At 58.5% G+C, this 68803-nt stretch overlaps 2 protein-coding genes across 2 annotated transcripts; both read right to left on the bottom strand.

Moving 5' to 3' along the window:
- Positions 1-18641: 18641 nt before the first annotated feature.
- Positions 18642-27457, bottom strand: MATN1 (matrilin 1). Its single transcript, XM_004465718.4, has 9 exons — positions 27364-27457; positions 26014-26360; positions 23148-23370; positions 22003-22128; positions 21176-21592; positions 20426-20578; positions 19800-19880; positions 19071-19152; positions 18642-18730 (listed from the first exon to the last, which is right to left on the bottom strand). The coding sequence occupies exons 1-8, from the start codon at positions 27455-27457 to the stop codon at positions 19103-19105; spliced, it is 1491 nt and encodes a 496-aa protein (XP_004465775.2). The 3' UTR covers positions 18642-18730; positions 19071-19102.
- Positions 27458-41966: 14509 nt separating this feature from the next.
- On the bottom strand, positions 41967-66142 carry LAPTM5 (lysosomal protein transmembrane 5). The gene is made up of 8 exons (XM_004465719.5): positions 65920-66142; positions 50359-50452; positions 49633-49709; positions 47962-48090; positions 47217-47339; positions 46354-46449; positions 44394-44486; positions 41967-43130 (listed from the first exon to the last, which is right to left on the bottom strand). Exons 1-8 carry the CDS (start codon positions 66004-66006, stop codon positions 43041-43043), a joined length of 789 nt encoding a protein of 262 aa, XP_004465776.1. The 5' UTR covers positions 66007-66142; the 3' UTR covers positions 41967-43040.
- Between the last annotated feature and the right edge of the window lie 2661 nt (positions 66143-68803).

Genomic DNA, 68803 nt, shown 5'->3' with positions numbered 1-68803 from the left:
GGGAGAGGCCCCCCTCGTTTTCGGGAGTGAACAGTCCTAGCTGCTTGGTGTCCTTACCCCACAGCTCAGCGCTGTAAAGCCACGGCCTAGAGGAACAGGATGGATGGGGCCCTCTGTTCTCTGCAAACAATTCCAGAGGCAGAACCCTCTCTCAGCCTGGGGCTCCCAGAAGCCCAGACAGCCCTCTCCAGAGGTCAAAGGGCTGCCCCAGCCGGGCGAGGGCCGGTGGTCTGGCCCAGGACACAGGGACACCCCCGGGAGACCACGGACTCCCTTCCAGATGGGCTGCTCTGAGCCGGCCCCCGCATCCACCCATCGATGGGCCCTGAATGACCCAGGCAGAGCGGGTGGGCATCTGGGGCTCCTGGGGTCACTAGAGACTCTAGTGAAGTCACACCCTAGATCCTAACCATTCCCAGCATCTTTCAGTGATAGGGGAAGGATCCATGGTTTCTGCCAGCCAAGGTCAGTCACACTGGGGCCAGGACTGTCAGTCCCCAAGCTGGAGAGAAGCTGGATGCACGAACAAATTATGGAACTGGATGATGCCTGAATGACTGGAGAGAAGGAGTGAGAGCAAGAGAGAATGAATGCACGGAACCAGTGACAGTGTGACTCTAAGAGGCAAGGATGCAGCCTGCCTGGGTGAACAAAGCTAGAGATGGTACCGCACAGCTCCCCACTGCCCTGCCCTTATAGGAGAGGAAGCAGGGGCATAGAGAGGTTAGGCACTTGCCCAGGGTCTCACAGCTAGTGGGAAGCAGAGCTGGGGCTCCAGCATGGGAGTCTGGCCACAGGAGCAGCTCCCACGGCCCCACACCCTCCCCAACCAGCTCTGCCTTGGACTGGGGCCGTGCCCCGAGGCTCATCACCCCACCCCAGTTAACATCCAAACAAACCTAATAAAATCCAGCTCCTTGGTCAGAATGTTGCTGGATTTCACCATCAAATAGAGCATCTTGTTGTTGGCTGGAATTTGGCTGGAGCAGATTTTTCTTTTTTGATGACCATTTCCAGTGGAATTGAGGTTGCTCAATGTTCTGCCCCTGCAGGGCTGCGAGGGCAGCACAAAGGCTGGGCAGCAAAGAAGGGGAGGGGTGTCATTCCAGGGGATGTCATCACCTAACCTTCCATCGCCCGTGCCCCCGAGTCACTGTTTTGGCCAGGAGATAGTTTAGTCTCTGTCTTGGTGATTTCACATTCAGCTCTTGAAGGGAGCGGGGCAACAGAGAGAGGAGGGTATCGCTCACGGGAGGACAGACGTGGGCTCCTCAAGAACCGACGCTGCCCTGCCGTGGAACGAGTTGCCCTGTCGAGTGGTGACCTCCCCAGCCCTAGAAGGATTCAAGTTATTACAGGACAGTGAAAAGAGGACTTCCTGCCCCACAGGAGGGAGTGGGACTGAGATCCCTTCCTGTGCCGAGTTCCTGGTTCTGAGATTTCTATGTGGACTCTTTGTTTCTCTGAATGACTCTATTTTGTTCCAAGTCTTACAGAACTCCTAAATTCTGAGATTCCTTAGGTCTTTGAGTCCATGAACGCATCTGTGATCCTATAATTCTAGGATTCCTTGAAAACACAAGAAGTTCAGATCCTGTGAATCAAAGACTCTGTGAAGGCACATTTGAGTCTGTGAAAAGTGCTGATTCCAAGATCTGCCCCTCTCAGGTGCCTTGAATGGGAATGAAAGATGGAGAAATGCTCGCGCTGTCTGAGGAAAGTGAAGGCTCAAAGACTCTGGACTTGTTACATTTCAGTATCCTTTAGAAGAAATTACTCAGCCGTGTATCTCCAGGGACCTCCTAGCATTAAAGAGTAGGGTCCCTGGAAGTTCCCAAGCCCATTCTCCCCGTCTCCTCCTCTCTCCCCTTCCTCACCTGGCCACCCCAGCCTCACCTCCAAGCACCCAGGGCCCTCAGAGTTGACCAGACATTCCAGAAGCACCCCCACCCACTCCCACCACTGCTCTCCTGGCCTGGTTAGCCTGACAGAAACGGACCCTTCCATAAAGGCCTTGGTCCTTGGCACCAACTTCTCTTGGATGCCCACACCCTCCCCTTCCCTGGGGACACCCCAGTCCAGCCTGGAGAAACGGGGCTTGGCCCCCCCTTTCTCCTCCTGCCCCTCACCCCCCACCCCCTGACTCAGGGTGGCTGTCTGCGAGCTCCTTGCCAGTGTGGCCACCTTGGGGGACCCAGCACCCACCCCCACCACTGAGGGGGTTAAATGCGCCTTGAAGCTCCCAGTGGCCAAACTTGTCAGAAAAAACCCTGGGCAGATGTGGCCCCAGCCAAGTACTTTGGGGACTTTCCTGCAGAATTAAGTATGAGGACCCTGGGACACAGAATTCGGAGGCCAAGGGGGATTTTTCTGGTTTGTCACACTCAGAATAAACAGCCCAGGGAGCAGGAAGCCAGGAGCTCCACTTTCATTTCAGTTCTATTTATTTTTTGCATTTCACTTGACCTCTTCTGCCGTGGAGGCCTTTTCCTATATTTCATTGTTTAATCTGCTGCTCTCTCAGTGGGCTCTGAGGAGCTGGCTCTCCCGAAGGGTCAGTTCAGCTTTCTCTGGAAAGGAATTTGATTCCTGGGCAGGGCAGAAACGTGAGAAGGGCAGGGAGGGGGCTGGGATTCAGGAGGGGGCTGGAGGCACAGCCAGGCCCCAGGACGCTCACAGCGCGGCCCCCTGTGCCCCCCCTACCCCCCCCTGCCCGCCCAGTGGCCCCTGAGCAGGAAGGCTGGGGGCAGGAGCAGCCTGCATGGAGACGCAGCAGGTCATCCAGAGCCAGCAGGCCTGGCAGGGGACCTGGGACAAGCTGGTCCCCTCTCTGTGCCTCAGGAGCCTCCCCTGAGCTATCCCCCCACCTGGCACCCGGGGGAGGGGACAGGGGCTTCTCAGGCTGAGCAGCCCAGGCTCTCCGCTCAGGCATTTCCAGCCGTTTCCAGCCTGCGCCCTGGCTCGGCCTCCTGCACCCACCTCTTTAATGTCCGTCTCACTGGCTGTGAGGACAGGGGCCTCCTCTGTCTTGTGCACTGCTGAATCACCAGGGGCTAACCCAGGGCTTCCTGTACCCTCCAACATACTGCTATGTAATAGGAAGCCACAGCTGGCCCCACGGTAGGTGGGGTCTCGGGCATCCTGGTGGGAACTGCTTGGGGTCTGGGCCCTTCTCAGCTACCTCTGCTCCCTGCTGAATCCAGACATCGAGTGCCACCCCAGGAACCAACCGGGTGCTGATGACAACATTACTCACTGTGGGAGGATCAAGGGAGGGACTTTCTGAAGCCTGAGTCACTAAACAGACCCTCCAGGCTGAAGTGTATGGTTCGGAGGCTGCTGTCCATGGCCCCACACGGCCAGGCAGATGCCCACCCACCCCCCATCCTGGGTACAGACAGACCCTCATCCCCCACCTAGCAGCCCCTCAGGGCACCCCATCTGCTCACCCACCCGGCCCACACATCCCCCACCCTGCCTAGGGAAGCACAAGTCCAGGACTGCGGCCTCCACTGGGGAGGAGAGACGAGGGTGACCGGCAGCTCCCACCCTCCAGAGCCGCAGAGCCGGGGCCTGGACGTGCCGTGAGAGGCCGAGGGCACCCTCCATCTGCCTCCCGTGGCCCCGGCAGCTGCTGCCCGGGCCTCCCCTGCCAGCCAGGGACAGAAGCAAGTCCCTCGCCCACCACTCTAGCAGGCGGCTGCTGGAGTGACCGCCCAGCCGGAGGGTCCAGAGGCGCTCCCTGCAGAGGGCCTAGGGGTCTCAGGCCTCAGAGCCTGCGAAGGGGAGAGGGGGGAGGAGGGGGAAAGCAAGGAGGCGCGTTTCCAGCCCTGCTGGGCCAGGCCTGGCTGGGCCCGCCACACCTCTGTCTTACGTAATCCTCTCCGCAGCCCTGGAAGCCTGGCTAATGTCCCATTTTTCAGAGGAGAAAACAGAGGGTCCAAGAATGACGTGCCCAAGTCGCCAGATGAGCTGAGGCAGAGGCAGGTTCCCCACCCAGGCCTGTCCAGCTGCAAAGCCCACGTTTTCCTGGTGCCTCAATCAGCACAGGCTTGAGACCAACGGTCCATCAGGCATGGAGCATGAGGTGAGAGCAGGGAAACTGAGGCCCAGACCGTGGCCCGGGGCCTGTCATGTCATCTCGTCAAGCTCCTGTTTCCTCATCTGTAAAATGGGGTAATGACCCTACATGAGACCTGGGTGCCCCACTCCCAGCAGGCCACCTGGGAATCTGAACTGAGGCAGACTCTGAGGGCAGGCGGGGGCCTGAGTACACTGTGTTGGTGCCTTCCTTCCTGGGGAGTGCTCAGCCCCTGGCTGCTGGCTGCTTTGTGCACCCGCCCATCCATCCATTCAGTCATTTACGCTGACCAACTCAGCGAGAACCTAGAACTGGTCAGTGCTGGGTGCTGGAGGGGGACCCCTGAGGAACAGGACAGCATCTCTGCCACCTGAAGGCTTTTCCAGGCCAGTGAGAGTGGCCTCAGGCAGAAGGACAGAATGGACATCTGGATGGAGCCTGTGGGAGTGCTGGGAGGGAGCCCACTCTCCCTGGGGAATCAGGGAGGACTGCTGGGAGGAGGTGGCCAAGGTGGCCTCCAACCTCAGCAGAGGGGGAAGGACGGTCCAGGCAGGAGCCACAGCACCTGCAAAAGAAGGCCAGAGGAGCCTGGCTTATTTGAGGCCCAGCAGGTGGTCAGCCTGCCAGGGCAGTGTGTCAGGGGAGGGGAGGAGGGAGCTGCCGGAAGGGAGCAGGGCCAGGCATGAGAAGCCTTGAATTCCAGGCTGAGGAGGTCGGACTTGATCCGGCTGAAGGCTCTTGAGCCGAAGCATGAGACCCAGCCCTCATATTAGAAAGTGCCCCTAGCAGTGCTAATAGGGGAGTTGGGGGGAAACGCAAGTGGGGCCCAGCTCAGAGGCGGCCCATCTCCTGGGCCCAGCACTTCGTGGCTGTCTTCTCCCTGCTGGCCTCCTGGCACACACACACCCTGGGGTGGGGTGGCTAGGGTTCAAGAACAGGTGGGGGCGGGGCTGGACAACAGTGCAGGGTCAGTTCACCCAGAGCCAGCACACAAATGTATGCCCTGCCGCCGCCCAAGGGTGTCCTAGAGGCACCGCACCCAGGGGCCCTCCGCAGGCTGGCCTGCTCTGCTTCTGCAGGCCCCCCAGGGACTGTTTCAGCCCCGCCGTCCCTTCTCAGTGCTCCCCTCCTGATGCTGTCTTTCTCAGCAGGTGACACTTCCCCCTGCCCAGAGAAAACTCAAGCTTAGAAATAGGAGATGGCCAGATTTCCTGCCACTAGATCTCCAAACCTCCAAGCCCCCCGGCATCCACAGGCCCTCCCCATCTTCCTCCTGAAGGTGGAGTCTCTGCCCCTCCTGCTGCCTGAGGCCAGACCTGCTCTGACCAACACCCCTTGTGCCCCTGCCCCGCTGCTCAGGGACCTCCACCTACCTACCATCTACCTACCTGCCTGCCTACCTGCCTACCTTCCATCTACCTACCTACCTACCATCTACCTACCTACCTATCATCTAACTACCTACCTACCTGCCTACCTGCCTACCTTCCATCTACCTACCTACCTACCATCTACCTACCTACCTATCATCTAACTACCTACCTACCACCTACCTATCTACCTATCATCTAACTACCTACCTACCACCTACCTACCTATCATCTAACTACCTACCTACCATCTACCTACCTACCTATCATCTAACTACCTACCTACCACCTACCAACCTGCCTGCCTACCTGCCTACCTACCTACCAACCATCTACCTACCTACCATCTATCTAGCTGCCTGCATACCTACCTACCTATCATCCATCTACCTCCCTACCTACCTGCCATCTACCTACCTACCTATCGTCTAACTACCTACCCACCTACCATCTACCTACCTACCTCTCTCTCTCTACCCATCTATCATCTCTATCACCTATCAGCTAGCTAGCTATCCATAGATGGAGAGATTCTCTCTCCCTCCCTCTCTCTCTCCCCTTCCTTTCAGGACCTTAACCATATCCAACTCTCTCTCACCTTATAACAAGCTGCACTTGTGCTCTGGAGCTACCACCCTCTCTTTCCCCTCACGGCCAAACCTCCCAAGCCGCCATCTACTCGGGCTTCTCCCCCCAGCCTCCCCTGCCACTGCCATCCCCGGCACTGCCCACTCCCAGGCCACGCCAACCTGGGGCTCTCCCCCTCTCCACGCGCTGTCTCCTCTGACCCCTGGCCACTCCCCAGCCTCCCCATCCCAGGCCCTCTGCCCACTCAGCCCTCTCGACCCAGCCCCCAGGGCCCCGCCCTCTGGGGCTTCAGTCACTTGCACATGTGCTGATGAGGTTGCAGCCCAGGACGCCCTCCTGCTGGAAGTCCTCAGGCACCATTAGGTGACGGTGGCATCCCCACCCACTGCCATCGTGGGCACTGACCCTCTGACCCTCCCCGAGCTCCCGGCCAGCCCTCCGCAGCCCTCATCTCCTCTCACCCCACACCACACACTCACAGAAGCGGAGGCTCACCAGGTGAAGTGGCAGGCAGAGCCAGGCTGGACCTCGGAGCACCTGGCCCCTCCAGACCCCGGCGCTCCCTTCCCTCTCCACCCCACACCTCAGTATTGACTCAACTGCTCTCTTTCATCTAACTTGAAATGGGGTCACTTTTTGCTATTCGTGTCACTCTAAGCAATAAATCGAGGGTTCAGGGTACTAATTTCATGAGATTTTCTTTTCTGACACCCATTAAAATAAGGGCACAACTGATAAAATATAAAATGATTTTCCCTACACCACCTGTAGACCCCTCCTCACCCCCAGCAAGCACAACCCCCTCCCAGGAGGCTCGGAGCCTGCTGTCGGGGAGGCCCGGAAGAGGTGGCAGGGGGTGGCAGGTGGGTGTGGCCTGGCCTCTCCCAGCCCTGCCCCGGCCAGGGCAGGGACAGTTCTCTCTCCTGGGAAGGTCCCACCCTTGCCTGGTGCTCCCAGGAAACACCATAGCAGCCGGAGGGACCCTGTGAGGGGGTCAACAGACCCTCGTGGCCCCACCGGCCTCGGCCGACAGGACGCATATTGGGGTGATGCCACATGCACAGCTCAACAGCCTTGGCTCCTGGAGGCAGCCCCAGGCCTCCGGGGCAGAATTCCCCTGCTCCGCGCCCCCCACAGGAGAGAGGCAGGGAGCCACTTGCTCCACAGGCCAAGGGCTCCTGCCAGGAATGAAGGTGGGAAACAGCAAGGGAAAACTGATACCAAGAAGAGGGAAAAGCCCTGCTCAAATTGTGGTCACGTGCCCAAGCAGCCCCCACCCCCCAACCATGGTGAGGGGGGGAAGGTGGCAGGCAGAGAAGCCTCCGGGCAGGAGGGAAGGCTGCAGGTCTGCTCCAGCCCACTCTTCAGAGGGGACGTGGTCACGCTGGAGGAAGGCCAGTGGTGGGGGCAGCACGGGCGGACCCAGAGCGCCTGGGGCAACAAAGGGGCTCTCCTGGAGGAAGGAAGATTCAGGGGCCAGGGGGAGCCAGAGGGCTGGTTCCAGTCCCAGCTCCTCCGCTGCCAAGCAAACCCCTTCTGCTCTGAGTCTCCCTTTCCCTCCCTTAAAATGGGGGCCATCCTACCACCCAAAGCTGAGGAATACATGAGGCTGGCACTGGTAGGACAACACTCATAGTAAGCTACCTAAGTATACACGTTAGCTAGCACTCCTTACCAGCTGTTTACAAAGACGACCACTGAAGAGCTGTGGGAAACAGAGGAAGCAGATGCTTCCCACATGGCCCCAGACACCATTCATTCTTTCATTTGTTCATTCAACAAACAGACGCATCAAGCCCCTGGGAAGTAGAGTTGAGCTCAGTCTTGGGAATAATTAGCCACAGTCCCACCACTCAGTGTGGGGACCTTAGAAAAGACGGGGTCTCCACTGCTGCTGCTGGAGTTTCAAGTTCAGGCCACAGTGCCCTCAGTGAAATGAGACTCAGAAGGGAGTGGCCAAGGGCACGCCATGCCCAAGTGCAGAGCCACAACTCACACCAGGACCGGACTCAAAATCCCCTGGATCCTCCTTAAAATGCAGGTTCCAGGGTCCCGGAAGCATGCAAGTATTCAGAGGGCCTAGGATTCTGCATTTTAAAGTTCCCCCCAGAAGATTCTTGGGCAACAGAGTTTGTGCTGGGGAAGGCAGAGCAGAAGCACAAAGCCCGGGATGGGTCAGCCAGAGTGACTCCAGCCTTCCTGGCGTCTCTGAACTCAGGCCCCGGCATAAACCAGGCGCCGGGCCCAGCCCCGTGGACAGCCAGCTTGCTGGCCCCTCCGCAACTCAGCAATGACCGGACAGCCCCGCCCTGCGCTGACTCACCCCTCCCCTTCGCTCTCTCCTGGAGCCCCCAGCTCTTCTCCCATCACCAGCCCGGGGTGCTGTGCATCCTCCCGGCCTGCCTGCCCCGGACCCCTCGCTCCACCCTCTAGACCAGCCCCCTGCAGCCCCCAGCCCCCAGCCCCTCACTGCGCTTTACAAGGAGAGCACAACAGACAGAAAGGGGCTACTGGAGGCACCGCGAGCCCCGCCCGGGAAAGAGGAACAGACACGTTTTGACCTGCTCGTAGCTTTTTGTTGAGGGAGGAAAGGACAGTTCTTAATTTGGGAGGAAAAACTGTCTCTTCGCTGAAGCTCCGATGGAGACCTGCTGGTCCGAGACACGGGCACCTGGGCCCAGATGCGGCGCTGCCACAACAGTGAATACACAGGTGCTGCGTCGTGAGCACCCACGGGGCCCACGCCCCGTGCTCTGGACCTCACACACGTCTCATTTCAGCGTCTCAACACGCCACTGAGGAAGGAATTACTCTCCCATTTCCTAGGGGAGCAAACTGAGACCCAGGAGTGCAGGCACCCAAGGTCACCCAGCAGGAGGTACCCCAGGTCTGTGTCCTGCAGATCCTGTGTTCTCCCCACGATGCCTGTTTGGGTCCCTCAGGCACCTTTGCTTCTGTTTCTAATACCCCCTCCCCCACCGGGCTGCAGCTATTTTTAGTTTAAAGACCCTTAAATCCTGACTTAGGCATGAAGGACCTGCCACTTGGCCATGGGAACAAGAGATGACAGGGACACCCCTTCCACAGTCAGTCTGAGCTGCCACTGCCTGGCCCAGCAAGGCCTCTGGACGGGCCCAGGAAGCCCAGCACTGCGCCCACCCCGGGCCCATCGCAGGGGCATCTTCGAGCCTGTCCTAGCACAGAGGGGCCCACGTGGAGTGAGGCACGCCTTCTCTGAGAAGCCCCAGGCCTGTGGTCTGCCCCTGGGCTGGGCCACTGCTCCCCCTCAGGCTGCTGGTGCGTGGAGCGGGAAGGGTTAAAGGGCTTTCAGCTGCTGCTGTTGAGGCACCCAAGTGACAGGAACTAGCTCTGCTCACAGGGTCCACCACTCCATCCCCCACCCGCCCCGCCACCCCATTCCCAGGCCGACAGTGCCATCCTGTGGCCAGACTCCTCCTCAGCAGCCCCAGGCCTGCAACTCTGCACCCCCTTTTCCCTTCCATACAGCCCTAAGGTCCAAGGCCAGCCTCAAGGTCACCTTGTCTAGTGCCAAGAGTCCATTTCACAGATGGGAAAATCGAGGAACAGGAAGGTTCACCCAGGAAGCAGTAAAGTGGGAGTGGGGATGGTCAGACCTTCAGAATCCAGCAGGCCTGGTGCCAATCCCAGCTCCACCATGCATGACTCGGATGAGTCCCTCTATGTCTGGGCCTCAGTTTGTCATCTGTAAAATGGGGTTGCCAACCGTGCCGGCCTCCTTGGATGCTGGTAAGCTGCAGACACGCACACGTCACTGATCGTTACATGTGGGAAGGTCCTTCCACTCTGCCCCATCCTCACGGCACATACGCTCCGAATCCAGTCTGAGGACAGACCTGGTCCACGCTCACATGGGGCTCCCTGAGGGCAAGGCCAGAGCCCCGCCCCCACCTCACCCCCTGCTCTGCCTCATTCCAGGTTCCTGCGAGCACATCGCTGCTCAAGACTGCTCATCTGCTCCTTCCTTTGTTGCCAGGGTCCCCATCACTGAGGCCGTGAGGGCAGGGACTTAGATGGCTTCCCCATTGCTGTCACCCTGGGCTGGGGTGGCATCTGGTGCAGAGCAGGTGCTCAGAAGACAGCAGAAGGAATGACGAGTGAACACACCTTTCCAAAGCCCGCACCTCCTGATCAGGGCGCCGTCACTGTCACATCGTTCCTCCTCATGTGGCATCTGACCTAACTGCCCAGCACCGCCAAGCGGCCGTGTTCCATCGGCTCAGCTAGGACGGCGGTAGGAGCACTGGTTTGGGATGCTCTGAGACACCAGGTTGATCCGCAGCTCTGCTGCTCACCAGCTGTGGAACACTGAGCATGTAATGGAAATTCTGTGTGCCTCGATTCCTTGCCTGTAAAATGGAGTGATTGAGAGTTAAGCACCTCACAGGAGGGTTGCGAGAAGCAAATCAAACGGCCGCTCCCATGCAAGGTGCCCAGAACAGGGCCTGGCACGTGGTAGGCACTCAGTAGGTGCTGGCCATGATTCTAGGAGGCTGCACTTGGCCTCCACATTTGCATCTCTTTCCAGCACCTCCCCATGCCCCTGCCCCCCAGCCTGCCTCTGTTGTAATTCACAGGCCAGTAGGAGTGTCCTGGAGAAGACAGAATAGAGCCCAGGCGCTGAAGCCCACAGACCTTGGCTCAAGTCCTGCTTGAGCAGCTACTTGCTTTGCAGCCTTGGGCGGGTTACGTGACCTCTCTGGGCCTCATTTCGCATCAGCAAACAAAAATGGGAAGAGCCCCTTTGAAGACTGGCATGAGGACCAAAGACCCTAACGCTGCAAGGCACCCGCCCACTGCAAGCCGCTGGCAAATGGTGGCTGCTGATTTCATTCCTACATTTGCTCTGTGTCAGGGATTCTTAACAAGGGGTCCGTGAGCTTGAATTGAAATTCAAAAAAACATTGTTCTTGCGGGGTCGTGTTGGTGCATGTATTAGTCAGCCGAAGGGGTGCTGATGCAAAGCACCAGAAATCTGTTGGCTTTTGCAAAGGGTATTTATTTGGGGTAAGAGCTTACAGTCACAAGGCCCTCAAGAGTCCAACTCAAGGTTGCTTCCTCACCAAACTCCGTTGCCACGTGTTGTAGCAAGAGGGCGGGCGACGTCTGCGACGTCTGCGAGGGTTCAGCCTTCCCCTTTCCTCTGAAGGCTCCGTGGGCCCAGCTTCTGCCAACCTCTGCTGCAGGCTGGAGGGCAGGTTTCTCTCCGGGCTCAGCTGCTCTGCTCTCTTCACAAGGTCAGCTGTAGACTATGAGGCTCATCTCTCTTCCCGGGGCCGTAGGTCAAAGTTCATTCCTCTTCCTCCTCTGTGTTGCTCTCTTCCTCCGTGTGCATCTTATTCTGTGTCTGCTTGAGTGACTGTCCACTTATATAGCCCACAAAGGGGGCGGGGACTCAAACTCAGGCGCCCTAATGTAGTGGTCAGATCAAAGCCCTAATCTTGATTTAATAAAGTCAAAGTGAAACCTCTGAATTTAATACAATAAAGGGGCATCTCACCCAGAGGAACAGACCAGTTTACAAACATAATCAATATCTCTTTGGAATTCATAAATAATTTCAAACTGCCACAGTGCAGGTGTGATATACTTATTAAATAATACACTGTACAGTGTGGACTTAGTAAGGGGTTCGTGGAACAAAAAAATGTTACAAACCCCTGCTCTACGTGCTCCTGATCCGTTCATGGTAGTAAAGAGAATAGAAGCTTCTTGAGATCAGCGGCACGAGCTAGGTCATCATTTCAGCTCCTCAGCGCCCAGCTCGTGCCCTGCACACAACAGGTTCTCAGGGAGAGTTTGGAAAAAGAACAAACAGCCTGAGGTTTCCCTGCCTGACCCGCGTAATAACGTCTGGGACTCCTGGCACTCCGCGGCGTGAGAAGACCCACGCGGAGAGGTGGCCCCAGCACATGGCCCCGGGCCTCGGCCTGCTGCTCGCCCTGGCGAGCATCGGCCTTTCAAGGCCTCCTCTGTCCCCGCGAGCACAACCTCGCACAGGTGACTGCAGCAGCCTGCGCCCCAGCCGCTGCTTCTCTAGTGGGGGGAATGGTGGCCACCTCGTACGGGTCTGTGTCACCAGCAAGGGCTGAGCAATGAGGCAGCCACCTGGGCCACAGCGAGCCCATGCGCCCCCGAGGTGTCAGGCTCAGTTTGAATTTGATCCAGGAGACAGTAGGGAGCCAGAGGAGGTTCTTGAGTAGGGGCGTGACCCGATCAGATGTGCACTGTGGGACCATCACTCTGGACCAAAGAACGAGAGCCTCAAGACAGGGAGGCCAGTTCACAGGGGACTGCTGTGGTCCCGACAGAGCAGAAAGAAACAGAGCCCCCTTTCGCAGAGTGAGCCTGCGCCTTATCGAGGCAGTTTCCTGTCCCTTGCTGGGTGGTGCGTCACATCTGGCAGCCTTGGTCTCCCCACCTTTGAAACGAGTCCATTGAAAGGACGGCTGTGAAGTTTGGGAAAGGTGTGTAAATCACCTAGAACATGCAGGTGATCAAATAACTGTAACAACAGGTGACCTCAATGCAATTGTGATTCTTCATCCTCAAAGGCAGCCTCTCCCCCTGCAGTCCCCAGCAGAGCAGGCTCCTGCCACACCAAGACTTCCTGAAGCTTGCTGCCCCCCCACACCCCCACATTCCGACACTCCCCCCACTCACACACCCCCCACCAGCAGAGCAGGCTCCTCCCACACCAATCTCCTGGAAGCTGGCTCTCCCTCCCTTGGCATGGACCCCTGAGCAGCTCCTATCTTTTCCCATATTAATTGCATTTGCATCTGGAGCAGATGGGGCGTTGGAACTCCCCCCTCCCCGTTTTTCACAGTGCATTGGTCCAGGAGAAAGCCTTGTAATTAAAAGAGGAGAACTGCAAAACAATCCCCTTAGCGGACCACCCCAACTTCCCTCCGCTGTAAATCCATTAATGAACTGCAATTGCAAAGAAAAACCCTTCACTGAAACCTGGAAAGTGATTCACGGTGGGGCCAAGGGACTCCTATTGTGGCCCAGGACCTGAGAAAAAAAGAGGAAAAAATCCTAATTAGTTTAGTCCTGTTAATCTGCAAAATCAAACAAAAACAAAAGTATCCTCACAAAGTAACTTGCCGCCTGCCAACAGACGGCGGCTGCCCTGGGGAGCCGCTGCTTTCCCTTTTTCCGGGCCTTGTTTATAACCTTCTGCTCATCAAACCTAGAGCCCAGAAAGGCGTGGAAATTACATGGAGAGGTGATTTCAGGAGGCCCCGGAGCAGACGTGGGAAGAATTGGGATGTGTTAGCGGGAAGAGTTTGGGTTTGAAAGACCCCGAGATGCCAGCTCCTGCCTTCCTCGGAGCCTGGTGACGCGGTCCTTCGAGAAGTTTCCCCTTTCCCCTCCTGCAGGGAAGCATGAGACCCCGTGGTCTAGTCCCAGGCAGGGCTATTCCCAGGCAGGCCCCATTCCCATCCCTGAGGCCTCCCTCGGGGCCCCCGTGGCTTCAGCCCAGCCAGCATCCCGGCCCCGGGCACCCGAGAAGAGCCCCTCCGTCTCCTGCACCCACTCCTCGCCCTCTCCGCCCCAGGCGGGCTTGTGGCACTGATTCCGCCCCCAGCTCCCGCGACGGGCAGACCCCAGGCCTGGCCAGGCAGCCGTGCATGGCCCTGGTCACGGTGGTTGGTCCAGGGCTGGCAAGAGCCAGTTGGAGCCAACAAGGCTGAGTTCCGTGGAGTGGGAGCTGGAAGGATGTGCGTGTGCAGCTGTGGGGCCATCGCGAGGAGAGGGTCTGCTGAACGCGAGGCCACGAGGCAGCGAGCAAAGGCACGGACGGGAGAGGCAGGGATGATGACACGGTGGCATCGCCAAGCCGGGACTCTCAGTCCTCGATGCCATCAGCTCCCGCCTGGTGCTGAAGCTGTCGGTGCAGAGTGCCGTCGCTCGAGACCTAGAGCCCTGACTCGCCCCTCCTCCCTTTCCAGACCCTGGTGCTGTCACTCGGTCTCTTGAATCTGCCACCTCCGCCAGCCGCCTTTTGCCCTCTCCCTGCTGCCACGGGATTCCTGTAGGAAACAGGAAGCCTCCCTCCATTTGTTGCCTTTGGGAAAATCCTAAGGGTCAGCCCCAGAGGCCCAGATCCCCAGCCCACCTGAGCTCAGCCCGGGCCTGGAACGACCACCAGCTCGCTCCTCCCTGGCCCTGGGCTCTGATCAGCTTCCCTCTCCCGCACCTTCTCCAGCCCCCAGCCTGCTGGGGGCCCTTCCCTGCCTCCCTGATCCCCCAGGCTCCTGTCTTCAGGCTCCAACCCCTCCCCTCCTGCCCCAGGCCGGGGCCGGATCCTGCTCCCACTCAGACCCTCCTCCAGGGCCAGATCCACCGCTGCTGATCTCAGAACCGGCAGACTGCCCGGAGGGGCTCCGGGAGCCAGAGGCCTCCAGGGCCGGGAGCACCTGCGGGGTGCAGGGCTTGCCTTAGCGCTGGCGCAAAGCCAGGTTCTGGTTGCCGCTGACAAAGGCCTTGGTGTTTGGTAAACTTGGGAATCCTGGCCCCCCACCCCCAGACCGGCACAAGCCCCCTCTTCTGTTGCGCGATAGGACCAACGCCCCTCTCAGGCCGGGGAAGACGCAATCAGGGCTCGCCGGGCACCATCGGGAGCAGCTTCTCGACACTCCTTGCAAGGAAGGATTCAAACCCGGCAGGATCCCACCTCCGGCCCTGTCCACGGCCGCTGGGCTGCCCAAGGGAGACCACAGCTCCCTGCATGGGTGGCACGGGTGCGGGTCCCTGCCCACCCCAGGCGGCCTCACACTGAGTCCTCCTTGTGATGGGAGACGCTGGCCAGGCACCTGCTCGGCTTCCTGCTGCCTTCGGGTGGAGACCAGCTCCCTAAGCAAAGGACGGGGCAGCCCTGCCATATCTGGCCTTGTTATGGATCAGACCATGTCCCCCAAAGAGACAAGCTCCAGCCCTAACCCTGGGCCCAGAATAGGGACTTCGAGATGTTATCAGCTAAGAGGAGGCCACACTGTTATGGGTGGGTCCTAAGCCAATATGACATCCTCGTAAGGAGAGGGAACTTGGTCACAGTCAGCAGGAGACAGAGAGAAGGCCGTGTGGCCGAGGCAGGTGCCGAGTTATGCTGCGGGTTGCCAGCAAGCCCCCACCAGAATTCCATGGACCCCGAGGGAGCCGGGCCCTGCTGACACCTTCATTTTGGACTTCCAGTCACCAAAACAGTGAGGCGATAAATGTGTATTGTTCAAGCCATCAGCTTGTGGTCCTTTGTTAGGACAGTCCTGGGAAGCTCAGGCAGGTCTCCTCCCCGTCCCGTGCTGCTCTCCAGCTGCGGGGAGCCCTGTCCAGGCCCTCCGAGGGCCACGAGCCTTCTGCCTCTGGGCCTCTTGCATGCTGTTCCCCCACTGGGCATGCTCTTCCCTAAACTCCTGAACGGCCTTCAGGTCCATGCTTAGAGCCGCCTCTGCCAGGACACCTTCCACCATCCCCACTGATGAGACCCCTCCTCTGCCCCACAGCACACCTTAACGTCTCCCTCCCACCTGTCACAACCAGGGTTGTCTGTGCTGCTTTCTGCCTGATGTCTTTCTAGTCCTTTCCAGCAGACAATGAGCACCGCAAGGCCAGAGGCCGTGTTGGGGCATTTTCTCCTCTCCCCGGCGCCTGGCGGATGCTTGGCCGTTGCCGGCGTTTGATGAATATGGAAGTGGGGAGTGAGGGAAGCATGAGACTGGAACCGCCCCTGAGCTGCTCAACCCTGACCCCACTGCCCTCTTCTCCCTTCCCCCAAGGCAAACTGCCCGCCACAACCCCACCCTCCAGACTCCCCCTGCAGGACACCTGCTGCCCTCACACTCCCTGCAAGTCCACCTCTGCTTACCAGCCCCAAGCACCCTTGAGGCCCAGCCACAGCCACGCCAAGCCCTCCGCCTCTCTGGATGCCCCTGGCACAGACGTTTAAGGAGGGTGCTGTTGCCCCAGTTCACTGCAGAGGGTGCTGAGGGCAGAAGGGAGAAGCCCTGTTTCCAAGGCAAGGGGGTAGTGGGGACCAATGCCCAGGGCCATGTGAGCAGAAGACGCGCAGAGAGCCACGTCTCCCAGGAGGCACTGGGTGCTACAGCTGGCATATGCCCTGGAGGCCAGGTGGCTGCAGCTTCTCCAGGGGCATAGGCACCAGAAAGGAATGACGGAGGCAATGAGGAACCAACAGGGGAGTAAATGTGTCCCTGAGGCAGGAAACCACCCGCAAAGGGCGGCGGTATTGCCAACCCCACCTGCGTGCAAAGCATGGTGGGCACTGGACTGCGGGCCTCCTGCTCATTAGCTCTCTTCCACCCCGCACCCCTGCGAGGCAGTGTGAGCATTTCTTCTCCACCAGCCTCGGATGTGGACTGTGCCGCTCGGCGGGATGACGGGCCTTGCCAAGTCGCCAGGTAGCAGACGGGTGGTGCGGGGCCTGGAGCTCAGACATATGGTTGCTTCCTGGATTGAAGGATGAGAATGGGGACACCAAGGTCACCACATGGTAGAAGAAAATGGGGATGAGAGGACAGCCAAGTCAGGGCTCTGGTGTTGCATGAAACAGGAACTTAGTCCAGTGTAACTTTACTGAAGTATCTCGGGTGTCTTGTGTACATAAAGGGAAAGAAGTGTCTCCAGGTACAATGAGGGGGACAGGGGAGTGGCCCCAAGTGATGGATTAAAGATGTCCTCAAATTCTCTGTTGCTCTCTCCTGATTGAGAAGTGGAGTTGACCTCTTACATCTTGAATCTGGGCAGACCTATAGCTGCTTAGACCAGCAGAATGCAGAGACGCACCGGGCCAGGTCCAGGCCTCCGCAGTGAAAAGCTTTGAGGAGCCCTGAGCCACCACGTGGGATGTCCAGCTCCCCTGCTGGAAAGCCACCCAGAGAGGCTGAGCCCTGAGACACATGGGGAGATGGGGGCACAACCTTCCAGCCGGCCCCACCGAGCCATGTCGTAAGCCAGCCAGAAGAACCAGCCAACTCCCAGTCAACCCACACAGCCACGACAGCACTAGGTGGGTGTTGCAAGCCACTGTTTGGGGGCAGTTTGTTACACAGCAGTAGATAACTGAAACACCCTTGAGCTGGAAAGCGCCCAGCAGCCCAGGCCAGTGCTGACTTGCCCTCTCCCCAGCATGGCGGCCTCCAGTCTCTGCCTTGGGGCACACCTTGAAGAAGGTGGCAACCTCCCAGCTCCAGCACCACCAGCCAGGTAACTAGGGTTCCCACGTCCAAATTCCCAGGACAGGGAATTGGGGCCAGGCCGACCGGCCCAGTGTGGGTCAGGTATCGGCCCGTGGCCCAATCCACTGAGGCCAGGAAGCAGGGAGGACGGCTCCAGAAGGCAGTGTGGCTGAGCAGTCAACCACACGGGGCTGTGCCAAGGAGCCCACAGAAGCCCCTCGCCCAGACCTGGCACAGGAAAGGGCTCCGTGAAAGGTATACGGAGTGTGTCAGGTTACGGGGGGAGAGGGTTGTGTAAGTGTTAAGGGGCTCTTGTGTGTTTGTTTGTGGTTGTCCTGTTGTGCGGTTGTGGCTCTTGAGTTATTGTTGGTGATGTTATTCTGCCTGCTTGAACCACCTCTAAGGAAGAATTTTCAGGATGGTCTGAGCTTGTAAAAAAAAAAAATGGCTTTACATGTTCTCATGTGTAAATTTAGCAGTAACACTAAAAATGCTCCATTGAACAAGAATGGGTTCAGAATATCACCGAGGCTCCCAATCTGAAGGATGGATATTCCAGGGGGCACTGGGAGAGGCAGGCAGTGGGGAGGAGAGTGTGGGGTCAGGGGTCCGTACCCTGTGCACTCCCTAGCGAGGGGGCTGCAGGTGTGTCAGAGAGGGGCAAAGCTGCTGAAGCATAAGGAATCCACAGAAAGCAGGGCCCGGAGGGGTGGGGGGGGCACCTGGGGCAGCCCAGGCTCAGGCTGGGACTCTTCCAGCACCCACATTCACCCACCCCAGGCTCCCTGTTGCCAAGAGAAGGTGCAAGCCCCTGGTACAATCTGCGCCCACTCCCGTCTTCTCTAGTTGGGTGAGGGTGACATGGGTGCCCTGATCAATTCTAAATCCCTTAGGGGCAGGAACTACATCTGTCTCGTATGCCACTGATTCCCCACTGCCTGGAATGGCATGTACGCTCTGAATGGATTGGTAGAATGAATGAATGAATGAACGAATGATTGAATGTGAATGAACGAGGCCTATCAGTGCCATTTCCCTCCTTCTCAGATGCCTTTTTTGTCTTTGAGGTCCTGCAGTCCTGGGCTCAAGTCCTGTCCCTCCAACTGATCCATGCAAGTTATTTCTTCATTCGGATGCTCCGCTTGCCCGTCTGCGAAATGGGGTGCTGGGAAGGGTCACTGGGAACATGAAATTAGACGATGAAAAGGAATTTGTAACTGAAAAGGCAGGACCAAGGTGCGCTGTTTTGGGGACTGCTACCACCTCTTTTGCCAACACCACCACCACCCCCATCATCCATTGCCATCTCGGGCCTTTCTCCTGGCCCCAAATAACCACGCTCCCTCTAGCCCCATTCAGTGCTTTAGTTAAATTACATTTAATTGCTTTTCAAAAAGGAATCGAGAAATCAGAAAAGAGATTCACAGCAGTTGGAGTCAAGAGAGGATTAACTAAAAAAAAACAAACAAAAACACAGAAATATATTAAGCTTCTGATGGGAAAAAAAACTCAAAGGCAGTCCCTCTCACACTCTGCCCTGCGTTCTCAACAGCACACGGGGTTCCCACTCCCAGACCCATGCCCGCCCTCAGGCACACACGCCCCTCAGGCACTCCCGACACCTCTCCCGCCCCCCCCTGCCCCCTCCAAGGGCTGCCCACAGGGCCAGGCTGGCGGAGGCCAGGAGGCCGGCTGCCTGTCCAGGACCCTGCCCCTCCTAAGCCCCTCACTAAAACAGCAAAGCTGGGCTAAACTTGGGGTGTAGAGACACCGGGGCTCTCGGGGGCGCACCGGGGAGGGAGGGTGGAGACGCCACGGCGGCCTTAGACGATTCTGTTCTCCAGGAGAGCCAGCCGCTTGCTCACTGCTTCCAGTGGACTCCGAGTTAAGGCCACAGCCGGCAGGGTGGACGTGCTGCCCTCAGGAGCCCCACATCCTGGTTCCTCCAGACAGCCCCTCCGCCAGGGCCTTCTCTCACCGCACTCCCCCACCTTCAGGGCTGCCCTATAGCACGTCTTCTCCCTTCTGTTAAAACTCGCCCACCCACTGGCCTCAGAACGGTGCCTTCCCAAGGAACAGCCAGGCCCATGGAGCGCTGCGTGCCGGCTGTGCTCAGCTGCAGATTTAGCCCTGCTGGGGACCCACCTGGTCCCGACAGAGCAGGGACGCTGTTTGGGGCCTCAGCTGCACCTTGGAGTGGGGCTTGGTGCTCAGCGTGTCACTGTGAGCCTGAGAAACGACAGTCCACAGGACACCATGTTCTCGAGATCATGTTCAGGACTCTGTGTGCATCCAGTCCCCAGAGCCTGACTTTTGCCTTGGTTTCTTTTTTTACTCTCCAGGAGCCTCTGCTTTTGACAAGGTCAAAACCAAAGCTGGTGTCAGCGTGCCCTGCCAGATGCCAGCTCTCCTTCAGCAGCGGGCAGGCAAGGGGAGCCCACCCCCACCCCGGGCTGGAGAGGGCCCCACGGTGCCCTGCCCTCCTACGCCCTCCCCCGCAGCAGCTCTGGGGAAGGATATGCTTCCGGGTCAGGGCCTGCAGCAGCCCCTCCACTTCAGTCTGGAATTTCACAATGGACTCGCAGGCGCAGGGGTCTTCCTCTGGGGGGGATGAGAGGCAAGGAAAGAGAAAGGAGATGGCGAGTGGGGGGGGGCACTGCCCAGGGCCCTGGGGCAGAGGCTGGGGAGGCAGAGAGAGACCTAGAGCATTCTAGAGACAGACACAGAAACCGGTAGTGAAGCAGCCCAGCGAGTCAAGCTCTCAAGTCTGTGCTCTTCACCGCTGGGAACCAGCTAGCGACGGCACCTGGGAAGAGCAGGGGCAGCAGCGGGGTTCGAATCCCAGCTCCCTCCATTACTAGCAGGCGTCCCGCCCCTCTGGCCTTGCCCTTCCGGTTTATCAAGTGGGGAGATTAATGGTCGCCCCCAAGGAGGACTGACTGAGGTGCTACTGGGAACAGCTGGAACAGCACCAACCCCATAGTGAGCGCTGGGAGTTAACAGCCGTGCCGGCCCACCCCTCCTGGCCCTGCTCACCCGGGGTGCATTCCTCGCCCCTGCCTTTCCCATACCCGGTCCCAGGAAGCCCCCGCACCCCCCCACAGCCCCAACTGCCCCTCCCTTGTGCCAACCCTGGCTTCACTCACCCACACAGATCTTCTTCTGCAATTTCTTGCCGATCTGGTTGATGGTCTTGAAGTCGGCCGAGTAGAAGGAGTGCTCCGCCACGGGCTCCGAGGCAATTTCCCTCAGCTCATCCTCCACAGCGTTGCCCACCCCCACGGCGAACATCTTAAAGCCTGCCAGGAGGAACAAGACCAGCCCCGCTAGCCACAGGGGTGGGCAGCCTTGGCTGCAGCTCCAGGGAAATTCCTGGTGGTTGGCCCAGGCAGCCAATGCCACACACCTCCTGGTGGCAGCTGCTGGAATTGCAAGCACCATGCCTGGGACAGAGACACCAAGTAAATCAGCATTTACTGAGGTTCTACCATATGTCAGGCGCTCTCCTGGGACCTTTGCCATGTCATCTAACCCTCACAACCATCCAGTTGGTGGTTATTATTGTATTCATTTAATAGGTGGTGAACTTGAAGTTCAGGGTTGTCCCAAAGTAGGGCTGCCTTCCAGCAGTGGCTGTGTGTTTTGGGAAGAAATATTTAATCAGAATAGTTCCAAGCCCCACCTATAAAAAGATCATCAAAATAAACCACTTGCTTTTGGGGGTCCTCAGTTTTGTCAGCCATACAAGAGAGAGTTAGACTAACCAATCCCTTCCCTTTCTAATTCACCTGGGTTCAGGGCATGAATCAAAATAGACACCAAGATAGATAAGGGCCAGCTGCACAGGATGCAGCACCCGCCGCCGTGGCATGCAGGCCCAGGCCGCCAGCACCTACCCAGGTCCTTGGCCTTCTTGGCAGCGTCGTTAATGTAGTCCTGGCTCCGGCCATCTGTGAAGACAATGCCCACCTTCTGGGCACCGGGCCTCGCCCCGCTGGAGGCAGTGAAGGAGTTGTCGACGAGGTACTTGAGGGCAGCCCCGGTCATGGTCCCCTTCTCCATATAGGACATGTTCTGCACGGCTGCTTTGATGTCCTTCTTGGTGTGGAAGCGGCCCAGCGGGAACTCCTGGCGCACGGAGCTCGAGTACTGCACCAGCCCCACCTGGGCCAGCTTGTCCGACACGTCCAGCGTGTCCACGATCTGGTTGATGAACTTCTTCACCAGCTCAAAGTTTTCCGGCCGCACACTCTTGGATCCATCGATGAGGAAGACCAGGTCGGTGGCCAAGCTGCCACCACTGCCGCTGCAGACTGGGGAGGGTGGGAAGGTGAGGGGATGAGGCTGACCAGCCCACACGGAGCCCTCTGCCGGGCAATTTACAGGGATGGCCCCGTTTTGTCCTCAAAACTCCCTCAGCAAAGCCAGTGTTATTGTCCCCATTGTACAGTGTTGGAAACTGAAACTCCAAAAGCTATTTAAACCCACAGCTCAGAATTGGATGGAGGCATGATTTGAACCCAAGACTATGTGACACCTTCCGCCACACTGCACTCATCACCCGTTGTGATAAAAAGCGGGACAGTCGTCAGGAGAGAACTTTCTGCAGACACCAAATGCTAGAAGGCATCTATCGCCTTGAAAACTGGTCCAGGGGCAAACAACAGGGGGGCTGAGCTGGGCCCCCACCCTCCCCGAGGCTTGCCTGTGTCAGCCCACTGACCATTGCAGGTCCTGCCGTCACCGTTCAGGGTGAAGCCCTCGCGGCAGGCGCAGGTGTAGGAGCCGGGGGAGCTGATGCACACCTGCTCACAGTCGTGGTCCCCTGTGGCACACAGGTCTGACACCACTGTGGGGGACAGGGGGGACTCAGAATCTCAGAATCACGGGCAGTGGACGTCCCAGCCAGGACGTCCCTCGCTGACTGTGGACACCAGGCCCCTGCACACTCAGGGAAACTGAGGCCCTCAACTGGGATGGGGGTGGGGTTCTTAGGCCCCAGTCTCCTAGCTCAGGGCCAGAGTCACTGAACCAGGATCAGAGAATGATAATGCTCACTATAAAATAAAACTTCCCACTCAAAAGATAAGGGCAACAAGGACAGTGCTTTCTTATCTATTTTGTACCTCGTTGTATTCCATGTCTACAACAGTGCACGCTGCAATGAACACAGCACCTAGTAGATTCTCAATAAATACCTGGTAAATACCATGGGTCAAGTGTTATAGCAAACATTGTCTCCGCAGTCTCACAAGGTGCACACCCTTTTTATACCTGTTATTCAGATGGAGAAAAGTCCTTGCCCTGGCCCCGCCCCTTCTGACTGGTCACATCCCAAAAGACTTAACCCCGGCCCAGCCCCGCCTGTGAAGGACTCTTACCTTTCCCCAGCCCATTGCCCTGGCAGGCCAGACCCTCCTGCATGGCAGAAGGCTTTGATCCGCAACCACATTGCCCTTCCCCCTCCCCCCAGACACACCTAAGTTTTCTCGGTGCTCCCCTTGCCGGTTTCCGGTCCTTCCGTGATCCCTCCCTGGGCCCCTCTTAGCATTGCCTCTTCCCGTGTCCCATAACCTACGTCCCCTACCCCAATCCGATCCGACTTCCATCCCAGCTTTGCCCCTAATCCTCACAGTTTCTGCCCCCAGCTCTGGCCCCGCCCCTGGTGCTGGCCATTCCTGTCCCCGCCCAGTACCTGCCGCAGCTTCGCCCAGGCCCCGCCCCCGACGCTGACGCTCTGCCCTGGCCTGGTCTGAGCCCCGCCCACCCCGCCCCGGCCCCGCCCGCCCCGCCCCGGCCCCGCCCCGGCCCCCGGCCCCGCCCCGGCCCTGGCCCCGCCCCGGCCCTGGCCCCGCCCGGTCCGCGCACCGCAGAGCGCCTCCTGGAACTTTCTGGACAGCTTCTCAATGACGCTGTAGCTCTCCACGTAGTCGACATGCTCGTCCTGAGGCTCGCTGGCGATCTGCCTCAGCGTGGCCTTGTCCACGCGGCCCACGCCGATGGCAAACAGCTCGACGCCGCTGGCCCGGGCCCGCGCAGACACGTCCCGCACGCTGTCCTGCGGCCTCCCGTCCGTCACCACGATGGCCACCTGCGGCCCGGGGGGACGCGTGTGAGGACCGGGCCCGCCCGCCCCGCGCTGGGCTGGGGCCCCGTGGCCCTCCAGCAAGCCCGGGGGGACTGCTGACAGAGAAACCTGGCTAACTGAAGAGGAAAGACAGCTTTCCTCTCCCTAAGGAGACAGGCCTGGCGAGCGGATGGGGCTCAGGTGGTTGGGGTTCGATCCCCGGTACCTCCTGAAAACATAAAAGTAAAAAGACAGGCCTGAGGTGTTCCCCGTCTGACTAGGGCGACTGACTAGCAGAGCTGTGACAGCCTTAGGGCAGACCACGTCAGCCCCGCAGAATGGGGACCCCTGAGCTCAGATGCCTCTTTCCTCTCACATTGGAGGGGCCTCTGAGGCAGGACCATGTCTCCCTCCCTCAGATTGGGGCCCTGAACGCTGGTGTGTGTCTCCACCCTCAGACTGGCGGTCGCTGGGGACCCAGGGCTGCGGGGCGATGTGTCTGGGGGAAAGCAGCCCGGCCGGTGCCCCCTGCTGCGGCTCGCGGCTCCCTGCTTCTCAGCGGCGGGTGCAGACTTTCTCGGGGTTCGAGGCTGCCTTACTCCCTACGGTGCCCAGCGCCGTGCAGTTCTGGGCTTTGGCCACCAGAGGGCGGCCGAGCCTAAGGAACGTGGGCTGCTGCCGCCGGTGGGGGGTCTCCGACTCCGCGCCCTGGAAAGGGGCGGTCGTGGGGTAGAGCCTGCGGCCCAGCGCCGCCACGCAGGTCGCCAGCGAAAGGAAGGACGCGGCGGCCCCGGGCTCCCTCCACGCCCCTTCCAGACAGGAGAGTCCGTCGGCTCGCTTCCCACAGACCTCCCTGCTCTGCCCTCTGGGAAGAGGGAGAGAGGACACCCTGGGGCGGAGCCTCGCCCACCGCGACCCCTGCCTGGGGTAGCTCTGAAGCGGGAGCCCTCACTCTCTGGCCCTGCCTAGGATCCAGTTTCCATCCCCCGCTGCCACTTCCTACTTCTGACCTGGATCTGCTTCTGACTCCCGGGTCCCCACTCCTGGTCCACCTGCCCGACCCTGTCTTGGGGCTCAGTGGTGAAGACAGTCCTGGACTAGAAGCCCGGCTCCCCGAGCTCCCCACCACATTCCTGAGCCTCGGGGTCCTCCTGTGCCAAAAGGGGTGGCAGTGAGAGGGGCCGGGACGTGGCAGCGGCAATTGTTAGTCCCACCCCCCTGGGCCCCTGGGAAGGACGCCTGCACGGCCTCCTCCCTCCAGAGGCGCCGGCTCCTGGGGGACGTCTGGCTGTGACCCTCTGCCATGTGCTGCCGCCTTTCCCTGAGGCCGTTGTCTCGAGTCCCCACGACTCCCCCACCCCGGCTTTCAGGCTTTCAGTGCGCCTCGTCGGATCCTCCCACAGGTGAATTCTAGGCTGAACGCATAACGGCTGATGACCCTGATGGAGTTCTCCCTCCCCACTGCCCACCCCGGGGCTTGGCCCGATCTGGGGTGACGTGTCTGACTCTGGAGATGTGGCCGCTACAGTGTCACCACCTCTCTGCATTAGGATGGCCTCAGGGCCACCACATCCTCCCCACCGCCTCAACCCCGTGAGGCTTTTCTGTGGCCCCACAAAACAATCAGCAAGCGGCTGAGAGGCCCTTTCTTTTGAGGGGTGATCATGGCTGGGATTACAGGCTACTGTCTCTGTGCCACCTTCTTCCCCTTAGGAGCTGGGCAGGTTGCCTAAGCTCCCCGTGCCTCAGTTTCTTCTGTAAAGTGGTGATACCCCCTGCCCCGAGCAGACTTGCATTCGTTTTGCACTGGTGTGTACCAAGCACTGTGCTAGACAGTGGGGCTTCAGAGGAGGCCAAGAAAGAGGAGCTCCCTGGTCTGGGGTCCTGGGCAGGCACAGGGTGACACCATGAGCCAGCAGGAGCTGTGATGAGGACGTGCAGGAGCCTGTGGGGGGCACCCTGGGAGAGGGGCACCTGGTGTGGCTGGGCTGAGTGTCCTGAAGAAGCACACCATGTGCGCAAATTCTGCAAAACGCTCAGCCCCCGACCCAGAGCACTCACTGACTGTGCGGGTTGGAAGATGTGGCTGCACTCATCTGAGCCCCTGCCCTCCTCAGATTTTTAAATTAAAAATTAGCAAACACTTCATGGTGCCAGGCACTGCTCTGAGCACTCTGTGCATATTAACTCATTTCGTGCTCATAACAGCACCTCAAGAAGGTGTTACTGTTACCCCTATTTTGCAGATGAGGAAACTGAGGCACAGTGGGATGAAGTAACGTCCCAGGGTGGTACGACGAGCATGGTGGGACGAGGGTCTGATCACAGGCTGGTGCGGTGTCCGCACCCTTGACCATCTCCTAAAGGTCCGACTCATCGTGCTTCTGTCTTCAAAGAGCTCAGAGTGGCTGGGAGCCAAGACCAAGCAGAAATGAGCAAGTGCTGGCCTGTTGTGAGCTCCCGGGGGCTGCAGGGGGGGGCAAAGGTGGGTTTGAATCCCAGCTCTGTCACTCACGGCTGGTGTCCTCTTCCACATGACCTCCCCTAGTTGACCCTCAGTTTCCCCAACTGTAAAACAGACGCCCCAGAGGGGCACCTGCAGGCCAAGCTCTTCAGCCCGGCAGAAGCCTCTGGGCAGCGAGAGCCCGCAGTCTGGGGGGCATGTACCTTGCTGATGGGGGGGGACCTGGAGCGGCCGCCCTCGGCGTCGCTGAAGGCCTTAGTGATGGCAAACTGGATGGCCAGGCCGGTCATGGTGCCCGTGGAGAGCGGCTGGAGGCGGCGCACGGCCTGCAGCAGCGCGGCCTTGGAGCCGTGGGCGCGCAGCGGGAACTCCTGCTTCACGGCGCTGGCGTAGTTGACCACGCCCACGCGGGTGGCGTTGGGCCCCACGTCCAGCGACTCGATGACCTGGGACAGGAACACCTTCACCTTCTCAAACTCCACGGGCCGCACGCTGCGCGAGCTGTCCACCACAAACACCAAGTCCGTGGGCCGGGTCCTGCAGAGGTTCCCTGGGGGGAGGCAGGGAGGAAGGGCGGAGGTCAGGGGGCCGGGCCTGAAGACCCCCGAGGCACAGGAGCTGGAGTGTGGCCCCAGGCGGTGCCGACGGGGCTGGCCAGGCGGCCGGTCCTCTTCGTGGTGGGGGGACACTCAGGCCAGCACCTTGTCTGAGGTCCCACCGCTCAGCCTGCTGGGAAAGCCAGAGGCTCCAGTCTTGGCTTTGGCAAGTCCCTTGGCCTCGCTGAGGCTCGGCTTCCTCACCTGGACGAGGAGGTGCATCCTGGTGAGGATGGGCAAAGATGCCCGTGAGGTGCCAGCACGGGGCCTGGTGCCCGACGGGTGGCCGGAGACAACGGAGGAGACGCCGGCCTTTACCCCCCACAGCCCAGGCCTGCTGGCTGCTGCCAAGGATAGCCCTTGCCTGGTGCCCCAGCCGAGCAGGAGGGTGCACCCTGCAGTGGTGGGCTTGGCCTCGCAGGCCAGAGCTGCGCCTGCCATCGTGGCCTCTTTCATCTGCTCCTCAAAGCCAACAGAACTGGCGTTGGAATCCCAGGGTGGACCCAGCTGCCCTCACGCCCGTCGAGCCTGTAGGCTGGTTTCCGTGGGCAGGGAAGAGGAGCAGGTATTCCCAGGGGCACCCAGGTGGCCTGGCCAGGTGGGCCATAGACCCACCCCCATATCAGGGTCTCTCCAGCACCCCCAGAGGCGGCACCCAGTGCTGGAATTGCAGAGATGGAGTGAGGCGGGCCCGGGTGCAGATGCAGCCCTGGACAGCCTCGGTTTCTCGTCTGCCCAGTGGGGAGAACATTTCCTGCCTGGTGCCAACCCGGGCCTGGGCCTGCAGGTCATCCCTGCCCTCGCCTTCATCAAAGTCACCGGCTCTGTCTGCTCCACGCCAGCCTGCTAGACACGCCTGCCTCCCTGCCCCTCTCTCCATCCCTTAGTCTCTGCCCCTCCGGGTGCCCAGCCCCCCAGACTCACACAGGATCCCCCATCTCACACGGGTCCCCTCACCTCGGAGCTGGGAGGCCAGGCCCAGGGTGCCTGGAGCCTGGAGCAGCAGCAGCAGGCCGCCGAGCACAAGGCTGGCTCCAGGGAGGACCCTCATGGCTCTGGTAGTGCTGGCAACAGCAGGCACAGTGGTGGGGGCCGGTGGGGGCCCGGGCTTATCAACTCGCTGCCCGCCCAGCCTCCAGACCAGGCGCCCCCCCCCCGCCCCCCGCTGACGTGGGGGCCGCCATCCCTGGCCCCCAGCCCCCCGAGGGGTGGAGCTCACGCTGAATGGAGGTGTGTGTGCTGGCAGAGGGAGGGAACGGCCTGGCCTGGGCTCAAGAGGCCCCTCCAGCCACAAGGGCTCCTTTGCCTGCAGAAGCAATCCGAGCTGCACCTGGAATTCGGGAAGTCTTGGGGAGGGGGGCAGGACTTCTGGAGCCTTTGTCAGCCCAAAGCTGCCACCCCAAGCCCAGGGATGCCGGGTCCAAAGGGCTCCAGTCAAACTCTGCGCTGCACCATCCCACACCCAAATCCTTCCCCCACCTGTGATTCCAACCCCATATTCCCCGTGAGGCACACCTTCCCTTCTCCGGCCTCACTGCCCCCTGCCTCTCCACCTGCACCCTGCTCACCAACTGCACCCAGATTCTTGGAGTTCTCTTCAAGGGGCCTCTGGGCCTTTGCACATGCAGGGCCGTCTTCTCAGAATGCCCTCTCCTCCTGCTAAGTCTCTTCGAGACAGTCGTTGGAGCCAGCCTGTGTATTAGCTCTTAGTACAGGCAAGACAGAAGAGAAGGTGGTTGGGCTCTGCTGTCTACTACCTGCGTGACCATGGGCAAGTTACTTCACCTCTCTGTGCCCCAGATTCCTCATCTGGAAAGTCAGGATGAGAGCAGTGCCTACTCCTAGGGTCGATGCAAGGAGCACCACTTCATCCTCATGACAACCCTGGGAGGCAGGTGCTGTTGCTACCTCCATTTCCCACATGAGAATTGAAGAACAGAGAGGTGAAATAACTTGGCCTAAGGTCACACAGCTAAGAAGTGCTGTCACAGGGCAGGGCTCCAAGCCCTCGACCACCCTACCTGCTCAGTTGTAGCTTCGTGGGGGTGACTCCCTCATGCCCACACCTACCTCACCCCCCCCAGGTTGGCACCCCTTCCTGGGCTTCCGTGATTGTCTGTCTTCCCCATGAGCCGTGAATATTTTACTGACTCACCTCTGCCTCCCAGCCTCATCCCACACCTTTATTGCTGCATGGAGGAGGTGGTGATAAAGGTGTGTGAATAAAGGAGCATAACCAGCTGGGGTCCCTGCATCTGGCCCAAGACTCGAGGGGGTAGCATGTGGGCTTGGTCACCTGAGAGACCCAGGTTTGAATCCACCTCTGCTTCTGGCCAGCTGCGTGGCCTGGAGCAGGTGCCTAAACCTCTCTGAGCCTCAGCTTGTCATCCTGCAGTGGGAACAGCAGCTCTGGCCTATCTGCCCTACTGGGGCAATGGGAGGAGGCGATGCAGAAGTGGAGCCAAAGGGTTGCCATCTTTCCAGGAGGCAGAAACCATGCTTAAGATCTGTGCTTTTCACTCTGTGTCAACTGTCTCTTCAATAAAAGGAAATGTAGAGAGACTTTTTTTTGAGTAAGTGGTTGCTGGGTCCAGCAGGCCCAACCCGCAGCTCTCACAGCCTTCAGCAGTAACAATGACAGCCATCCCTCCTACACCGACATGGCATGGTCCTTCACTCTGTCACTTTATCTCCTTCACTCTCCCAATAAACCTGTGAGGCTGGTAGATCAGAGCTTTTTAGCCCATTTGTCAGATGAGGAAACTGAGACTCAGAGAGGTTGATTGACTTGCCCAACATGACTTGCCAACACCAGCTCTGTCTGCTCCGTGCCAGTCTGCTAGACACACCTGCCTCCCTGCCCCTCTCTCCATCCCTTAGTCTCTGCCTGTCCGGGTGCCCAGCCCCCCAGGCTCACATAGGATCCCTTCTCACACGGGTCCCCCAGGTTGGCACCAGCCAGCCAAGAGACAGAGGCCAGTCTGGATGCAAGCCTCATTCCCCACTCCGCACAATTTTTGGACAACAGGCCGATCAGAAGCATTTTCCTTTGATTTTTCTCATTTAAGTTTCATTTGTTCACAATTCTTGTCCCTCCCAGTTTCAAAATTCAGTGGAGGCTGCAGATGTCTCTTGTTTCTACATCTTTTAAGTGTAATTGTCTCCTGCAGAGACATAGCAGGGCGTGGTGATCACGGCACTGACCCTTTCCCAAATTGGGTCCTAAATGTGCTACCTGCTGGCTCAGCAGAATGCCAGCTCCCTGAGCAGAGCTTCTGGCCTGTGTCAGGCATGGAGCGCCCGGGAGCCAGTGTCATGCCAGACACACGGTATCTGGTGAATGAATGAAGAAATAAACTAAATGAAGCAACTAAGTTCAAGCCGGTTCTAATCCCTAACAAAGGCTCCGACTGGGGTCCGCGGTGGTGACTGACGGTGAGAGAGGCCCAGTGCTCTCCCCATGGCCCTGCTGAGGGTAGATGAGGAAAACGGGAGCTGGAGTCACCGCCCCCTCCCCAGCAGTGGCTGAATCTGGAGCTCGGGGTTCAGGGCTGTCTTGGGCTGGCGGCAGCACCCGTGAAACAGCCCTTTCAGCTCCGGCTCTGAATGCCAGTTCTGTGGCCTCCTCGGAGGAACACAGGCGCCTTCTCTGGGTCAGTTCTCTCCTCTTTAGCAGCGGTGCAGAAAAATGCTACAGGTAAGTTTTCAGGGACAGAGAAGGAGCCCCAAAAAAGCAACTCCCACATTCCATAGCAGGGCAGAGGCTGGGGGGAGGAGACCTGGAAGTTCAGCATATACATTAAGGAAAGAAAATAAATATTTGTGTTTTTGAAATGTGAAGCATTTGCCCCAGGGCTCAAAATCTGGAACAGTGTCTGGTATTGGCCAAAGAAAAATATGTGCTGAGGGGCCTTCTAGGCAGCTCAAGCCAAACAGGCGGCTGGAGGGGCTCCCGCCGACACCCCTCCCCGAGTTCACAGGCCTCACGTTTCCAGAAACTTAAAACCTTCAGCGTTTTATCCAAGAGAGTGTGTTTGGGAGAAAGTGAGAGTTCCCTGGGCAGACTGGTTCCGTGGAAAGTCCACTGGACTCCTTGTCCAGTGCTCAAGCTCAGTTCTTTCCTAAATAGTAAATTTGATTGCCTCACTGTCCTATAAAGAGATGATCATGGGGCAAGACAGTTATCCCTGCCTCTGTCCTTCATCTGCCATCATCATGGTTTTGCTGGATCCACATATACCTTTACTAATATTTACTTAATCTTTCTCTTTAACAAACTTTGAACCAACTCACTTTTTTCCTTAACGTCTACCCTGTAATAGCCATGAAATCGCCGGTTTGATGTGCAGTTTACATATTTACTTCCACTACACATTCAAATAAATTCACCAATTTATTTAATTGATTAAATTTAATTTTTTCATCTGTGTTGTCACCAAAAATTAGCCTGTGTTCAGCCAGGGGCATGCATGCCAGACTTGAAGGAACCTTGAGAAGTGGAGGGCCTTTGAGTCACACAGAGCTGGGTTTGATTCTCCGTTCTGTCATGGGCCAGCTGCAGCGGCCTTGAATAACCCCTTCCCTTCTCTGCTCCTCTCTTTCATGTCTGTAAAGTTGGGATCTGAGTGCCAGTGTCATAGAGCGGCTGTGAGAGTGTAGGTAATGAACCTAAAACACCTGCATGGGGTAGGCCTGCTTCCCCCATGGTTTATTGGTTTTACCAGCCTTCTAGGGATAGTCAGGATAGGGTAGGCCGAGTTGCAATAACAAATAAGCCTCCAAATCACAATGGCTTAACACCAGGGTTTATTTCTCTCTCCTGCCCAGGTCTTCTAAGCTGCCTCCATCTTGACATCTCCAAGTCCTTCCTTTCCAGCCATGTGGGCGAGAGAGAGAGCCAGTGTGGGGAAGGCACACCCACTCTTACCTGCCTCAAATAAGAAGTGCACATAAGCGACTCTACGTCGCCATCAGAGGTAGCGCGTGGGTACGAATGAGCAGCTGCAGTCTCGGCCACTCTCCCAAGGGGAGAGCTTCCCCTGGCCCTACATCACCGCCACAGCGGAGTTCAAACTTAGCTGGGGTACTTGAGGCCCTTCACAGTCTGTTTCCTGACGTCTCAGAGCCCATCCACTGCCAGCCCCGACCCCTCACACACACACACTCGAGTCCCATCACACTTCTCCCCTCTGCGCTTGCGTCTGCTTTCCCTTCCTCCTGCCTGCCCTTCTCCCCTTTATCTGACAGGCAGACTCCTGCTCAACCTGTCAGCGCCCCCTCGAGGGCCAGCCTCCCTGGTCCCACGCCACAGAACGAGTCACGCCCTCCTCAGTCTCCTCATAGCAAGTTGTCTTTCCTCAGTGGCAGCAGGTTTCACGTTGGATTTTACTTATGGTTTCCGTGACTCTCACCCTCTGGAGGCTGGGAAGGCCTCCAAGGCAGAGAGCCCACCCTTTGCCCTGGCTCATTAGCAGTTAGTGCTGAAAAAATGGCAACTCATTTTCTTTTGGGAGAAAGGCAGAAACAGCCCAAAGTTCATCTAGACCCGTGGAGCCAAGCCTGGGCCCCATCAGACACTCCTGGAGAAGCTGTTAGAGGTACAGACTGTACCATGTTGAATGCCTTCTGGAGCCAGAGGGTCAGCCCACAGTCCTGGGGCAGTTGTGGATCAGGACTTGAGCCTTCGGGGGAAAGACCTGCCAGTTAGGACCGGAATCATAGCAGACACCACCAAGGCCCCGCCCACGGCCCTGCCGCCCACCTTTGCTTTTACCTGCAGCCAGTTTCCTCACAGCAAGCCAGGCAGCCTGGGATGTGACCTCCCCGGCCAGTGGGGGTGAGCGCTGTGGGCAAGTGCCCAGCTCCCGGCCCACTCTCCAGTTCTGAGATGTGCCCTCACAGTCCCCAGAGGATCCCCCAAAGGAGTGAGCCCCAGTTGCCCATAGCATGACCTGCTAATCAAATGCATTTTTAATTGGCTTCCTCCCCACCTCCCCTCCCTCTGGCTCGAGTTTCCTGGAATCACCCCCCAGTAAACTACTCTGCATCAAGCCCTTGCCTCAGGACCTGCTTTGGGAGGAACTCAAACCAAGACAGGTTTTCTCAACTCTGCGTGGGATGCCAAGCCAGGCCAAGGACACGACTGGGACTCCTGAGGAGGAGCGGCCCGAGAACTGGCCCTGGACAGGTGGGACAGGCGGAAGGCAAAGCTGGGAAGTGATGAAGAGGGCCCTGGGGCCTGGGGCTCGCAGTGGACTCTTCAGCTAGATGCATAGGCACCATATCCTGTTCTGTACTTCCTTCTGGTAGCCCCAAACTTTCCAGAAAGTTTGGTTAAGCATTTTGAAAAGAAAGATTCAGATTTCCAGGCTCCATTCCAAACCCAGCAAATCGATATTTCAAAGCTCTCCAGGTGGTTCTGAGGTAGCTAAACCATCGAGCTCCTCCAACCTCCCGTATGAGCATTCATTCTCACCCTGTCTCTGAAAAGCTGTTGTCCAGCCTCTGGTGGAGCAGCGCCCAGATGGGGAGCCCGCTACCCCCAACAGTATTCCCTCTCGTCTCTCTGCAGCTCTGAAAGTGAGCAAGACCCCTGTAGAGCCATGTTCAATGACCTGAAGGTCATGGTCACGCCCCGCTGAGTCGGTTCTTCCCCAGTGAAAGCATCCTCATCTCCTGCAGCCATCCTGTGTAACACATGGATTTCATCCCTTACCAGCCTGGTGCCTGATCCCAATGGATTTAATGACTCTTTCCCTCTTAAAGATTTAAGCTCTGAACTGAATATAATCTTCCAGCTGGGAGAACAGAATATATCTTCTCCCTGTCTTCCGAGGTACGTAACCTCTCTTCACTCTGCCTAAAATCCCTGATCTTTTCCATTCAGCCTCAAAGCAGCACCTCTGTAGACATGAGAAGAGCACCTGACAATGTGCAAGCAGTGGTTTGATCTCCTGTTTCATCCTCCCATTTCAAACCTCTTGTTCTTCTCCGACCAAGACTTCAGACATTCAGCAGTGTAGTTGCTGCCAATTAGAAGTTTAAGGAGGGAAAAGTAAAACCTCCTCCACCATGGGAAGGGGTGATGTATTCATTTCCTATTGCTACATAACAATCACCACAAATTTAGCAGCTTAAAAACCACTCAAATTATTCTCTCTTGGCTACCGTGGGTCAGAAGTCCAGGCACGACTGAGCTGGGTTCTCTGCTCAGGGTCTCACAAGGCTAAAAAGAGGATCAGGTGGACTGTGTTCCTTTTTGGGGCTCAGAAGCTCAAATGGTGGGTGGCAGAACTCAGTTCCTTATGGTTGTAGGACTAAGGTCTGTTTTCCTTGCTGGCTGTCCATCAAAGTCTGCTCCCAATTCCTAAAGGTTGCCCACAGTTCCTTACCATGCAACGCCCCCCTCCCCCCAGTCCCTTTCCTGCTTTAAGTCTCTCCCATGTGAAATCCCCTGCTCAGGAAGAGTGCAGTCCCTTTTAAGGGCTCGCCTGATTAGGTCAGTCTCACCCAGGACGATCATCTGTTCTTAAAGGCAGCTGTGCCGTATAACCAAACCTAATCCCAGGAGTGCCTGTCCCACCAGGTTCTCAGGTCCCAGCTGCTCTCAAGGAAACAGAATTACACAAGGGCCTAAGTCGTTGCGGGTTGTCTTAAAAGTCTGCCTCCCATGGGGGGAATTATATGGGTCTACAGTTTGGGAGAGGGTAAGAAGGGCAGAGGACTGATAAGGAAATCCAGCAGTTTTCAGTTTGGAGAAAGTTGCTTCAGGGTCAGTGTGGGAAGCAGGAGGCACTAACTAAAATCCTGAAAGGCCGCCTCCATGCTGGCCCCCAGCTTAGCTCCCATGGCGCTTGGAGAAGCACGCCCCAGGCCCTTCCTCGGCAGTGCCTTCGGCAATGCCAGGTCAGGGCAAAAGCCCTCGTGGGGGTTCAGGACAGAGCGAGGCCTGCCCTGCTTCCACTGGCATAGACCAGGGGGCCCTAGCGCCAAGGCTCTTGTGCTTACCGTCTTCACGGGGACCCGCCACAGGAAGTGGGCAACGTTCCTCCCCCACCCCCACATCCCCAGGGCAGAGGGCTGGGAGCTGCGGGTTACTCTCCTGCTGTTTTCCTTCATCTCTCCACTGTCCCACCTGCGGAGCTTCGGAGCACCTTGGACATTTCCCAATGTTCTCGGATCATTATTCAGCTCATTGATGTATAAAACCTCAGCCACTTGACCCCGCCCAGGCCAAGGCTGCTCGTGATATTCTGAGTCCTGAGTGACCAGGGCGGTGGCGGAGCCCCTGGGCTGCAGACACCGTCGGACACAGGGTCCCATCTCCAGGCTGATTCCCTGCCTGCGCTGGCAGTCCTGGCCCGCGGGGCAGTGCACACCACGATACGGTTCCCGTTTGGCCATCTGGGCCGCCCAGGTGGCAGCAGAGCCTTTTCCCAAGGGCACCCTGTTTGTTTAGACAGGAACGGGGCTGGGGCTGCCCTGCACAGGTGCTCTCGCTGCCGAGTCCGCAGCCTGGGGAAGAGCTCTTGGAGGCTAATTAGGGAGGCTTCCTCCTGGAATCCCGGGAGAGAGGCTGCAGTGCCAGCCCTGGCTCCAGTGCCCACTGGATGGGCAGCGGGCAGGGGCCTATGGCCAGACACCCACAACGGCTGCTCCTTCCACCCACCACAGAGGGCCAGATGCCACCCAGGGACCCAAGCTGGGCCCCAGGGCGTGTCCTTCCCAACTTCCTTTAGCCTGAGGACAGCTTTTCTTGACACTTAGAAATATTCCAGGTCCAACTGCGGACATCCCCAGGGTGCCTGATTGGACAGGAAGCTCTGGTCTCTCCTAAAGTCAGGCACTGAGACCCAGCAACGTAGAGCAACTTGCCCAGAACCACAGGGCAAGGTTTCCTCCTGGCCAAGTGGGTACACGAATCCCACCACCCCAGCTGCTGGGGTGGAGCTGGTTGCCCGCCTCCTGGCACAGCCTCGGTGGCGCGAGGTATCACACACGGTGCCGTGGTCTCAGGCCCTTAGAGCGGCGGGTAGGCCGGACGCCAGAGGCTGGCAGAGGACGAGGAGGCGCGTGCCTCCCCCTGCGGGCATGTCAGGCAGGCCACGGCTCAGCATCACGGCCGCTGGCAGGGAGCGCCTCTGGGCTCCTGGGTGGCCCATGCTGGAGGGCATGCCCACCTCAGCCTTCCTCCCACCTCCCTCTCCTAAACTCCAAACCTGCAGTGTAGCTGCCTCCTGGGCACCTCGTCTCCTGTGTCCCCCGACGCCTCTCAAATCCAACACCACCGAAACTCAGCACCCCCCCTCCATCCCTCGCCCCACTCCGCAGCTCAGAGGTGGCCACCACCATCCCAGATGTCCTCGAAGCCAGGCCACCAGATTTGACCCTCATTTCCATGTCCAAGCCCTAAGGGTCTCGCCTTCCAAACACCTGTTCTTTTTATTTTTTTGTATTGGATACATATAATTTTTTTTTTAAGATTTATTTTTATTTATTTCTGCCCCCCCCCCCCGCCCCAGTTGTCTGCTCTGTGTGTCCATTCGCTATGTGTTCTTCTGTGTCTGCTTCTATTTTTGTCAGCGACACCAGGAATCTGTGTCTCTTTTTGCTGCGTCATCTTGCTGTGTCAGCTCTCCATGTGTGCAGCACCACTCCTGGGCAGGCTGCACTTTCTTTCACGCTGGGCGGCTCTCCTTACAGGGCGCACTCCCTGCGCGTGGGGCTCCCCTACGCGGGGGACACCCCTGCGTGGCGCAGCACTCCTTGCGTGCATCAGCACTGCGCGTGGCCCAGCTCCACACGGGTCAAGGAGGCCCGGGGTTTGAACCGCAGACCTCCCATGTGGTAGTGGTAGGCAGACACTCTATCAGTTGACCCAAGTCCACTTCCCCATATAATTTTTTTAAATCGTACCATACGTTACACAATATATTTCGTTCCTAGTGATACAACCATACAGTATTTGGCCTTTTGTGTCTGGCTGACTTCACTCAACATAATGTCCTCCAAGTTCATCCATGTTGTCACATGCTTTACGACCTCATTTCTTCTTACAGCTGCGTAATATCCCATCGTATGGGTTGATGGACACCTGGGTTGTTTCGGATTTTTGGCAATCGTGAATAATGCCACTGCGAACATCGGTGTTAAAACACCCTTGAGAGAAAATTGACATCAGCGTTCCAGACCTCCTTATTTCAAGGGGATGAGTGAAGCTAAAACGTAGGGGACTTTGCGGGACCAAATAAATTTAAAAACAAACAGAACCCAAGGGTCAACACTGATTATTTCTGGGTGAGAAAATTCCAGAAACCGACTCCCCAATGAGAGAGTGGAATATATGGAATATTCCAGTAACTGTCACTGTTGAACTACACATCACCCTGTATATCTAGTTTGCCCGTATGTCATTTACAGATTTAGAACTAGATGATCTCTGAGTTTTCTACTAGCTCTGAGACTCTGCAATTCTATCACCCCAGAAATCTCCAAAGCCAATACTGCAGCTGTGTAAAAATTGGAAAAAGTGGATATGTTCTTTGATTTTTCTGGAATTACCATAAGACTGTGATTTCTGGTGACCTGTGAATTGACGTAGGCCAAATGAGCCAATATGGTCAAATGAGCATGAACCAGAAGCTATGAATACTGCTAGAGCATTGCATCAGATTTTTCCATCATGAATTTTCCTTCTGTGAATGAAACTCCTGAAAAAGACTCTTAGAAGATTGTTGTGTCCTGGTGAACCAGCAGTAGGACTCACCCACAAGAAGAAACAGGGGAAGACCCAGCAGGGACTGCCCAAAAGGCCCTATAATGGGGCTGGTTGTGATTTCAAAGAAAGAAACATTGAACACCAGGGTGATCAGCACAAAAGTATTAGGGGGAACTTACAGAGAGTTGTAGCTGCCTCGCAACAGAAAGTGAGATGGTAAGAAGTTTAAGTATCTCTACACTGAGGGCAACCGTTTTGCAGGTTATATGTGATTGAGGAACCAAGGTGGCTAAGTGCCAGGGGCTTGTGTGCAAGTGTTGGGAAAACATTTTGTTATGTGTTCTTTTCTCAAAACAAGATGCATTCGGGGTGAGGGGGCAGGCTGTGCTCAAGGTTATAGCAGCCAATGCTCAGTGGGCTTCCAGGGTGTTATGAAAAGGGATATATGAGGAGGAGGAAGGCAAAGGTGAGATCAAGTCTAGGTCTGGTAGGGGTTGCTGTATGTATCACATAGGAGATATACTTCAGATGGAATGTCCTTTAATATTATGCAACTGTTAATGGACTAGTTCCAATTAAAACCCATTATGTAATAAAAAAATTAAAAAATAAAAACACCCTTGAATCTCCCCAGCCCCATGGCCGCTGCCTGAGCTCAGGGCCCCACCGTCTCTCCCCTGCACCTCTTCCCCTGTGTCTGGGCTGCCCACACCCACTTTTGCTCCTTCTAGTCCCTTCTGCATCTCAAGGCAGCCAAGGTGCTCTCTCAGGCGACCGCACACTCACTCTCCTCGTTGTCTATTGAGCCAGGCCTGTCCTCAGGACCCGGTTATAACAATGCTTATGCCTCAGGCCCTGCCTTCAAGGAGCTCACTGAGGTTCTAAAATCCTGTCACCACCTGCTCACTGTCCCACAGGCACTCCACGGCTTGCAGGTTTAAGCCCAAGCCCCCCAGCCTGGAGTGAAGGGTCAAGCCCAAGCTCCCCAGCCTAGAATGAAGGTTTCCCAGGAACTGTGCAAAGACTCACCTTGAATGCATTCTCTTTCTGAATGCATCGTCAGCTGCAGCCTCAGGGACCCAATCACACCAGCTGCCTGTTCCCTGGCATTGACCCAAGTGCTGTTCAAGGCTTATAGAAGACATTGCTGGGTGGGTTGCTCCAAATTCCCTTGCAAAATACTTTCTTAAAACTCCCTTGCAACTAGGGGCAGCCGTGTGACTTGTTCTGACCAATGAGATGTGTGTGGACTTCTGCTGAATGTCTTTTCTGGGGAGGATTTTGCCTTTCTGCCTTGAAGAGTGATGTGATGGCAGGAGTTGGAGCAGCCGTCTTAGACCACAAGGGAAAAGACAAAGAGGCATTTGAGATCTCAGCCCTAATTTTCTTAAGCTACTGCGATGAAACCAACAACAGCCTATATCTAGACTCCCCATTATACAGGAAATTAAGCTCCAATTGTCTAAGCCACTAACATTGGGTTTTCTGTTTCGTACAGTTAAACTCACTCCTGACTTCTACATTATTCCAAGCACTTTACCTGTTGAACTCCTTTCCTTCTCAACAATCCTATGAAATGGAGAGTATTAACCCCATTTTACTGATGAGGAAACAGATTCGGAAGTGAGGCTGCTTGCCCAAGATCACACAGCCTGTAACAGGTGGAAATGGGATTCAAAACCCAGCAGCCTAACTCTCAAGTCCATACACGGAGACACCACTGCCCCGTCCGAGCCCACCCAAACTCCTGCAGACCCCCATTCCCCTGCAAAGGACGCCCCCACGCCACCTGGAACCCCTCCCCCTCCCTTCACCTAGCTCCCGCTGCAGTGCAGAAGTCTCCTCCTCCAGGAAGTCTGCCCTGACCCTGTGGGGGATCGGGTCCTCCCCTGGGCTCCACGGCCCCCTACCTCATCCCCCTTCTCAACACTGATCACACCCACCACGTGGCAAATGCCCCATCTCTCCCTCTTGTCAGACTGGGCCCCGATGAGGGCAAGCACCGGCCCGAGCTTTGTACTTCTCTGGGGTCCCCGCAGCCCAGAGCCAGGGCCTGGCACAGAGTAGGCCTCTGGGAACATTCTGGAATAAAGGAATGAACATATGCATGAAGGAGGATCTTGCCAGAGGTCCAAAATCCATGTGACTTAACTAAAACCTGGAGAAACTGCAGGTGGGGGAGGGAGGGTGGCAGAGGGGTGTTCTGGGTAAGAGGCCCCGGAGTGGGGGCCCACTCCCACCCCCTCGAGGCCGCCGTGGAGCACAGGGAGCAGTTGTGCCCTTCAGAGCCCTGGAAGCCAGAAGTTCAGACTGGAGGGCAGCCCCCGTCTGAACCAAAAGGCTCAGCTCAGCAGGGCAAGCACCTGCTCGTGCCAGGGGAGCAGCCTGAGGGAAGGAGGCCCCTGCCAGGGAGGGCGCGAGCGGGACAGGGCTGCGCCCCGAGGGCTGGACCGCAGCGCCAGGCCCCTCCTGGCCCCAGGTCCCTCAGCTCCACCTGCTGTAACACCGGGCAGCCGCCTGCTGTCCCTCAGGCCTGCCCTAGACCCCTGCCTGAAGCCTGGAACGGGAGGTGAATGAGGCCGGTGGGCAGCGGGGGGTTAGGGGAGAGGGCCGGAAGGTGGCAGAGGGACAGGCCAGGCGAGTCTTGCAGCTCTGCCACCCCAGCGGTGTGTGACTTCGAGAGGGGCCTCCCTCCCTGACCTCAGGATTAATCGTCGCACGGCTCCTGCCGACAGCGCGGACGTGCGGAGTTGACCTGCAGAAGTGGCCGCTCCGTCGCGGGCGCAGCTCCTCTCACCACCGCGGCCCTGAACAGGAGGCTGTCCACTGGGCCACCCTGCTTGGCTCTCCCAGCGCCCCTTCCCCGCTCAGAGGCAGCCTGCCCGGCCCTGCCCTCCCTCACCTGCCCACCCCACGCAGCCCCCGCTTTCCGGGCATCTGCTCAAACAGGCGCCCCCAGTGGGGCCAAACCGTCCCGGGGCCTGTCAAAGGGCCCCTGTGTGAGCCTCAAACGGGGCATTGATAGGGCCGCGGCAAGGGCTGCCCGCTGACGGCCCGCTTGCTCGGCTTGGCTGGGCCACCCGGACTTCCCCAAACCCGCTCTTTCCTGTTCCCAGGCAGCCCCTCCCGGCCCTCCTGGCCGCAGGGCACAGTCCTGCTATACAGCTCCCTCTTTTCCTTGGTCCTGGGCCAGCGGAGGGTGTGGGGAGGGGGCGGGGGAGGCACAGAGCATGTCCGCGGTCCCCTGGGCCCCTCTTGGTGAGGACAGGGCCAATCCCCCTTCCCGTGACCTCTGCTCCCAGCCCACATTTGCTGGAGGCCCTGGGGGGGGGTCTCTTTATATAAAGAACCGAGTGCTCACACTGCCCGGGGCCCCATCCCCTCAAAAGCCTCCAGTAGATGAAGAGGCACCTGGTTTAATCCCTGAGCACTTACAGGGCCAGGAAAGTCACCCGGCGTCTCTGCGCCTTAGTGCCCTCACGTGTGAATGGAGGGGTTGTGAGAGCACTTTCCATCTCCCTCAGAGTCAGGCTTTAAAACTGCTTAGGGATCTGATAAAGAACAGATGAAATCCACGCAGAAATCTGCCATCCCTACGCAAAGCTGACAGCATTTGAGTCCTGGATCCACCCCTGCCTGAAGCCAGCCACCCCTGCACTTCTCGTTTATGTGAGCCAAGCAACACCGTGACTGCCGCACTCGCCAGGGTTCTCTAGAGAAACAGAACCAACAGGAGAGATCTGTGAATGGTATGACATTTCACAAAATTGTCTCATGCGACCGTGGGGATGCACAAGTCCAAGTTCCACAGGGCAGGCTGCAAGCCAGGGGCCCAGTGACGGTCCGTGGTGAGTTCCCCAGGAGATGCTGGCTGTCTGAAGCAGAGATGGGAATTCTTTCTCTCGATGCTGAAATCATTTATCCTTTTAAGGCCTTCAGCTCATTGCTGATGACAAGCTCCTCAGTTGACTATAGATGCAATCAGTCACAGACACAGCCAACTTACTGGTGGCTAAAGTCCATGAGACGCCCTTGTATTACAATCAGCCCAGTGCTTGCTTGACCAAACAACCAGGCACCATTAGCTGGCCAAGCGGACACATTAACCGAACCATCACGATTACCCTTTTTTTTTGAAGAGACTTGGTTCACTAAGCTTTCTGTTACTTGCAACCATCTCCTTCCTAGAAACGCTCCTCTTGGCTGGTGTTAGCCAGGGTGGGGTTGCAGCCAAAGAACCCCAAAGCATGCGAAGGTCCTTCACGATCCAAGTCCCGAAGACGCTGCAGCCTCCCCTCCCAGCCCCCTGCCCTCCCGCCCGCACGAGCGCCCTACCCTGCTCCTCTCTCCCACCTCTGCGGAGGCCTTGCCCATCCCGATCCCACGGCCTGGAACATTCTTTCCCACACTGCTGACCGCCGCCTACCCATCCTGCAGACGCAGCCTGTAAGACCTGCTCCAGGAGGCCCCTGCTGGCCCCGGGCACAGCCCAAGCCCTCCTTCAGGCTTGAGCCGCTGCGATGTCGCCCCTCGGCTGTTAGAATCGCTCGTGGCTGTCCCCAACGCCAGGCCACAGGTAGCCAGAGGCGGGTGGTCCTCAGCGACAGGGAGCGGACAGGGCAGGTGATTCACGACCAGAAGCAGCGTCGGGTCGCGACACTCAGTGCCCGGGCACGGCCTGAGCTAAACAGCTGTGTGTGTGTGTGTGTGTGTGTGTGTGTGTGTGTGTGTGTGTGTGTGTGTGGATGGGTGTGGGTGTGGGTGTGTGTGTGTTGCAGAGGACGTAGGTCGATGCGCCCCCAGCCTGTTTACCCTGCATCCCAGGGACCACGCGAGCCAGAGAGAAGCTTGTTGCTGCTTTATTGAAAGTTCTTCCCCATCACATACAAAGCAATTACACAAGGGGGTATTGCGGGGAGCCCCTCTGTACCCCCTCACACAGACCCCAGAGAACCTGCCTCTGTGGCCCCACCTTCGCTCTGGGTCAGCTCGCTCAGGGACCCCCGGCCCCCAGGGAAGCAGGCAAGAGAAGGGGTGCTGGGGCCACACCCTTCCCTGTCCCCTGCCAAGCCCGAGCTCCAGGAGCAGGGTCTGCACCCACAGAAGGGCGTCCTCTGGCTGGGCCTGTGGATTTAGTCCAACAAGCGGATCTGACCGATTTCAGGACTGAATTTCCGCGTAACCGCGGGAGTGGTGGGCAGAACCGACTCGCCTACAACTGAATTAGCGATCGATGGCCTGGCCTGGGGGCTCGTTACTAAAGACGACGGCTGCTGGAGCAGACCCCTGCCCCAAACCCACCGCCATTTAACTGACTGGTGGCGGGCTGCGGAGGCACTCATTTGACTGTTGGTGATGATAATTCTTCAGCAAAACAATTGTGCATTTGAAGTGACTGCTCTATGATGGAGACAAACGGTATTTCCTGGAACTAACTGGCTATGACAGATTGGCAAGTGTTTGACTGAATTTTCCTTTTAGGTACCAATTGCTGTGTGGACTGGTAAGTATTTACAGAGCAATGAAATGGGCTGTTGCTTGACCGAATTCTTTTACTAAATTGATAGGTCTGTTTTTGATCTGTCAATCAACTGGATAAATGCTCAAGTTGACAGTTATTTAACCAAACTTGCTGGATTTGGAGTGACCAAATGTTTTAAAAAGTTAATCAAAATAAACCAAGTATTATTGGACTAAAGTTTTGAGAGACCTAAGTCATCACTCAGCCTAAAGGGTTGGCCCAATTGTGAACGTCTCACAGGCCCCACGGGAAGAGCAGGCCAGAGGGGGACACACAAGCAGATTGTCCTGAAGGCGGCCAGGTGGTCCACCCAGGCCACAGGAGCCACCAAAGCAAAGAAGCAGATTACGAGGCAGCTCCGCCCCTCCCAGCACCAGGGCTGGGGCCTGGCAGAGGTCACACTGCTGAGTAGGGGGGTGGTGCTGGGTCCCCCTCTGGAACCTTGGCCGGCAGAGACAGGGCCTCCTCATAGGATGGCAGGACCACCTGGGAGAGAGAGAGGATTGGCAAGGAGGATCCCAACTCGGGATCGAGGGGCCCCAGCTCCCACCTCTAACCTCACGATGTGAGGACAATGTCTAGCACGTACTGGATACGTCCTATACACAGGCATTGCATGCATGAGACAGGTACCACTGCCGACCCCCTGGAGGACACGCTTGCTTTTGCCTGTTCAACATCGAGCTCCTCTTGTTTTGACAGTGCCCTGTTTTCCTTGGGAAAACATTCTCAGTCCATGTGGTTTCACAAGAACTGGTCGCATCCCTCAGACCCAGGGAATGGGCATGACACCTGGGCCTGCCCACTCAGCAGAATTCCATCCCCTGGCCAGAGTCAGGGGTTTGGGGATGGGTGTGTGTCCCAAGCTGGTCCGTCAGACAGACTCCTAGGACTTTCCTGTCTCTTTAGGGGTTGCTGGGGGTGGAGAGGGAGCGTCAGCCTGGGCATTTTGGCAGCCATTTTGCCACAAAGGAAGGGCTGCCTGAACACAGAGCCAACGCTGAGGAAAATAGAGTCCAGAGACGGGGAGATGAGGCCATGTGCTGACGTCAGGACTCAGTCCTAAAGCCAGACCTACCTTGAACTTTGAAGTTCCGTGAGCTAATAAATTCCCTTTTTGACTTAAGTCAGATTGAGTTAAGTTTCTATCACTTGCAACCAAAAGTCTTGACTGACGCAATCTCCATTTTACAGAGGAGTAAATTGAGCCACCAGTTATTTCCACCAACTACACTTTTCCCCCCACTTCTCCAATCAGCTGCAACTAAGTGAACCTCATCCTCTCTGCCTAGAAGGGCCCTTTCCCCTTTCCCAGCTACCTTGTTCTGACTGACTATCTAAGACTTAATCTAATGTCACCTCCTCTAGGAAGCCTTCCCTGATACCCTAGATGGGTCCAGGTGCCTCGCCTGTGTTCCCATCGCTCCTGTGCTTCACACCAAGTTGTAATCAGGTCTCTGTGTCTGTCTTCAATCTGGACTGTACACTCCTCTAGGATGGGAGTGACATCTTAGTTTCTTTGCACCCCAAGGCTGCATATGAGGCTGACATATATCCTGAACGAATGAATGAATAAATGAATGAATAAAATCCTAGACTATCACAATCGAAAGGGACCTTCACCTTTCTTCTGGTCCAGCCCTTATCTTACAAGTAGAGAAACTAAGGCACAGAGAGGGAAAAGAACTTGCCGCACATCACGCAGTGAGTAGATGGCTGAACTGGGACTTGATCTCCGGCCTGGCTTACCTTCTGGAGCATGTTGGAGCTGCTCCTCTCCTTGGCTGAGTTCGCGTACTTTATGAATTTGTAGCACCTCCACACACACTTGAACATGTAGACCTGGAAAAAGGCCCAGGCCAGGTTGTACTTGGCTCACCCTCCTCCCAACCCCCAGCGGGCCTGGGGAAGACAGTGGACACTCTCTGGGGAGTCACGGCTCACCCTGGACAGCAGCGTCCAGCTGCTCCGCTCAGATCCTCTATTCTGATCAGGGGCAGGCACAGGCTCCGCGGGTACCTCTCTGCATTGTCCCACCAACTCTCAGCACAGCTAGGCAATTTTCCGGGCTCCTATCCTCCACCCCCCTTGCTGGCAAGAGTACTACAGTTGTTGCTTGCCCACCTCAGTGACGGGGAGCTCACTGCCTCCTGAGATGGCCCTGCCTCTTTTGAGACAGATCTGATGGTGGGGAAGGTTTTCTTCAAAACGGCTTATGATATGTCGTTTTTTAAAAAGCAGATTACAAAACAGCTTACACAATATTAAGCCAGGTTTGTAAGGGAAGAAAAAGTACTACATGCAGATGTATCTGTCTATCAGGATGGGGTCTTTTTTCCTTTCTCTCAGCGGTCGGTGTGAGATTTGGGGCGAGCACTGTGCTTTTCTGGAAGAAACTCACTGGTCAGGGGTCCAGGGTGTGGCCTGAAGTCCCAGGAGCTGAGTTGTGGAGGGCAGGGCAGGGTAATTTACTCAGAGATGGTGAATTCTAGAGGCGAGATGGGAAGGTCCAGGGAAACCAGGAGGGGAGCAGTGAGGACGGGGGGGCAGAACGAGGGGCAGAGAACCCGCTCCCAAAGGGACGGCCGCCTAGAAGAGGCGCGGGGAGCAGAGCTGTGTGGTGGGCCTGCGACTTGTTCTCGGTCGCGTGGGCCACGGGAACCCCACGCTGGCCCCTGAAGCCTTCGGGAAGTTCTCACTGCGCTCTAGCTAATGCAGCCGTGCTAGGCTGGTTCCTCGGGGAAACTGAAAAGGAGGGAGGGGCTGCCTCCAGGCTGGCATTGGAGAGAGCAGAAGGGCTTTAGCTCTTACACCCCCGGCACGGAGGAAGCAGGAGATTTCCAAAGGTCGGCAGTTACGCCCGTGAGTGACTGCGAGTGACTGACGGCCCTCCTTCTCCCTCTGTAGCTTCTAAACTTCTACAAAGATTACCTGTTACTTTGACAATCAGAAAGGCTTTCCCTCTATTAACTGACGTTGGCCTCCCTGTGGCTTCTGGTCTCTGGAAACCCACAGAACTCCCCTCAACCTCTTCCCCATGAGAGTCCTTTGGATTTGTGGGGCCATCTCTTATCCAAGTAGAATAGCCCTAGTTTCCTTGACCTCCTTGGATGACACTTTTCTTGCCCCTTTACCCTCCTGGGTGTGCTGCTATGAACACACTCCAGTCTGTCACCGTCTCTCTAAACACTGGGGCCTGAAACTGGAGTCTGCCTTCTAGGCCTGTTGACCTTAGAGAAGAATAAGCCCTCATTCCCCTCCCTCCTTCTTATCACCAAACCTCTATTAATATGATCTCAGGCCCCATCTACGTCTTGGTGCCAGAGTCACACAAAACTGTGACATGAGCAGAGCAAGACTTATGATGGTCATTTTACAGACGAGATGTGAGCCCAGAGAGAAGTGACTTGCGGAAGACCAGCCGCACGGCTGGTGAGGGTAGAGCGGGGATTCAAACCGGGTCTGCCGGCTCTAACTCCAGACAGAGCAGCTTTTCCCGCCCCTGGATGGGAGCCTCTCTGGGCTGCACATTAAGCCCCTGACCCCTGAGTGCAGATGGCTTTTTCAGATCCACATCCTCCAGACAGGCTGTCCCCAAGGATCCCAAGTGGGGTCAGAGGAGGGCTGGAGGATGGAGCGCAAAGCAGGGAGGCAGGCAGCAGGGACACACCACCTAAGAGTCAGGCGTGGGCCGGCCAGGGCCACTCACCTTTAGGATGAGGACGGTGATGAAGGCGATGGAGAAGATGATCATCATCTTGACAAACTGGCTATGCGCCATGCCCTCCTGGCTGGGGAGGTAATTCTGCAACAGATTTGGAGGCCATGTCAGAGCCTCAGCACAAGGAAGCCTTCCAGGGCCCGCGCTTCCAGGAGGGCCCAGCCCACTCTCCGCACCCTCGGGACCCTGGCCTTGGGAAGCAGGTGCTAGCATTAGCCCCACTGGACAGGCGAGGAAACCAGGTGAGGCATCTGTGGCGGATGCCGCACCCAAATCCCCTTTCCCAGGCTGTGCCCCCATCCCCCAGCTGCTCGGCTGCCAGCATGCCACCCCTGTGCTCTTCTCCAGATGATCGGCCTGGCTCTGAGCCCCCCAATCCTAAAGGGCCGGGGAGGTTTCGCTGCTCCCCTAGCGGCAGCTTGCGGTCAGTGACTGACCAGCTTAGGGTCTAGCCCCAGCTCCTGGCTGGGGGCGGGGCCACCCCTGTGCTCCCCTTAAGATAGGGCCACACGTTCCTCGACACGCCACCCTCCAGAGAGAGGGGCTTCTCCCCGGCCACAGGGCAAGACCTGAGACCAAGAGCCAGCAGGCCTGTGAGCGAGCCACGGGAGCAGGTCCTCCCGCCCCCCGGCGCTGGAGAACCTCTGAGCCAGGATAGCCCGCGAAGCCGCTCCTGGCCCTCAGGAATTTGTTCTAAGCTTGTGCGTTCTGGACGATGCGTGAGGCTGCAGTAAAGCCCACACTCCAGGGCTCCGGCTGGGAGCAGGCAGGGCCGTGCTGGGGGCCCCGCAGCCCCGCCCCTCGCCCTCCTCCCAGGCTCTGCTTCTAGCCAGGCCTTGCCCCGCACGCACCATGTGGTTCATGGACTTGAAGTTGAGATAGGTGGGCACTTCCATGTAGGAGCTGCAGAGGGTCAGGATGCTCAGGCAGAAGTCCAGCAGCTGCAGGGTCATCAGCGGGACCTTGGAGGGGCCCTGGAGGACAAAGACGAGGCACAAGAAGAAAAACCTGCAATGAGACCCAGACCAGGAAGCCCAGGCAGTCCGCGGCTGAGAGCACGTCGGTGACCCTACCCCCCCACGACCGAGCGCGGAGAGCCGCGGAGGCCGCAGGACACGCGCCCGGGGCTGGGGGCAGACCCGGGCTGAGGAGGCCTCGACTCCCGGCCCAGAGCCCTGCCCCGGTGTGGCTCCTCACGCTCCTCACGCTCCTCAAAGGACCTGGTGTGGAGGCAGCAGCCCCCAGCGTGCCCGCTGGGGACCTCACCATCGTCTTCAGTCCTGGCTCTCTCCCTTCCTCCCCTGGGTTACGGAGGAGGGCCGGGGGCTGAAAGGGGAATTCACTCCACACTCCGCGTATGTTTCTCTCCCTTGATCCTCCAGGACACATCGAGCAGATGCGATTACGGGTGTATTTTACAGAGGAAGGAGCTTGGGGCCATTTGGAGGGGTTCAGGGACTTGCTCCGGGCTGCCCACCAGGGCAGCACCAAGGGAGAAAGACCCTCGTCACCTGTGCCCAGAGCCCGGCTCGGTGCCCCCCTCCGCGGCCAGGCCTGCTCTGCTCCGGCATGGGGCAGGGGGGGGCAGGTACTCACGGTCTGGCTCCGGGAGGCGAACTTGAGGTAGGCAGGCAGCTCGATGTAGGAGCCCAGCAGCGTGAGCAGGCACAGGAGGAAGTCCATGATTTGCAGGGACAGGAAGGGCAGGAGGTACTTCTCGCGGTTCTGAAAGGCAGGCCTGGTGCTGTCGGGGTGTCTCGCGCGTGGCCAACACCCCCCCGGGGCCAGATGCCCCGTGCGCCCCTCTCCTCCCCAGAAAGCACAGCTCTCTCCCAAATCATCCACACTAGGATCCGCTCAGTCACCCCCCATGGACCACCTGCCTCCCGTGGGTGACTCCACGGGGATGGGGAGAGGGTAACGCCCAGGCCCTGAGTGTGAAAAGTCTTAGGGTGGTGGAGACGGACTGTAAAGGAATTGTCCCCCTCCCCAGGGCAAGTGCTCCAAGGGCTCAAAGAGCAGAACTGACTCGACTCAAAGAGCCTGAGGAGGAAGGGCCTTGTGTCCATTCTACAGATGAGAAGCAACCCCTGAGGGCTTCCTGGAGGAGGTGATTAGGGGCAAGCAGGAGGGGAAGGTGGGCAGTATTCGTGGGATGTTGAGTTGTGGTGGAGGCCCTGGAAGGCCAAGGCTGAAGTCCCTGTCCTTTAACTGGAAGCAAGTGACCATCGGGCCCTGCTAGTCACACATCTGCTCCCACAACTGGGGACAAAATCCCAGGAAGGTGTGTTCCTGGCACCCATGTGGCTTGTCTAAACTCACTCAGGAGGAAGCCAAAACGACCCAGGCTGACGCTTGGACGCCTCTGGTCGGGATGGCCTGATCGGTTTTCCAGACTGGACCACGGAAACGGCAGAGGGACCCGGGAGCCACCCCGCGCAGGGTGAAATCCTTCTCCAGGGCGCTCGGGCGTCAGCTGGAGCGTGAGCGTGGACTTGGGGCTGGGAAGACCTCCGAGCTGGCCAGCGCCCCGCTCTGCAGGCCTGAGGGCACCGCCTCCCCCTGGTCCCGCGCTCACGGCTGTGGCAGGTCCTGGCTCTCTCGGGGCCACGGGCCAGGAGGGTCCCTCCTCGGCAGGCCGTGCAGCCGCAGCCTGTCCTGACACTCTCAGCAGCTGCCCGCGGGCCGAGGAGCCCCATGGGTGTCTCCGGGCAAACCGTGCCCCCTGGGCCAAGGAACCCTGCCCGCCTCTGCCCCTGAGCCCCCGGGGAGGAGCTGCTGGCCGCTCTGGGCTGGCCCTGCCCCTGCGGGTCGTCTTCCCTGATCGGACACGAGCTGCTCCAGGACTCCCGGGAGTCGGCCCCTCTGGGAGCGGCACATGCTCCTGGGTAGCACCGAGCTGGCACCACACCCTCGGCACCATCTTCCCACCACAAAACCCAGCGCTTCCTCCCCTCTGCCACACCTCGGGCCTCCTCTTCTCTCGATGGAAACCCCCCGCGTCTGCCGCTTCACCCCCTGGGAGCTGGGTCCTCTACCAGGACCAAGGCCTCCAGCCGGGACGGCACCTGTGTGCAGGCAAAGCTCTCTGAGAGAAGACTCTCCAGTGTGCAGGTGGGTTTCCCAAAATACCCGCCCCACCCCCTCAGCAGCCTCTGCTGCCCACCAGAGGGTGTGGAGGGCAGAAAGGGGGCCGGAGGGCAGCCGCAGCCTTTGCCGCCCCCCGCCCCAGCTCCTGGCCCCTCTCCCGCGCCCACCCAGGCTCACCTTCAGCACGCCGATCAGCAGGCTCACGCTGATGACGAAGAGCACGGCGATGAGCAGGAAGCTGGAGAGCAGGTCGGCTGGAAGGCGGGGGAGCGCAGTGAGGGCCCAGGGCGCCCCTGGAAGCCCCTCCTGGGCTCCAGGGGCCACATCTGAGAACTGCTGGCAGAGGGGCTGCCTAAGTCCTCAGGCTCGAGGGTGCAGCACCATAAACAACACTTCAGGCAAGGAGAAAACAACAGAATGGTGGGGCAGAGGGTGTCGGCTGGAGTGGGTAGGGGTCTGCTCTGGCCAGGGTGAGTCTGAGGAGGTGGCTGCGAGCTGAGTGATAAGGAGTCGGCCAGGCCGCCGGGAAAGGGCGCTCCAGGCAGGGCCCCAAGCGAGCGGGGGCGAGCCCGGTGTGGTCGGGGTGCTGTGCACCCTCGCTCGCGTGGGGGCGATGCGTCAGGGCGGCCTGCAGATCCCACGGTGGGGAGTTTCGGTTTTACTCCCCGGCAAGGGCAGCCCTGGCGGGTCTAGGAGGGGAGGCCACCATCACCCTCATAAGCTGGTTGAGTTTCACATCTGCTCTGTCACCTTGAGACTTGGGTGGGGACAGATGGAACATCTCCATTTGCAGGTGTAAACCTTGAGCCTCAGAGAGGGGCAGGGACTTGCCCGGGCGTCCAGCCAGGGGCCCCGGCCCCGCCCTCCGTCCCCCCCTGCACGTCCGGCCTCCCCTGGACTTACCGATCCTGAGATAGCCCGAGTGGGAGAACTTGCAGGAGGCCTTGCCATGGGCCACCTCCACCGAATGCTCAATGAACAGCAAGATGCTCATGATCTGAGGACAGAACACAGAACGGTCAGCCTGGCGCCCCGTGCCACCGCCGCCCCTCCCACCCCAGCAGTGTGCCAGCAGGGGCCTGCTGGGTCCCCCCGGAGGAGTGGAATGCTGGGTCCATGGGGGGGCCTGGATAAAAGTGGGGCCTTTACAGATAGACAGCTCCAGCTCATGATCCTCTTCCCCACTGTGTGGCTTTGAGCCAGTTACTTGGCGCTCTGTGCCTCAGTTTCCCCATCTATAAAATGGGGTAGTACTAGTAGCCACCTTAGAGGCTATCGTGAGGAGTAAGTGAGAACGTCAAGAGAGCCGTTAGAAATGCTCCCGGTAAGCAGCAGCTGTTACTAAGGAAGGTCAAGCGTGGGGGGTGGGGGATGGAGGGACCGAGAGCCTCTCACCAGGGATGGGGCCCCTCCTCTGCACCCCGTTTGTAGCCACAGGCTCTGAGCATCATGGGTTCTTAGGCCACAGCATCTGAGCATCAGAGCACTTCAAATTCTGGGACTCATCACAGTTGGAGCTAAATCCCCGCTGCCAGACACAGCCCTGGGGGGCGCGAGTGAACACTTGCCCCTGCACTCCGCAGGAGCCGCGTCTGCTCCCTCCCACCTGGCCCTCTGTTTCCACATCTGTAAAGTGGGGCTGAGAGGAATCCCTGCTCCTAGGTTTGTGGTGGGACCAGGTGGGATAATCCTTAAAGTATCTGGCAGACAGTAAGCGCTCAATATCTGCTATTATAGTACTATTATCCCCACTGGACTGTCGGCTCTGGGTGAGGAAGACCTGTGTCTGTCTTGTTCACTGCCCTAGCTGTTGCTTTTGATGAGTGAATGAATGAATGAATGAATCCATCTATCCATCCATCCATCCATCCCACTCCCTTGGCGGAACTTTGCTAAGAATGATGGAAAACAGGCAAATAAATCTGATGGTCCTGATTGTCAGGGTCACCTTAGTGACAGTTAAAGTTCAACCACACAACTGCAGTTTGACAGTGACCTTGGAGTCACCTTGTCCATCTCCCCCACCAACCAATGCGGGAATCCCCCTACAGCAGTCCCATAAATGACAGGCAGCCTTTGCTTCAATGCTTCCAGCATGGGAAACTCACATCCCCCTGTGTATCCAGGTCGCTGCAGCCTGGCCTTCATCATACCCCACACACACACACACACACACATGCACAATTCTCCAGCCACCACTTTCCCATGCCGAGAGTCGCAGGATTATCCCCTCCCTTTAGTGAGTGCCCTGCCTCTATTTACGGGACCTAAGTTTGCACTGGCTTCGAGGAAGCCCTGCCCGGTAACCGGTACTCAGCTGGCAGGTGACCAGATGCCTACCACCTGTTTCCTCCTTGGTGCCTGTGTGGTTTTTGAGCTCAGACACAGTTCTCTGAGCTTGTCTCCCTGCCATGTTACACCCTGTTTGAGGGGGGAAAGGGGTAGCACAGGAGGGGGGAAAAAGAACCAGGTTCTGGAGGCAGAAAGAGGTGGGTGTAGACCCAGGTTTAGCTCCACGCTCACAGGTTTAGCCGGCCACTTCACCTCCCCAAGCCTGTTTCCTCATCTGGAAAAATGGCAAAAATCACTGAATTAAATGAGGAATAAATTTCATGGTGTTTGCAAAGCACTGAGCTCGGGGCCTGGCACAGAGTGGGTGCTCAGTAAACAGAATCCACCCTTGGCTGGTGCAACTGGGGTTCCAGTGGTAGCAGGGGCGGGTGCCCGGGGGCTGGCAGCCGAGCCTGCTCTGACTGCCGCCTCCACCAGGTCTACAGCAAATCAGAAAGGCTTCGTTTCACCAGGAGGGGAAAGCAGCCCAGAGCAGAGGGCTGGTGGGCAGGGGCTGTGCTGGCACCACAGGAAGCAACCCTGAGGCAGAAGAGCAGGTCACCAGCCCCTAAAGCCTGGACCCAGCACCTCCCCCTGCTTTCACCTTTAATGAGGGGAAGAGAAAGGGAAGCAGAGGACAGTTCAGAACAGGGCAGATAGGGTGCCCTGGGAGGTGGTGAGCGCCCCCTCCCAGGAGCGGGACACACCCAAGCATCTGCCAGAGGTGCCATGAGAAGACTTCTAAACTCCCAGGAACCCAGAACCATCTGAGCGCTGGAGCAAACCTCAGCAACAGGCAATCCCACATTGGGAGCCGGAAGAGACCTCCTCCTACATGCTTGTTTTACAAACTCAGAAAGGTTAAGTGGCTTGCCCAAGGACACACAGCGAGCTGGAAGCAGAGTGGAAATTGGACTCCAGCTTTCCCAGTGTTATCCTGGTGCCTTCCCCCTTCCCCCACCCCCTGAAACTCCTTAGAGCCCCCTGCTAGCTCCAACCCCACAGGGCTCGGATATTTGGATGATAATGTACCTATGTCAGTAAGCCCTTTTGAACACAACTCTATATTTATTTCTAAGTTATGTGCATGTACTACTGTCCTAGTTTATCACAAGCATCATAAGACATACACAGAAGAAAATTCCAGAAATTAATAAAGAACATGATTAAAACTTTTAAAAAATTCTAGTAGCGTCTTCCTGCAGCCCCGGTGGTCCCCGTCAGCATCGCTCCACTTTGGAGACCACAGCTACCCCAACCAAGCCCCTCAGCCCCCCAGTCCCCTGAGGGCCTGCCCACCTGCCATTAGCGTCCAGCTGGCCGGTGAGCCCCGGAAGGGCCCACTCCGTCTCCGTGCCCCTCCCACACCCCGAGAAGGGACTCTCACTAAAACTCCATTTCACAGACAAGGAGAACGAGACTCAGAGAGGTCCAGGAGCCTCCCAGCCGGTCATCTGCAGGGCTGGGATTCGAACCCTGGGCCCTGGACCCAGTTTTCCCCCCTCCACTGCCTTGCCAGCCTCCTGGCCCTGCCTGAGCCCTGCCCTCCTTCCCCAGCCCCACGGCGATGCCTCTGTGGGGTGAGAAAGGGACACCCATCTCCTCTCACCGCAGCAGCCTCCTCTCCCTCCCCGCAGTGGAAACCAAACCCTACAGAAGCAGCTGTCGCAGGCGCCAGGAGCTGTTTCTTCTTTTGTAAAAGGCACTCATGTTGAAAACCCAGGCTCACCCTCGCCCCATTTCATCTTTCTCAGTCACCCTGTCAGGGAGGAAATGATCTGACCCCTTTGCTGGATGAGAACCCCGAAGCTCAGAGTGGGCGGGGGCCAGCCCCGCATCACGGGGTGCGGCAGCCCGCAGCCTGCCCGGGACCCTCTGGCCGGCCCCCAGCCTTTGGCTGAAGGCCCCAGACCCTGGCAGGAGGCTCAGCCCCCTATACCCGAGTGGTTCCCTAGAAGGTGGAAGGAAAGGAGCTGGCGCTATTAGGCACCTATGGTGTGCTCAGCCCTGTACACACAGGCTTGCACTGCAACCTCCCAGACCTGCAAGAGAGACTTTACCCCCATTTGACGGATAAGGAAACTGAGTCAGAGAGGAGAACTCATCACCCACTGACACAGCCTAGAAGAGGACCGGCTGGGATTTGAACCCAGGGCTGAGCTGCTTGCCTTAGGGCCTGGCTCCTGGTCTCGCCAGCCACCTGCCCACCACCCCTACCCAGCAGCCAAGCCCAGCCCTGGACCCTCAAAGCTCAGGAGGCAGCAGCTGGGCGGGCCCCTCCCCTGCTCACTGCTGTGTGGCCGTGGCCAGGTGCTGGCTCCTCCGTGACCTCGGTTTCCCCCTCTGGGCAATGAGGAGTCACCCCATCGGCACTCAGGGCCACTGGGAGGATTAGCCAGGGACACCGGGAGCAGAATTGCAGGTGCAGCCCATCGCGCCAGGCTGCGCGTCGCCCCTCCACCACCGCTCGGGGCCGTGCCCCCCTGCCAGGAGGCCCCGCTGCTCCACCCGTGCCCCAGACCAGGGCGTTTTGTAGTTCCTGGGAAAGGCCCTGCCTTACCGAAGCCAGCAGGGAGAGGCCCTGAAACCCCAGGGGCTGGACGTCGCAGGCCCCCTGCCCACCCCAACACCTCCCCCCGCTTCCACCCAGACACGGCGCTGCCCTCACCCTGAGCTCCGAGGGCTGCCTGGCCGCGACTCCAACCCAGGGCCCTGGGCCAGGATCAGGGCTTCTCCTCCCGCAGTGCCCAGGCTGATGCACCCCCTCGCCAGCCCGGGCCCCCATCACAGCTTTTTGTCGTTCACTGTTCCTAAAGTCCACCTTGGCAAGACCCTGTGCCCGCGAGCTGGGGTGCTGGGTGATGGCCCTGAGGTCTCTGGGCCTCAGTCTCCTCATCTGAGAAGTGGGGACAAATAGCCAGACCGCCTCCTGGGGCTTGGGGGGCTCCGAAGAACGCCGTGCACAGAGCCCGGCACACATGCTCACTCAGTAAGCGAACCCAGGGAGGGGGCGGCACCCGGTTATCTGGGTGGCAGTCCCTCGCTCCCCACTTTATTGGCGCAGGAAACTCTCGCTGAGCTCGTGCCAGCTCCGGCCCGTCCGCGTCACGCTGGCCTGGCCTGCAGGCGTCCCGGCTCCAGGGGAGGCTGAGGACTGAGCAGTTGCTTCCGACTCACCATGTTCAGAGCCCAGCGGGGGCCGGGGAGGGGCTTGGGGTCCCTGTGGAAGGAGTGACCACGGCTGTCGAGGATTTCACAGGAGAAATCCTCGAGTGTGGCCTTGAAGGATGAGTCGTTTTCCAGTGAAGAAGAAAAAGCCTTCCAGGAAAAAGGACACCATGTGTCGCAGTACACAGTGTGCTCACATCCCTCCAGGCAAACCCAGAGGGCCAGGGTGCCTCGACCCTAAGGGGGTAGCATTCTCCCTTGTCACCAGTGGTGCAGGGAGGCCCAGAGAGAGGCAGTGCCTGGCCGGAGGTTGCACAGCAAGGCTGGAGCAGGCCTGGAGCCCGGCCTCGGGCTCCTGGCGCCAGGGCAGCGCCCGCAGCCCGGGGCTGCCCAGCACCCGCTGCCACCCACACTCTCCGTTCCCCATTCCCACCTCTTCCTGCGCTTCTCCCTGGTTTCAGTTCCCATCCCCACCCCAGCCTTGCGCATCTTAAGCACAGCTTCCCTGAGCTGAGCAGTGGGGGAAGTTGCGGGGAGGGCGGGAGGGCTTGTTTGTTCTGGGTGGCTCTGAGGACGACCCACAGCTTGAGCGGAAAGAAGGGGGGGGCAGAGGCTCTGGGAGGAGGGGAGCCTGGCGGGGGGGTGGACGGGGCTCCGCCGCCATGCTGGATGCAGTGGAGGTGCTGGCCCGTGCGGCGGCCGTGGAGGCCAGCCTGGGGCGGGGGCGGCCTTCTCGGGGCTCCGGGGCGGTGTTGGTGACGGCAGGAGCCTGTGCTGGGGGAAAGGGTGGTGACAGTGGAGGGGGCCCTGGGCCTGGTGGGTGGGGGTGACAGCAGCGGGCGCCCGGCAGTGACAGCAACGAACATAGGAGGATGCCGCTGACGGCGTGGCGAGGGTGAGGACGTGTCGATGGTGACGGTGCGGACGGCTGCGCACAGGTGTTGGGGACACCGGATGCGTGATTCTGGGGCTGGTCGGGGAGGTGGCCCGCTCTCTCGGCCCTCGGGGGCTCAGGCCCTCGGCTCAGGAGCAGGCAGCAGCTGCAGGGAGCGCCTGCAGGGCCGGGGGTCAGGTGCATCAAGCCCTCCTCGCCCTCGACTCCATTTCCTCCTGACACGCGCCAGCTGCTGTGAGGACGGCAGGACGCTGCTCTCTAGGAGAGACAAGCCCACGGCGCACAAGCAGCCGGGGCCGCCTCCCCGCCCCCCCACCCCGCTCCCCGACAAGATGCAGCTTGCAGCTTGCCGGAGCGCCTCACCCCCGCCCGCCCAGCTCCTCCCCGTCCCTTGTCCTGCTGCTCGGTGGCCTGGGGACTCAGGCACTCCTGCACACTTAGGCCTGTTAATCTTATCCTCACCCCCTTCCCCCAAGCTCAGTCGCCTCCGGTCACCAGCCCAGGCCCCTGGAGCTGTTGGGAGGAGGGCAGAAGAAAATCAGATGCGTCAGCCTCAGGGGGAAGCTCCCCGCCCCTGGGCTTCCTGTTTTGGCTTATCACGGGGCGGCGGGGGGGGGGGGGGGAGGGGGCCGTGGCCCCACAGCGCTAACTCCCCAGCCACCTTCCCAGCAGGCCCTGATACCATCACGGCGCCCGCAGCAGCTCGGGGCCCAGCGCTTGCTGCAGCCGCAGCCCGGCTGCCTGAGCTTGGGCTTGTGTCCTGAGGCTGCTGTCTTCCAGCACTCACAGACCTGTCAGAACCCAGGGCGGATGCCTATGCCCTGCGGGGCCCTGGCCAGGGCAGCCTACTTCTCTGGGCTTCAGTTTCCTCAGAAAGAGGAAGAATCCACCAACCTCAGAGAGGACCAAAGACAATTCGGAAAGGCTGACCGGCCAGCAGACGTGCTTGTGTGCGGCACCACAGCACCGGTGCCCATGTCCACAGGCTGCTCTGTAAGAGCCCCAAACCGGAAACAACACAAAGGGCCGTCCGCAGTAGAGTGGACAAGTGCCCTGGATACAGTCCTACAGTGGAATACTGTGCAGCAGTGAAAAAGAATGAGTTTTTGCTACATGCAACAACACAGATGAAGCCCACAAATATAATGTTGACGGGAAAAAGCCACACACGGCAGAGCACATGCTGTCAAATTTCATTTTATCATATTCTACAACAGGCAAAGTTAATGTGTGTCGGTGCTATCAGGCAGAGGTGGGGTGGTGATGGGGCGCCCCGGGGCCGCTGGGTGCTGGTCCTGATCTGGGTGGAGGTTACACGGTGTGCTCACTTGCATCCACTTAGGTGTGCTGTTCTATATGTAAATTATACCTTGGCAAAAGGTTTACAAATATAAAGCAGACATGGCTTGGCACCTGCCACGTACCTGGCTCTGAGATTACAAAGGTGAATCAGGCTGGGCCAAGCCCTGGATGAGCCCCCAGACCAGAGGACAGGAAGCCTGGGGGGACACGGCAGCCAGGTATCAGGAACCTGGGGAGGGGGGTAAGTGCTGGGCCCTCAGCTTAGGGGTTCAAGGCAGGCTTCTCAGAGGAGGTAAGCCTTAAAAGAAGATTGTCCCCAAAGTGCCGTGGGAAAGGGGTTCCAGGCAGGGGGGACGGCGTGAGCTAAGGCAAGAGAGGACAAGACACATCCAGGCAGCTGCAAGAGATTTCTCTTCGTGATCTGTGATTTGGGGTCACGTCTGTGCCTGGCACATAATAAATGGACCTACCACACGCCCCTTTGTGCCGTGGCAGGGTAGGGGTGGGAGGATGAGACTCTGGGAGCCACAGGAAGATGCTGGGTTACATGGGTGGAGACTGGGGCTGGCAGACAGGAGAAGCACTCCGAGCAGAAGGGACAGGCTGTGTGGAGGCCGCGGGGGCCGAGGGCACACGGTGAGACGCGGCAGTGCACGGCTTATCGCCAGGCAGCACAGGAAGTACGTCAACGTGGTGCACAGTCCTGGGGGAGCACTGTGCGGGGAGCAGCTCAGCGGTGCCCAGTCCTAGGGGAGCACTGTGCAGGGAGCAGCTCAGCGGTGCCCAGTCCTGGGGGAGCACTGTGCAGGGAGTAGCTCAGTGGTGCCCAGTCCTGGGGGAGCACTGTGCAGGGAGCAGCTCAGCGGTGCCCAGTCCTGAGGGAGCACTGTGCAGGGAGCAGCTCAGCGGTGCCCAGTCCTGGGGGAGCACTGTGCAGGGAACAGCTCACCCGGCCAGGGTGTCTGGGAAGGCAGAGCTTTGTCCTCCCAGCCTGTGCCTGGGGTGGGGCCACCCAGCCAGGCCTGTCCTGGCCGCCCCCAGACCTGCCCTGTGACGAAGAGGACAGGGGCGCTGGGAGGGAAGCTCCTGGCCCCGAGACTCCCGGGCAGGGAAGCTTTAGCAGTGGGGGGCGGGCATCAAAGCTCTCTTTACGCCCAGCCTTTGGAAGCTCAGAGGGGGCCTCCGAGCTTGGCCCACACCCCCGGCCCCCTCTACTTCCCAAATATCTGGGTGGAGAAGCACCCTTCACCACTTAGGCGATCCCGTAAACCTTCACTTCTCGCGAGGTTTCGTTCCTGGGATTGTCAACCGACAGGCCCCTGAACTCATGCACCGTCTCGGGGCTCCTCGCCTCGGCCTTCGGAGGAAGCCTCTGTTTTTGCATATGAAGAACTCAAGACCGAGTATTCACGCAAGGGGCTACGCATGGGCTCCCCCACATTCCGGACGACCCCCACTCCTTTGCTGCCAAGAAACCTGCCCCCCCGGCCCCCCCCCCCGCCTCTGTCTGGAGCAGTGAGGAGCCTGGGCCTGGAGCGGGATGCCTGGGCTCATCTTGATTGATGTCAGGCTGCAAGGTTGCTTGGCCTCTCTGAACCTCAGTTTCCTCTTCTGTAAATGGAGGCTCCGGTGGTGGCCGTTTGTGGGCACGCACTGTGCACCAGGTATGTCTGCCACCTGGTTTCCTTTGAGATTCTGAGTGACCCTGCTGGTCGAGGTCATTGACCCCCATTCAACAGGTGAGGAAACTGAGGCTGGGGAAGGGTGCCTTGCCCCAGGCCCAGTGCCTCCCAGCTCTGCTTCCTGCCCCAGCCGGAGTTCTGTCTCCCCCTTTCCCCAGGGCTGGGCGGGGTCCCCTGGGAGACCAGTACCAGCTCTGCATTGAGCTCAGAGCCAACTCCTGGTTCCAGGCCACTGCCCTGGGCCCACAGGAAAAGCCTGGCTTCCTGGGGCCAGCATGGCGCGGAGGGGCCTTGGGCCAGAGCCGGCGCTGTCCCCCAGCCCCGGGGCCCAGTCTGAATGGGGCCCAGCCCCTCCGCTGGGTAGTAGCCCCTCCACTCCCACAGGCAGCCCCCAGCTATGTCCCTCTGCGACCAAGGCTGCCTGACAGCAGGGGCCACCCCCACCTCCCCTTCCCAGAAGCCCTCCCCTCTGACCTTGGGCCTGAGAATGGAAGTGGGCCTGGCCCAGGCACACAGGTAACCGACCCCCGCCCCTGGGCAGCGGGAGGCACCGAGCTTTGCCCGAAGGCCCTGCATGCCCCCCTTCACCAGCCGCCCCGCACCGCGGCAGTCCAGCGCGGGCGCTGCGGGCCTCCAGCGCTTTGTAAGCTGGGGGCGGGGTGCACACCCCAAAGGCAGGGAGCACAGTTCACGTCCAGCCAGGCTTCCTTGGCCCTGGCACCGGGGGGCGGGGGGTGGGGGCAGATGGCATGACTCCCACTGGCCCCCTTCCAGGAAGGGCACAGAGCAGCTGTAGCAGAGAACAGGGCCTCGAACCCACACGGGGGCATGAGGCGTGAAGGTGCCGATTCTAACAGACTCCCATCCCGGGGCTTTCCCCACCAGCAGTCGGGGCCTAAAAATAGACCCCAAACAGATGAGCGCTGCAGGGCAGAAGGCCTGCTGGGGCCCGTTCCCACAGCCCCCTTCGGGCACTGGCCTGCCAGCCCCCAGCCCCCCAGGGCCACGGCAGCTCGACAACAGGCACCCCCGAGGCAGGGACCCCGGGCCCATTTCACAGATGAGTAAACAGGCCCAGCCCGGGCTGGACCACCAGCCACTGCGATCTTCCCAAACACACCCGCTGTCCACAAAGCGGAGCAGGGAGAGCAGCCTTGGGCGTTCTGGGCAGGACAGAGCAGGAGGGCTTCCTAGCGGGGGAGCTTCCTGTGGGCAGCCTGGGTGAGGACGACGGCCTCCCATTGAGGCCGCTCCGCCCCACGGGGCCAGGGGAGGAATTCTTGGTTCAGTCACTTGCTCATTCCACACACCTGGAGCAAGTCCCTCCCCCCACCTCTCTGTGTGATCTGGAGCAAGTCAGGGGTCCTCCCTGGGCCTCGGTTTTCTCATCTATAAAAACGAGAGGATGGGGCCAAGCAGAGGTCTTCAGACATCCTTTAGACATGCAGCCTGCAAGTCCGGAGGGCCTCCCTCCCATCTTGCCCCTGCCGCTCCTGCCAACCTCCCCACCCCACCCCCCCCTCACGGCCATCCCTCCCTAAATCCCTAGGAAGTTGGTTTTCCAAGGCACCGCGTGGTCTATCCGCTTCCAGGCCTCTGTCGCTCCTGCCACCTAAGTTTTTTCCCAGCTTAGCTAGGCAAGGTCCTACTCATCCTTAGGCAGGCCTCCTCCAGGAAGCCCGCCCGGGATGGCCCCTCAGCGGGGCCAGGTCCTCTCCGTATCCCCACGACAGCCAGCACTGTCATCTCTCAAAGCTATTGCCATGGTTTTCCCTTGGCAGGCTGGAACCCTCGAGGGCTGGAGCCACCGACAAGGCAGACTCGTGTCCTGGCCCAGGCTGGGCTCGTCTACAACCCTCCTTGGGCAGCAGGGGCCCCTTCTGTTAGTAATAAAGGTGGCTCGACATTTTTCCAAATTTGAAAAGTAGTACACATGAACAACAAAATAAAGTTTTGTCGTGGCCTAAGTATAGAATAAATATGCATGAGTCCGTATCGTGATTCATAAAAGGGGGTGAAAAGATAAACTTCCCATGAAGAATTCCGAATTATTCAACTCCCCCCTCAAGTGTGGGCTGCGCATAGCCGTTTTCTTCCGAAGAGTACGGACAGCACAACGCGGGGGAAAGACTTCCTCTCCAGTGGAGAACCCCGACAAACACTGTCCAGCCCGGTGACCAAGGTCAAGGTCAAGGGTGATAAGTCGCGGTGACAGTAAGTCCCCCGATCTGATGTGACAAGGACCCTCGCCTCTGTGGTCTTCCTCCCAGAAGCCCAGAACCCCAGGCCATGAAAAAAAACACACAACACCAGACAAGCCCCAGGCGTGGGATATTCTAACCACCACTCTCCAAAACTGTCAAGGTCATTTAAAACAAGGCAAGTCTGAGAAGCCGTTACAGCTGAGCGGAGCCGAGCGAGCTGTGACAACGGAACAGAATGTGATGCCCTGGGTGGGATCCTGGAAGAGAAAAGGAACATTGGGAAAACTGTCACTGCTGTAGTTTCTTAATTATGACAAAGGTACCTCCGAATGTAAGATGTTAATTACAGGAGAAACCGGGTGTGTGTATATGGGAACTCTGTTATCTTTACAATTTTTCTGTAAATCTAGAACTATCCTAGAATTAAGAGTTTATTTTTTTTTTAGAAAGTAGTACACGTATGCTCATTGTTCCAAATATGGAAAATGTACAGAAAAGCAGAGAAAATTTAGAGCTTTCACAGTCCCATAACCCAGAGACAGCCACGGTCAGCATCCGCCGCGTTTCCTCCTCACTTCGTTTTGACACGTCCTGTTTCTGCGCAGTTGATATCATAGGAGGTGTAAATGTTTCATCTGAGTGCGAATTTCTGAGCGCGGAGTCCAGGGCGCCTTGGGGAGGAAGCCGGGGGTGGCTATTTCCAGGCTACAGGTCTTTGGGGGTCCCCACCTCCTGCCGTTGACTTGCTCTTGGTTGACAACAAGCCAGGACCCAAGAGGCCAATTGAAGAAATTTCTCTGACTTCTCTACATGTGTGAGCTTGGGTGAAAAGTCATCTCTGACCCAAAGAACCTTCTACAAAAACCGAGCAGCGTCCTGGGAGCGCCCTGCAGCCAGAAGCCTGCCCCTGCCGGGCTCTGCCTGCCGTAACGCCCCTGCCGGCTCAGTAAAGCATGGCACCGTCTCAGCACACCCAGGAGCCCGATTTAGCCCTCCCCAGGGAGGAAAAGGCAACGAATAGCTCGCCAGGCACAGGGCCGTCGCCCATGGCTGGCTCCAGATGACGCACCACCGCGGGCTGGTGACACATCTGGACGGCAGCTTCTTTTTTTCCACCCAGATGTTCAAGGCCCTGTCAGTACACCTGTCACCCGACCACTGAGCCGAAGGAAAGCCCCCAGCCCTGCCATTTCTGGGAAGGAGAGCGGCCTCCCACCGAGGGAGCAGAAAGATCATCCTCTACTGAAATCAGCCAGCCTGGGCCAGGTGTACGCCCTCCAGGGTTCTCCTCCGTTCCTGGGCCTTCTCCTGCTCTGGAACCACCCATGGCTCCCTATGGAGCACATGATAAGCAGTTATTCTCCACTGGGGGTGATTTTCCCCCTTCTCCACCCCTCACCCAGGGACATTGGGCAACATCTGGAGACATTTTAAGTTATCACGACCTGGCAGGACGGGGGTGAGGGCGGAGGGTAGTAGTGACATCTGGCTGGTAGAGGCCAGGCATGCTGCTAAACATCCTGCCATGTGCAGGACGGCCCCACAACAAAGAATTATCCCACCCTGAGTGTCAGCAGTGCGCCTCTGGTAAAGCGTGCCACCCTACCAGAGTGACTTTGAGTGTCTTTAGCTTGTCACTCAAAGCCCTTTTCGCCTCCTCCCCCCCACCGGCAGCCTCCGGACTGGACTCTGTAGCCCCCCCCCCACCCCGCACAAGCCGTTGTCATTCAGCCTCTGCCTCTCTACACTCGCTGCCCCTCCACCCACTCCGTACACCAGGCTTGATGCCCACATCACCTCCTCCAAGAAGCCCTCCCTGATCACTTGGGCCCACGCGTTCCCCAGCTCTGGGGGCCGAGACTCTGTGTCACTTGATCATTGACAGGCTTAGACCTCAGATGCTCTGGTCAAGAAGAAACCTCAGGAGTCCCGCAGCGCATGTGCAGGGGCAGCCTCCCGGCCCCAGCAGTCTGCAAACAGAGTTGGCCAACCTGCACAGGGACTTTTATTTTAGCTCAGATCGGTCACCAGCATTGAAACATCAGAAGACACGACATAAGAGCCTGCGTCGCCTGCTTCTCTGAAAGCCAGAAGGGCGGCTGCCCTGGGCCCACACATTCGTAGCAGCAATCAGCGGCGATGAAAGCAGTGGCCGGGGCAGGCCCAGCACGGGCTCCCGTCGCTGGAGGCTCAGTGGACCTCGACACCCATTTCCGTGGCCTGCCTGGCCCCTGGAGGCCTTGAGCTTGAGGCTTCTGCACAGGTCCAAAGTCCCATTTTATAAGTGGGAAAATCGAGGCCCAGAGACAGGCTTGCCCAAGGTCACACACCCAGGGTGTGGCCGAGCTGGGCTGGCCAAGGGCCGCTTCCCACGGGGCGGCCTGCACCCCAAGCCCTGCGCACACTCCGTGGACGCTGCTCCACGCAGAGGCCAAAGCCTCGGGCACGGCCGCCGTCTCAGGGCCGCTCCCGCGCGAGAGGAGCTGGGCAGGACCGCCTCTGGGCTCTTCCTGAAGCCGAGCTGGGACGGGACAGCTCTGCCCCTGGGGTGCTGGCTGCAGGCGCCAGGCCTGGCACCCGCCACACCCGCACCAAGGGAGCAGTGCAGAGGCCGCACCCAGGCCCCGGGCCGAGGCGGCCAGGACTCTGACCCGCAGTGCGCCCTCGGGCACGTCCTTGAACCTGAGTCCCCTGATCGCGCCCATGTCCCCGGGTTGTCATGGCAACCAGATGCGAGTTTCTGTCCTCGTCCCCCTTGCCATACATCGCACATGTGCAATGCGTTATACACCCACAACACAGATGCACAACACACATGCTATACCTATCACACACTTGACACACAGCACACACATACACAAGACACAAACACACACCACTCACGATACACATCACACAGACACACCAACAGACACAGCCATGGCACACATCACACGCGGCGCGTGTGGCCCACACCACCCAAACCCACAGCACACACCCCACGCGCACACGCCCCGTGCAGGTGCCCCGTGGGCAGGCTCCACCCCGGTGCAGTTCTCCTGGCTCTTCCTATCCCTGCGGCCTCAGGGTGGGGAGGGGCCCCTGGACAGCGGAACCGAGACGAGTGAGAGGAACTCCTGCAGCAGAGCAGCAGGGGCCCTGGCCGCCGAGCCCTCTCACCCCTCCTCTCGTTTCGGGGCCCAGAGAGGGAGCACAACCCTCAGGGCCGCACACGCAGAGCAGGCAAGGCCAGCTGCGTGGCCGGTGCCAGGAGCCATCGGCAGTTTGACCATCCCCTGGGCTCTGGTGGAACTCGAGTCCCCGCTCCCCAGAAGGCTGGCGCTCCTCCCACAGCCAGACCTCAGCCACCAACTCCCAGCACGGCCTCGGCCTCGGGAATCCCTGCCGGTCACCCAGCCACCAATCGGCAAGTGCAGCATTCCTGCTGGGGGCGGGGGCGAGCTCCTGAAAGGGAAGGAGCGTGCTGTCCCACTGGCTGAGCCCTGCTGTGCATCAAGAACGTCAAACCCGTGGCAAGAGATTAGCACCCCCGTTTCCCAGGAGCCTGAGACACGGAGAGAAGTGACCACCCAGGCTCACACACCTAGAAGGGGTAGAGCCCAGGGTCCAGTCCAGACCTGTCCAGTTCCAAAGGAGGAGGGGGGGGGGAGGAGGAAGCACTCTCTATGTATGCCTTAGGCACTGCCTTTCCTGCCTATGTTTTAGCTCCCTTGGTCCACGCGACCTGTGAGATAGGTATCATTCTCATCCCCGTTTTTTCGATGAGGAAACTGAGGCTCAGAAAGGTTAAGCAATCCGCGCTGGGGTACACAGCTAGGAAGCAATGAGACTGGGATTTGCGCGCAGAAGTCTGGCTCCAGAGGCTGCTGCTCAGCCTGGGCGGCACCGCCCCTCTGCCGGCCGTGCTCTTGCCACAGCCCTGCCCTCCCTGCTGCTGCAGGAAGCAGAGGCAGCCAGCCCTAAACAGTTTACAGCGGCTGACCACAGCAGGCCGGATTTAGGCCGGCTTTGAGGAAGCCCTTCCAGGCGAGCGAGGGCACTGTCAGCCACAGCCCTGAGTCACCCCAGGGGGAAGGCTCCAGGGGCTGGGGCAGCTGGGTGTGTCAGAAGTGGGGGGAGGTTGGGATGGGACACAGCACAGACCCCGACCTTCAGCCACCCCCAACAAAGGGGGAGCCTCTGGCCCCTGGGGGCCGGTGACTGGCCGAGTCACCCCTGAATAAACAGAAGACAAAGGCTTCCCACCCAGGCCGAGCGCACCGGCCTCCAAAGAGGACCTGCTCAAGTCGTCAGCGCCCTTGGCAGTGCCGCCCGGGAGCCAGGGCCAGGCAGGGCACCCTTCTTAGGAACACAAGATCTCAGTATTTCTTTAGGAGGAAGACGGTAGGGGCTGCGCGGAGCTCAGAGGACGCGGCCCCCTCTCTGCCGGCTGGAAGCCCAGCGGAGTGACCCCACTTCCCTCCCCCACGAGGGGCCCAGGCCCGCAGCAAGCCTGGGCGCTATGCCCGCCGGCCCGACCCCGCCTCGCCAACAGTCCCCGCCACGCACCCCAAGATCCCCGGCTCCCCAAAGCACTCTCCCGCCTGCTCTTCAGCTTGCACCAAGCTGTGCCCCATTTTACAGAGGCAAAAACTCAGCCTCCGAGCGAACGTTAGTTACATTGGCTTGGAATGAGGGTTTCTACTCCCGCCACGGCTCTGCTCCATTTTACACAAGGGAGAAACTGAGGCCCAAGCCGGGAAGGGATTTGTCCTGGGTCCCCCGGAGAGATGGTGAATAGCAGTGTGCCCGTCTGAGGGGTTCACTGGGGACCCTGGTGCACACACATGCGCGTGCGCCCCACACACACACACAGCCCCCCCAGGCCTGTCTGGACACTCACCATGTGGTAGACGGCCAGGGCCGTGGTGGCTACGCGGACATTGAAGCAGCAGCAGGTCTGGCGGGCGGCGGCCGTGCGGGGGGCCATGGTGCTGCAGTCCCCACCTCTGAGGCCCCGAGAGGGAAGGAGCCAGGCGCCTGGCGCGGGGCAGAAAAGGGGAAGCTGCCGAGGGCCCTCCTTCCTGCCTGCCCCTTAAACAGGCAGGGGCGAGGTCGTCACAGCTGGGGCGGGGCAGCTGGGAACGGGCAGCCAGGGAAGGGCCACTGCCTGCCCCGGAGCCGGAGCCTGGCCCCCCGCCAGGCCACGGAGGGGCTTCCCCGGAGGGCAGACCCGGCCCCGTCGGCGCCCACCTGCGCCAGGCCTGGGTCGAGTGCTTTCACATGCCCTGCTCGCCAGTCTTCCCTACCACCCGTGGAAGCAAGAACTCGTGCCAAACCCATTTCCAGATAAAGAGTCCAGGGAAGTCAAGGCACTCGCCCAAAATCATACCATCGCGTGTGCTGGTGGCAGGAAGCAAACCCAGAGCTGGCAGGCTGCAACGACAGCTATGGTCTAGGAATTATTTCCCACACTCAAGAACCCTGCTGAGCTCATTCCTGGATTAGCTCCTTCAAAACTCACCACAACCCTCGGAGAGAGAGTCATCATTATCCCCCTTGACAGATGAAGAAACTGAGTCACAGAGAGGGAAACCAATCTGCCCAAGATCACATGGAGGAGTGGGGATTTGAAGCCAGGCGCCTGGTTCCAGAGGCCGCCCCTCCAAGTCAGGGTCCTTTCCACTCTACCACGCAGCCTGAGAGAGAAGCGCGTCCTTCCTGCCCTCTGAAGAGTCAAGGCCTCCAAACCAAGACGGAAGAATAATTACTAAGCAAATCCTTTATTGCATATCAACTGTGTGCCAAGCACCGGGCCGGCCCCTTCCCCCGGCTAAGCTCCTAAATCCTCACCACAATCTGGGAGACCTGAGGTCAAACCCTCCCTTGTGGGCCTCGAGACCCCCAGATGCTTACGTGCAATCAGAAAAATTTCCCCTAGCTCTTGGGGGAAGTTGGAATTTATAAACCATAACTATTACACAAGCTTCAAAGGGATTTATACTCCATTTTCAGATGATGAATTATCCATTCTGTAATAAAAGAAGGAAACATGCAGTGCTTGCAAAATTCCTGTAAGAAGTCATGCTTTGTCCAGAAGCTGAGCTGACTCGCAGGGTAAACCTTCTAGTGGAGAACAGAGCAGGCTGTGTCATGAAGTCCCACCCCCAATGGTGATGACGGAGTTAGGATAGGACGGTACCGCAGTCCATCATTTCTCTCCCAGGAGAGGTTATAAAAGGTCCCCAAGCGCCTCTCCCTGGCGAGTGTTGCTCCATTGGACCCACAAAACTTGGCTGGTGGACTTGAGGAAACCCTTGTCTGCTCACCAATGAGACCAAGGGGTGCTGCAAGCTTGGGCCTCGGGGTGAGCAGCCAGAAGGTGCCAGGACCTGAGCCCACCCTTAACCACTGCCCTGCACCAGGTAACAGCAAGGCCTGCCCAGAGAAACCCACAGGCTTGGAAGTGAAGTAGGGCAGGGACTGCCATTTACAAGGTCAGGGAGGACTCTCCGAGGAGGTGCCCTTTGCGTGGACACCAGAATGAACTCTCCCCGCCCTGCCCCAGACGTGGGTCTATCTGGGGAGGGCGTCCCAGGCGGAGGAAACAGTGCAGGGGATGGAAGAGTGCCCCCCACAAAAGGCACGTTCAGGCCCCAGCCCCTGGTCTTGTGGGGGCGAGCCCATGTAAACAGGGCCTCAGGAGAGGCTAGTCAAGGTGTGACCAGACCAAACGGGGCGGGCTTCATCCACTAGGGCTCAAGTCCTTACAAGCAAAGGAAATTGGACACAGAAAGGGAAGCCACGAGAAGAGCAAGAAACCAGAAGCCGGTGGAACCGGAACAGAAAGGAGAAGACGCTGCCCCGGGCATTGCCGTGTGAGGGAGAAGCGAAGGGCGAGATCTCCAGCCCCACGCCACCCCAAGCCAGGCTTCTGGGTGAAGGCATCGCCTGCTGATGCTTCAGTGGCCACCTTCTAGCCTCAGCATCTTGAGTCAATGAATTCCCATTGTCCAAGCCAACCCACTGTAGGGTGCTTGTCTTAGCAGCCAGGAACTAAACCAACCCGGCCAAGGCAAAGGCCCTGAGGAGGGAAGAGCTTGACGTTACCCAGGAGCAGCGAGGCCAGAGGGGCCGGGGTCTGATCTGACTGAGGGTGTGCGGGGAACCAGTGTGAGAATTGAAGGTCGCCATAAATGGAAGCCATTCATAACTTTATTATGTGGTGAAACCGCCCCCAGAGCCCATGCGCAGACATTTCTCAAGAAGAAGGAAGCAACAGGCTGACGGTGTATGAGATCATTTTACAGAGCACCTGGATGGAGCTTTTTCGTTTTTGTAGTGATAAATTTATTTTGATGAGCATTATAAAAATATTCATAACCAGCCCATGAATTCTGCAATTTTCCATTTGTGGGTGTAATATAAAAGTTTCATTTTAAAACAGACACATTTAAATTTTAAAAAGCAGTAAGTCAATTTAATGAAAACTATTAAGAAACCTGCAGCCTCGGGGACTTGCAACCGAGGAGGTGGTGCGGGCACCGCCGGTTTGGGAATCCCGCGGTGTGTGGGAAACCCCAGCTCCCGCTTAGCAGCTGTGTCATCTTGGACAAGGCTTTTGAGCCCCCTGGGTTGTTTACGCATCTGCAAAAGGTAGAGCAGGAGCTCTGCGGGGCAGGGCTGCAGCGAGAATGAAATGAAGTCACAGGTGAGCACCGCAGTTTATTTCCTCTCTTCCCCGTCCCACCCTGCTCCCCACCTCAACAGCACTCGGACTGCCCCGA

The sequence above is a fragment of the Dasypus novemcinctus genome, chromosome 9 (assembly GCF_030445035.2).
Source record: "Dasypus novemcinctus isolate mDasNov1 chromosome 9, mDasNov1.1.hap2, whole genome shotgun sequence".
NCBI classification, from domain to species: domain Eukaryota; kingdom Metazoa; phylum Chordata; class Mammalia; order Cingulata; family Dasypodidae; genus Dasypus; species Dasypus novemcinctus.
This window is presented reverse-complemented; position numbering and strand designations above follow the sequence as displayed.

What these genes read in the sequence shown, in the direction of transcription:
- MATN1 (XM_004465718.4), bottom strand. Translation starts at nt 27,457, where the DNA reads ATGAGGGTCCTCCCTGGAGCCAGCCTTGTGCTCGGCGGCCTGCTGCTG. An exon ending in CCTGGCCTCCCAGCTCCGAG is followed by an intron (nt 26,361 to 27,363) that starts GTGAGGGGACCC and finishes GCCTCCCCCCAG; the next exon opens with GGAACCTCTGCAGGACCCGG. An exon ending in GGTCCCCCCCCATCAGCAAG is followed by an intron (nt 23,371 to 26,013) that starts GTACATGCCCCC and finishes CCCGGGCCGCAG; the next exon opens with GTGGCCATCGTGGTGACGGA.
- LAPTM5 (XM_004465719.5), bottom strand. Translation starts at nt 66,006, where the DNA reads ATGGCCCCCCGCACGGCCGCCGCCCGCCAGACCTGCTGCTGCTTCAAT. An exon ending in CCCTGGCCGTCTACCACATG is followed by an intron (nt 50,453 to 65,919) that starts GTGAGTGTCCAG and finishes TTCTGTCCTCAG; the next exon opens with ATCATGAGCATCTTGCTGTT. An exon ending in TCACCGTCCTCATCCTAAAG is followed by an intron (nt 44,487 to 46,353) that starts GTGAGTGGCCCT and finishes GCCTTTTTCCAG; the next exon opens with GTCTACATGTTCAAGTGTGT.